General features: G+C 42.4%; 3 protein-coding genes across 3 annotated transcripts in view; all 3 read left to right on the top strand.

Annotated features, from left to right (window-relative positions):
- The first annotated feature begins 3,126 nt into the window (after nt 1–3,126).
- Nucleotides 3,127–13,603, top strand: pskh1 (protein serine kinase H1). Its single transcript, XM_080474508.1, has 4 exons — nt 3,127–3,518; nt 5,589–6,274; nt 7,272–8,201; nt 11,322–13,603. Exons 2-4 carry the CDS (start codon nt 6,206–6,208, stop codon nt 11,637–11,639), a joined length of 1,317 nt encoding a protein of 438 aa, XP_080330634.1. The 5' UTR covers nt 3,127–3,518; nt 5,589–6,205; the 3' UTR covers nt 11,640–13,603.
- A 3,600-nt stretch (nt 13,604–17,203) lies between these two features.
- Nucleotides 17,204–45,548, top strand: mbtps1 (membrane-bound transcription factor peptidase, site 1). Its single transcript, XM_080475335.1, has 23 exons — nt 17,204–17,368; nt 24,345–24,918; nt 26,501–26,767; nt 28,621–28,827; nt 29,422–29,532; nt 29,803–29,912; nt 30,052–30,168; nt 31,526–31,593; nt 32,515–32,617; nt 34,394–34,545; nt 36,262–36,423; nt 36,698–36,842; nt 37,026–37,214; nt 38,422–38,594; nt 38,688–38,803; nt 39,420–39,576; nt 41,691–41,815; nt 41,910–41,987; nt 42,666–42,806; nt 42,912–43,043; nt 43,219–43,345; nt 43,805–43,935; nt 44,669–45,548. Exons 2-23 carry the CDS (start codon nt 24,741–24,743, stop codon nt 44,896–44,898), a joined length of 3,219 nt encoding a protein of 1,072 aa, XP_080331461.1. The 5' UTR covers nt 17,204–17,368; nt 24,345–24,740; the 3' UTR covers nt 44,899–45,548.
- A 15,537-nt stretch (nt 45,549–61,085) lies between these two features.
- slc38a8a (solute carrier family 38 member 8a) overlaps nt 61,086–71,874 on the top strand; it is a 15,328-nt gene continuing 4,539 nt past the window's right edge. Inside the window, exons 1-7 of the mRNA XM_080474587.1 lie at nt 61,086–61,341; nt 65,154–65,352; nt 66,529–66,685; nt 67,427–67,531; nt 68,473–68,530; nt 70,746–70,860; nt 71,101–71,248. Of these exons, the coding sequence (XP_080330713.1) occupies nt 61,144–61,341; nt 65,154–65,352; nt 66,529–66,685; nt 67,427–67,531; nt 68,473–68,530; nt 70,746–70,860; nt 71,101–71,248 (980 nt within the window). The 5' untranslated portion in view covers nt 61,086–61,143. The remainder of the gene's footprint in view (nt 61,342–65,153; nt 65,353–66,528; nt 66,686–67,426; nt 67,532–68,472; nt 68,531–70,745; nt 70,861–71,100; nt 71,249–71,874) is intronic.

Here is a 71,874-nt window from a genome sequence, read left to right on the forward strand (position 1 = left end):
TCCATATTGGAGTCAAGGACATGTCTATTTTATTGCCTCGCTCATGAAACAATCAGGGTGAATGCTGCTCACCCCAGTATAGTGGAGACATGTAAAGGTATAGTCAGTGCAATAAACACTCTTTAAAAAGTGGCTTTACAGTTTCGAGGTGGCCCTGAAGGGACTTTTATGCATGCAGTGACACCATGTGGAAAAACTTTGCAACAGATTTAAACATCGGCATGTGACTCCCTGCTGCTTATGCTGCATAAACTCCCACTTCAAATGGTTGTTTTTTTCAGTGAGCCTTCAAAGTAAAGCCAATATCTAGATTTTAGCTTAGAACACACCAACCCCACATATAATGGAAACATATGTGAATGCACAGAGGCAGTTGTGAAAACAAGGCCTCCCACTGGGCTCTTTTTCATTTTCATATGCATGTCTGCATTACATAAAGAGGGTTACTTGAACCCCAAAAGAACCCTTATTTCTACATGGGTCCCAAATAGTTGCCCAGTGGGACCCCCACCACATTAGGAACCAGAAAAATAAGCTATAATCTATAATATTCATTGACACGACATCACTTGTCCTCAGATGTGCAGGGAAAGATTGAAAACTGGAGCTGGAGCATCACAAATTCTCTAAGAAGTTCTTGACTTAAGGCGTGATCTGTTAGATATAAGTCATCCTGTGTCTAACCTCAACTTGTAAATACACCTCTCAGATTTTCAAGTAGATTTCCAAGACAGAAGTCAGCAGTTTTGTCAGAGTGACTTCTCTCTGGATCCAGGAAGTGACGGTGAGGGCTTAATGGGGTCGAAACAAGCCAGGAGAAGGTCGTCCAATCTCTCTCTCTCTCTCTCTCTCTCTCTCTCTCTCTCTCTCTCTCTCTCTCTCTCTCTCTCTCTCTCAAAAAAAAGAGGGGGGGGGGGGGGGTTTGGTTGGAAGAAACACATGTTTAGTTAGACACCAAGACACAGGAAGTGGAAAGATCTGGCCTTCAATGTAAAATAATCACAATGCACTTTCCCAAAGAAATATGGTTGGGATTTCCCCCCCAACAAATTTCTTAAGAGTTGTGGACACAACACAACACTGAGACCTGAGCTGGGATATCAATGATGCTGCCAGGAAAGAGAGCAAACTACCATTGGTCTCAAAGCCATGCGGTCAGGGTGAGTGTTTAGAAACATGCATAATGCAACAGCTGTAGAAGTTTTTGGGACATTTGATTGCATTTTGCGCCAGAAGGTTTGATTAAAATTGGCTTGATGTTGACATTGTTGTCATCGTCCATTGCAATTGCTTGGTTTTGTGAAAATATTGACATTTGTGCCACAACAAAGAAAATCTTTCAAGTTTAAATTTGAATGTTATTGTGGCACTATTTCAGACATTTTAGATTGAATATCTTTGTGTGATTTATGTGATGAAGCGCTTGTTGGTCTTTTTACCGTTCCCGTTACTGTCACATAAACTGGAAAATGCGAACTTCCCAACTAGTCGTTATTCCTGTTCCCAGCTGCATTGATGCAGCAATACAACCCCATGAGATTTGTTTATTACACAAATACTAAATAGATTTCATTTATATAACACTTTTACACCTGGATTTAGCAGTCCCCAAAGTGCTTTAAATTGTCTGATTCACCTATATGTGAACATACCATTGGAGGCGGCTGCCATGCAAGATGACGAGTCCATCCAGTGGGAGCAGTTTGGAGTTCAACGGCTTGCTCAAGGACACTTTGTCATGTGGACAGTTATGTGATTCAACCTGGAACATTCTAATTGAGAGCAACCTGCTCTACCAATTGAGCCACCACAAGAGCCTCACTGCAAGAATACCCCCGGTTCAAGTTTGGGTCCTTGCTGAGTTTTCATCTTCTTTATGTGAAGGTTTTTGATTTTCAGTTTTCTGGTCTCTATCCACAGAAAAACAAACAACCTACTCAACGTAGAAAATTTCTAACATGCACCCGTCAACGAATGCAATTTAATGATTATGGATTTATATCTCAATATCCTTCATTCTGAAGCAAACTGTATTGCTGTGACTTTTGAATTAATGGTGAATTTCACTGCTAATGAGAGGTGACAGCTCTGCTTTAATTAGACTGGAAGACATTTGATGTGTTTGGTCCAGTCTGCTGATGAAGTAGCTTTAATCACTATGTAGATTAATTTTTACTCTGTAGGTCATGAGTGTCAAACTCATTTCAGTTCGGATCGGCATACAGCCCAGTTCTATCTCTAAAATGATTGGATGATAACCTTCAATAACGATAAGCCAGATTTAAAAAAAAATAAATAAAAAAATCCTTTACTTTACTGCAAAAATATGAATACACATAAAAAAGTTTTTGTTTATCAACTTATTTTGAACATGTAGAAAATACACACAAATGATCACACATTGGATAAAAGAAAAAGTCCAAAAAGGCTATTCAACAAGTGTTGACAACTTCTTCTTTAAAAAACAAAAAAGATATCAAGTCAACAAAAGATGTTTTAACAAGTGTCCACAACTTTTCTGTAGTTATTAGGAGGAAGCAGAAAAGCTGTTTTAACAAGTGTTCACAGCTTTTCTATATATGAGGACCAGAATAACATATCAAAAGTGTTCACATCTATTCTATAGATATGAGAATTTTTATTTTTTTTTTCTGGAGATATGAAGGGCAAAATAGATGTTTACCAAGTATTCACTTCACACACACACACACACACACACACACACACACACACACACACACACATCTATCTATCTATCTATCTATACCGCGTTCACAATAGGACGACTGGGAACACTTGTGAGATATATATATATATATATATATATATATATATATATATATATATATATACACACACACACACACACGCACACACATATATATACTGTATATACACACACACACACACACACACACACACACACACACACACACACACACACACACACACACACACACACACACACACACACATACATATATATATATATGTATATATTCTGGCGATATCAAGGGCAGAATAGATGTTTACCAAGTATTAACTTAAAAAACAAACCCCTGTTATCACAAGTGTTCCCAGTCGTCTTATTGTGAACGCGGTAGCCGGAAGAGGCGCGCCTCCTGCGGGCTCTTGCCTCCTCTCGCTCCCCGGCTGTGGGAAGGTGGTCCTACTTGGGGGGAAAAGAAAAAAAAAAGCACCGACTGGGGCAACTCTGCTTGTTTTTGTTAACACTCCCTTCACCGTTTAAAACAGAGTTACAGACAAAGGACGACGGGATTAGTTCTGGAAAGAAGACATGGAGCTTTGGACCAGTTTGTCCTCCGGAGCGAAGTTAGGAAAGAAGGTGAAAATGGAGAGGCCAGCTGAGTGAGAGAGAGAGAGAGGGCGAGAGAGAGAGAGAGAGAGAGAGAGAGAGAGAGAGAGAGAGAGAGAGTGGGGTGAGGAGGCTGGCTTTGGGAGTCCTGCCCTGCTGCTAGCGGGCTACTTAGCATGCTCACAGTCTTCTTGCTTCTCCGGTAAGTCAACAAGTCTCATTACTAAACTCATAAAAGGTTTAAAGTCAACGTTCGCTTGTCTAGGTCGTCGGTAAATGGTCATCGAAAAATATGGAAGAGCACTTAAAAAAAGAGAGAAAGAAAAAGCTTCAATCTGCGGGAAAACATTGACATGAGTAAGGCCTGTTGGTTTCTTTAAAAAAAACAAAACAAAAAAAAAAACAGTCGTTATATATACTTTCTGTAGTTTCTTCAGTGTAAAAACTTCCAGCTCCACATTTAAGTGGCCGTCTGTGACAGTGCTAAAGCATCTTCTTGTTTTCTTTTTAAACATGTCTGATCACTTTTGGCTGAGAGTCACACAATCTGGAGTCGGCACATGAATCCCAAAGTAAATCTGTGCGTTTGTCTGGATTTAAGATTTGACTTTTAGTTTGAAAAGCTCGGTCAAAGCTGGGCTTTACGTGTAGTGGTGAGCGCTCTTCCTTATTGCTTGGCGGAGTTTGCATGTTTCCCCCATGTGTATGTGTGGGTAAGTTTACGTTCTTCAGGCATAATTTGTATTTGTCCAGACAGCGAGCATCCCAAAGCAGTTGAATCAGTAAATGTTTTAGCTCCTTTCCCTCTGTGGCTTCAGGATTCCAAAAGAAAAGAGCGCAGACCAAATTAGATCCAATTTTATTTCTAATACTGTCAAATACAACTGTGTTATTTCAAGCCACTTTTACAGAGAAAGACGCGGCAATTCCACATGTGCAGGTGTAGCTGGAGATGGAGGGATGGAGGAGAGGAAAGGAAAGGAGAGGACAGGACAGACAAACCGCTTGTGGGGAGGGATTTTTTCTATTTAATTCAACAGACATAAATCCATTCACAGGAGGCACAAACGTCCAATCCCGCTGTCATCGATGAATTGATAAGGGATGAACCGTCTTTTAAAATGTATAACCCAAATGCAGTCGGCTCCAACCTCTTGTGACCTCACGTTGGATGAAGAGCATTTCTAGAGTGACGGATGGACTACTAGACAGTTATTTAATCAGAGCCACATAGCTCACAAAGTTGTGTCTTCATTCCGTGAGATTTACGTCAACGGAAATGTTTCCTTACGCACGACACTCCAATTTCCCAAACTTTTATTTGTCCCCGAGGGGCAATGGAGAGCACATTGTTCAGCATGAATTTGAAGATATAACATTCTAGACACGTAACATTCTGGATATATAAAAATACATCATGTAGCCTATACATAAACACTATTAAACCAACATATAAATAGTGCATATATAATATATATATATATTTTATTTATTTTGAACCTCCCAAAGTGCAACATTTTTGAAACGCACTGAGCTCCGTCTTCATGTAAACAGGGAAAAGTCAAATTTATATCCAGCTTGGATGGATGATGGTCGGAGTACAGCATCACCTTTACAAGCACTGTGTTCTGAAATGCTTCTAGTTTTCCATATATATCGATTTATAGAGTTTTGGATATAACACATGGGCAAGAGGGGTCATTGGGTCGTCATGAAAGTTAAGGAATAAATATACCACTCCGGTATGAAATGTTCTTTCATTTCAAGAGCAGTGTGAGAGCAAGGCTGCTAAAAAGAGAGTGTGTGTGTGTGTGTGTGTGTGTGTGGGAGGTTGGGCAGGATGCTTTGGTAGCGGGACGACCGGTCTTTGAGGATGTTGGTTAGGTTAGTTAAGGTGTCATCATCACGTCTATTACATAGAAAACGAAGATCTCGCAGCAGTGTTTTTTTGTACCAAAATGCTTTCTTTGAGGATCCTGCCCACATAAAGGCTTTCACATTCAAGACCTGAGTGACTTAAAGTCAGACATGGCTGCAGCCGAGGTATAATGGACCCTTAGACGTGGGCGTCCCAAGACAGATCGGCTGAAATCATGACACCGAGCAGCGTCGAGGGCAGAAATGTGCTGAGACGAGTCTGCTGCTGTCTGTAACTGCTTTATATAAGTATTACTATCTTTCATTATAAATAACCTGCTCCTGCCATGTTTGTTTTTGGGGGTATCTACACAAACTTAGGTTCATATTTTATCTTGTGTTTTGCATTTCACAGCTTCCCTCCGCCGTGTGCCTCCAGCCTGCGAGTCACCAGAGGAGCTGCTTCATCTGTGGCAAGACCGCTGCTGACATTGCAGCTTTTCCCCAATGGATCGAAGTATAGTTGATGATCTTATTTTCTGTTGAAGTTCTGCGAGAGACCCAAGGAGAACTTTGCCTTTCTCCTAAAGGCACCCCCTTGCCTAAGCTTGTTTTATAGAATCTGTGTGCCCCCGGGGCAAAAACCACTCCCCCACCCCTCCCCGATCAATCATTTCTCTGAGCATCTATACTGGCTGCATGTAGTCAGCTTCCCTGCCTATTGCGCTGTGTGAGATGGGGCCCCGATAGAGGGTCTTCAAGGGGCTAGGGGTGCTGCTCCAACAAAATGCATTCATGAACTCTTGGGGAGTTTTCAAAGTGGACTCTGTCGTATTCAGAAACTGTGCTCGCTGATGCCAGCTCGCCGGAACTCGAGTGGGTGTGATCAGGTTTACTCACGAGCCCTCTGTCCCAGCGCGGGCGCGGCCTGGATGTTGGATGTCCTGAGCGCGTCGCGTCGGCTGCTGCGGTGATGAGGCAGGGCTCCTGGTGGCCTGTGTGGCTGGCTGGGCAGCGGCCCCGGGTGATGTGATGGGGTGCCGGAACAGTAAGGTCCTCCCTGAGCCTCCAGGGGACGTTCAGTTGGACCTGGTCAAAAAGGTCAGTGAAGAACACTGTGACTGCTCATACCAGCACAAACACAATACTGTGAAGTGTTTTATAAATCACTATCAATACTATCCTCTTAATAGTGTTTCATTATAAAGTGCTTCAAATTAGGTAGCTTTTTTTTTGTTGTTTTTCACCATTGGATTGTGTATTCATTAAGATTAAGAATTTCAGTCTCGTCTTGAAGGTGAACTATTGTATTTTCTCATTCGTTCTGCCAAATCTCTTCAAACCGCTGTGGACAGGCAGACAGTGAGGCTGGCATCAAATTACAAGCACATGGTGCTGCTGAAAGAGGTTTTAAGTCGCGTAGAAAAGTTTAGGACTGGAATTTAAAGAACGAATTTGTCTGACTTTAATTCTTGGCCGAAAATCTGAACTAAGACTAAAATTTCACTGCAATGTGTTTCTGTTGTGTTAAAGTAGGTGGACATTTTGGAACTTGCAGACTTGTCAGTTTTTCTGTTGCATGAAGCGAATATTTTAAATGGATCATGGCTTAAATGGTTTGTGTCCAAACAAGATCTGCATTATTTGTCTGACAATAAAAAACACATTTTAATAGTTCATATTACATTTTGTGAAAGTTTTTTTTGAACTATTTTAGGATTCAATTGAATCTTCCAAGTACTTAAAAGTATTCAACTTAGTAATAGTTCCAGAAATAGGTTATAATGTTGGGGAGGGGCCATTATTTGGTCTTCAGGCCACATGGAGCCCTTTTCTTTTTTCTGTTTAACCAGCAGAAAAGCAGGCTTATAGTAAAAAGAGACTGATGAAGAATGGACAGTTTTTGAACCAGATGTGCAGAACAAATTGCCGTCTTCTTCAATTTAACTTTAAATCGTTATCAGACAAAAAAAAAAAAAACTTGTGATGCAGTGAAGGAATAGCACCTTATCAAAATCATGCAACGTACATCTATTCTGAGACGTATGAAGATCAAGCAAAGTTGATCTCAACTTGTCTGTCTTCTTCTCCTCCCCAGGTTGATCCTCCCCCACCTCCTCAGACTGATATCTATAAGCACTTCATACGAGGGGATGGCACTGGGAGCAAGGTGGGCGTGGCCGGTGGAGGAGCTGGAGCGTGTGATAAGGCCGACTTCGCCTTCCCGCATCAGGCCCAGGCGCAGGCTGCCACTCCCACCGCTTCAGCCCCGCCACCGAAGGACCCCTCCGAACTGTCGGACCCACAGCGGAAGAAGGTAGCAAAGTACCGAGCCAAGTTCGACCCCCGGGTCACGGCCAAGTACGACATCAAAGCCCTGATCGGCCGCGGGAGCTTCAGCCGGGTGGTCCGCGTGGAGCACAAGAGCACGCGGCAGCCGTACGCCATCAAGATGATTGAGACCCGCTACCGCGAGGGGAGGGAGGTGTGCGAGTCGGAGCTGTGCGTTCTGCGTCGGGTTCGCCACACGAACATAATCCAGCTGATGGAGGTCTTCGAGACGGCGGAGCGCGTGTACATGGTGATGGAGCTGGCCACCGGAGGGGAGCTCTTCGACCGGATCATCGCTCGGGGCTCCTTCACCGAGCGGGACGCCACGCGGGTGCTGCAGATGGTGCTGGACGGCGTCAAGTATCTCCACACCTTGGGGATCACCCACCGGGACCTGAAGCCCGAGAACCTCCTCTACTACCACCCCGGGGCCGATTCCAAGATCATCATCACCGACTTCGGTCTGGCCAGCAGCAGGAAGAAAGGAGACGAGTGTCTGATGAAGACCACCTGCGGCACGCCGGAGTACATCGCCCCCGAGATCCTGGTGAGGAAGCCCTACACCAACGCGGTGGACATGTGGGCTCTGGGCGTGATCTCGTACATCCTGCTGAGTGGGACCATGCCCTTCGAGGACGACAACCGCATGAGGCTCTACCGGCAGATCCTCAAGGGAAAGTACAGCTTCTCTGGAGAGGTGAGGGCTTCCACCTCGTCCATGTTTGAAATACATTCCTCACACTTGCATGAGTTGTTGGCGACAGAGTTTCATGTGACATGACAAAGATTCAAACGTTTCCATTATCTCTCATTTCACGCCCAACTACTCATTTCTTTTCAATCTTTTAAACCTGTCTCTAACTCAAAAGTGTGCACAGAGTAATGTATCGTCTCTCCGTGTATCCAGTTGGGAAGAATGCTGAGTGGCCAATTCCTTTGTTTCATAGCGTGGGATGTTAATGTTGCCAGTGAGCTTTTCAAAGAGGCCCTCGGTTAATGTTTGCCCCACATACAGCCACTGGAGCGCAAATAATAGCTGAGTAGTTTTGTAATATTTAATGAGAAGCAGTTGAATCATCTCGAGTTTTCCCCGGGATGGGTCCAGATTTTTAACATCTCCAGTGTCCTGACAGGTAAGAGAAGGTCGGATCGGACACATTGAATAATTGAAGTCACTTCCAGGGAAGCCGGAGTTTCAGCTGAGGTCCGCACATACTGCAGCGGAGCTGCAGGATGTTGTCGGAGTTGGTAAATTGAGCTTTTCACTACAGTTGACCGTCACAGTTTTTTCAGGGTGATGCGGTGTTGAGTTAAGTTGCTGGCTTTAGTGTTGCATGAAAGTCTGCAGATTGTAAATAAAGGAACATTATGGCTTGAAACAATAGAAGAGGTATTATTATGAGAATTAGACAAAACCCCAGAAATCAACACTTTTATCAAAGAACAGTCAATAACTGTTGAATGTCAGTGAGCATATTTAAGGTTTCCTCACACACCTAAATAGACAGCAGACTGAGATAAGCGGACAGGTTGTAGGTTCAATTACATATGTCAAACGCCGAAACCACGAATTGCTTCCAATGGATGGATGAAGTGCCCATCATTGGTGAGCGAGTGTGTGTGAATGTCATTAACGATGTAAAGCAGTTCGGATTCGACGAAAGCCGTGAAAAAGTGCTACCTGAGTGAAGTTTCCTGTTCGTTCTGGCATCCGTCCTTGAAAGTCCAGATTATGATTTCTCTTGGCCCACAAACACCTTGCATTATTTATCAATCAGCAGCGGCTGCCCTCCTGTCTGGCATGAAGTAGTGAAGTCAAACCACGTTTTAGACGGCAAACTACAACTGGAGCTGCAGGACTTTTTAACTTATTGGGGTATATATATATATATATATTTTTTTTTTTACACTTTTTGCCAAGCAGAGTTGCACACCTCAGGTATTCAAACTTAGAAGTAGTCCAATGTTTTTTTTTCATCCCCTGTTTCCAGCTGTTCTAGAGATGTTCCATTCACTGTTAGTGCGTATTTTTGATTTATGGTTGTATTTGACTTCATAGTGTTTTATTGCGCTGGTGTTGGTTACCTGTACTTCACTTCCTGTCTCACTTCAGGTTGAAACGGTTGAGACATTATGACACTGCCATCTGGTGGCCCAAAGGAGAAACACTTGTACTTGTCTTTGATGAAAGCTGCCACTTTTACTTTTGGATTTGTGACGGAGCCGTTTTTACAATTCTGTCCCCACAAAATATGTATCTAGTATTATTTTGCTTCACATTATGAGACGTCATTCAGAAATTTAAAACAACAATGCATGCTTCTTCCAGAATTTCAAACATATATTGAATCATCCACCGGATGAGCAGATACTTGTTTTGTCAAAGCCACAATTCTTTCATATTTTTTAGTAAATGTACTTGCGATGATGTTCTTTTTCAGCATTTTTCTTCTTTGTCTTCATTGATGCATTACATTACCGATTTCTGGCACATAATATGCTTAAAGCTGGTCTCTGAATACATAAACTGTTTCTGTTTACTTAAGGCATACAGTTGTACAAAATAGACTTTTTCACTTCGTTTGGTGACGTTTCATGAGAGTCGAACCTTTGAGTGAAATTTTCCAATTTCGAGCTTCGGGGCAAGAGCAGAGGAGGGACTAGAGCCAACGAGGCTCTATTCTGACATGCACTTGGGTACATCTGTATTTTCCTAAGAAAGGCCTTTTCGAGAGCCGTGTCCTGAGCAGAGGAGCTGCGGTGGAGCCGGCCTGAATGCACTTTCCTCAGGGACACTGGCCTTTACAGCTGTGATAAATAACGTGCACATTTACAGCTGCAGTCAGAAGTGATCACAGCCCCGGACATTGTTGTAGGTGGGGGAGAAATGTGTGTTGGAGGGTTCTATATGTGTCATGTATCTTTAGCCAGTGCTGGTGATTTACCTGCTGTGTGCAGAGAAGGAGGGGATGTTGGGGGAGGGATGTGCCGGTTAGTTTTCTACGGGGAGACCAAAAAACACAGCTGGTTGCCAAGCAGGACATCATGTACAAACTGTGTGTGTGCGTGCGTGCGTGCGTGTATTCCCAATTCCTGTCTCGGTGGGGGGTCGAGTTTGACTCACTACCAGTCGCTCGCACTAAAGAGAGTTCAAATCGCAGTGCGACTCGTCAGCAGGTCGTCCTGGTTTGATACAAAGCACACGAGACGATGTGCGGACGAGATGCTTCCAGACGGTCCAACGGGAAAGAAATCTGAGTTGAAGAACGACGTCTGTTGTCGATTGTGAGCGTGTTAAAGACTCTAATCTCTAACGCGGGCAGATGACCAAACTTTTCGCAGTTCAGAACTTGGAGTACCAACCATGGCGAGTACAGCACGTCCTGAGCTTCAGGCTTCTGCTGCCATCTTGTGTTCACTCATTAATACCAGCTTTACCAGCTAGTTGGATTTCAGATGCAACGCAGAGTACCATAGTTTTCTTATGAATATTACAGTTTTGAGTAGATATTGTGACGTTTAAGTTTAATTCTTACCAACCGTCTTGCACTTTTCACCATTTAATTACTTGTTGGCTTACACATATGACACTTTTGAGCAGATGGAGCAACAAACTTGACAGTTTTTAAAATATTTTTTGTCATTCCTATATATTCTGCTTAATATTGTCACAATGCAGAAGTTAAACCATCATTAAAATTTTCTTAAAGCAATATGCTTCAGAAAGTGTGGAAAACACAGTGGGTACCACTCTTGTATACACACTCTGAATTGTTTGCGTCGTGTGTTTTGACCACCTCTCCTCTCCGCCCTCCAGCCGTGGCCCAGCGTGTCCAACCTGGCCAAAGACTTTGTGGAGCGGATCCTGACGGTGGACCCCAGCGAGCGGCTGACGGCCGGCCAGGCCCTCAAGCACCCCTGGATCGTGAGCATGGCGGCCTCGTCCTCCATGAAGAACCTGCAGCGCTGCATCTCCCAGAACCTGCTGAAGCGCGCCTCCTCGCGCTGCCACAGCACCAAGTCGGCGCAGTCCACGCGCTCCAGCCGCTCCACCAAATCCAACAAGGCCCGGCGGCTGCGGGAGAAGGAGCTCCGCGAGCTGAACCGCCGCTACCAGCAGCAGTACAACGGCTGAACTCTCACAGCCGCCCAGCGCCTCGCCGCCGGCCGCGGCGACTCGGTGTGAAATGCAGACTTAAAGCCGAAGAGTCACTGAACTCCTCCCCGACGCGCCCCGAGAAAAGTACCAAGCCGCCAAGGTTACATCCTCTTTCAATCTCTCCTTCACTTTATTCTTGATTTTTTGATTACTTCAACCAGGATGGTGCCTTCCACTTCTTTTCCTCGTGTTCTTTCAATCCCTGTGTCGCTACGTATTTATTTATTATTGTTGTCGTGATTATTAATCTTCATACAAATGGTCACTGGATAATGACCTTCCACGAGGATCTGTTGAACAGAGTTCTGGATGCTGACATTTCTACCAAGAAAAAAATGGATTCTTTCGAGGATGGAAACAAACCAGTCCTCCCCTCCTTGGCTCATTTCTGATGGGGACAAAAAAAAAAGAACAAACCAATTGCTGTGAATTTCTTGTACTATTTGTACAGACCGTGTCTCAAGATATGGGTAATCATATCACACTGCTACATAGTTGCACCCTCGACGGCCAAAAAGAAGGCGTATCTCTGCAGGCTGAGCTTCCCTGATCTTGCCATTCATTTCTCCCGTTTGTGCTCTTAAAAATCGTTGGATGATCGTGAAGCTGTTTGGTTCTTAGTGTTTAATCCCACATCTATCGTGTTGGACAAAAGTAAGCCACATGCACCAGAACACCAGTGATTTTCCTTCCCTTATAAAGTCCCAGACGTTAGTCCGTCCTGTTCCTGTTACTGCGGTGATTCATTAGACGGCACAGTGTGGAGCCGGCAAGCTCCACTATTGCTTTTAAAGGCACTTTTTGTTTTTGTTTTTTTCGGGGGAGGAATACCTGAAGAGAGAAGAACTTACAGAATTATTATAATCGTAACTCAATCAATTTACATCGGATTATCACAGTTTGGGTAAAAATAGGTCTGATTAAGGATATTTTCTTCCTTCCATACTAAAATAATTGATAATTGATCAATATAGTAGCAGTAATGGTTCAGATCACAACTTGGCTCCTTACCAGACACTCTTCTTCAGATAAAATGAGAAAAGCTCAATGCACTCCAGCCCAACAGTCAAGACGGTGTCTGCAAAACATATCGCAAATTCATCATGATCACCGTGTTGACTTTCTGCGATACAGACCAACTGAAGTGCGTTTAAATGCCGCCTTCATGATCTGTGTGTCGACGCGTTTGGCCGCATACAGACGCACTTAAATGTCTCTTTTCAAAGAGAAATCCCGGTGGGAAGAGTTGAAGTTTAGTAAAGATCCTACGGTTTCAATAAACTCGTTTTATGGTTAACCTGAAGCAAATTAACTTCCAAATGTGTAGGTATTTATGATCCCATTAAAGTCATGGCAATTTAAATTTCCACAACACAAATGCAAAAGCCACAACGACGGTGAAAAATAGGAAAAAAGGTTGTTTCAGTGGATTCCACTGACAGGAACAGCGTTCTATTTTATTATCCAGTGTCTAAACGCCAACGAATATCCTTCATCCTATCAGTCCTGCCTAATAATAGCATGAAACTGACACTATTGAAAAGTTTTTAGATCCGACTTTCCTCCTTTTCCTGTAAAACCAGTGAGTCAGAATCTGTAAGAAGCTCCAGTCCGGCTTAACCACCAAAGAATTTGTACAAATTAAAACAAATTTCTTAAGAATACCAAACACAACGCTGAGTCTGCTGTGAAAGCCAACTGACGAGCATTCGCCTCAAAGCCATGAGATTCTAAAAACGAAATAAATAAACAGGCATAATGCATCAGGTTATTTTGGACATTTCACTGTATTCTGCAGATTAAAATTAGCTTCACTTTGAGATTGTAGTCGTTTTCGGTTGGAAATGTTGGTTTTTGCAAAAAGAAAAAAACAAAGAAAACTTTAAAGTTTTAATTTAAATGTTATTATGGCACTATTTTACCGGTCTGGACCACTTTAGAAAAAAATAAATAAAAATTGTCTGTACATGATTCCCTTACTAAAATGATTTAGACACCCCTGTTCAAAGGGTTTGATTGTTTTTAAGCCCCGCCCCCATGTTTGTTTAATGGGAGTGAACCTCGGATTCAGCTTTGCTCATCCCACAAATGGCACGCTCTTTACAAATCTGGCACCATATTTATATCTCCTAATATAAACCAGCTTTACGGTTGTATCTCATCTATTCCCTGTGATGTGCGAAACCACTTTCCGATCCCAAACCAACCTGCAGGAAAATGGACCTAATGAGAGAAATAACTTCACTTTGATGAATAAATCAAACAAACTTCTTACAACATGAACATTATTTCAACATCAGAATCGACCCATAAACAGACACGTGCTCTCGGATGTTCTCTTTCACTCGGGTTGTGGCTTTTGCATTGTTTGGCCCCTTCTGGGCCACCGTACGTCATCCCGTGTTGTGCGATATTGTGACAACTGCACAATTCAGGCACGTATTGATACATTCCACTCTTAATATAAAAATGAATCGAGATTTAAAAATTTTATTTTTATTTTTTTTTAATAAGTAGCTGGATGCTTACAGATGATTTTACCCAACTGGGTAAAAGAAAAACATTTTTAGGAGCTCAAATACAGATATTTTTTTTTTTTCATTTTTTTTTGCTCAGTTTTTTTCTCTGATGAAGCACTTCATGTACAGCGTTTAATTGAACTTTGTTTATTGAATCCTCTGTGTGTGTGTGTGTGTGTGTGTGTGTGTGTGTGTGTGTGTGTGTGTGTGTGTGTGTGTGTGTGTGTGTGTGTGTGTGTGTGTGTGTGTGTGTGTGTGTGTGTGTGTGTGTGTGTGTGTGTGTGTGTGTGTGTGTGTTGGCCCTTTCAGAGTAAATCCAGTGTTACAGAGCCACCTCTCTTCTCCCGTTGCTTCGTTCGTATTTGTCTGTGATCTTCCGCGGAGTTGAAAAGTGTGCTGTTGTTGTGAACTTTTTAACGTGTACTGGAAGCCCAATCGAGCCATGAAAGCTGACCTCAGTTTTTTCTTTTTTTAGTTTTCTTTCATCTTTTTCATCTTTTTTGGCTTTCTCGTTTGTTTTCTTGATGTTACTTTTTCTTTTTCTCTCTCTTTTCCTTTGTCTTACTGCTGTTGTCTGTCCTTACATTCCACCTCCTTGGATTAAATGAATCCTTTTTTTTTTTTTTTTTTTTTTAAACAGACCTTAAAATGTGGCCTTTTGTCAGTGTGCTCAGATTGTGCCGAAAATGTGTCTTTTTTTTTTTTTTAAATGATTAAATTCACACTGCAAGCTTTTAAAAAAAAAAAAAGATTCTCCGACACTAAGAAAGCAGATTTTAAAGGTGATTGATCTTTTAAAGGTGCCTTATTGTCTGCAAAATACACTAGTTAGTTGATTTTTGTCAAGAGCCTAATAGTGTTTAAGATAAACCTGAATCGCAGAATTGTTGTCATTGGAATTAGAAGGAATTGCATCGAGTGCCTGATCGTGTACCACGTTCAATGAATAACCAAATTTACCGAATGTCAGCACACGCGTGTAAAAGTGTCTTCTTTTGTGTTTTTATATATTTTCATGTGTGATTTTTTTTTTTTTTATATATATATATATCTATATTAAAAAATGCTGTTGTCCTAAATGAAGTAGCCAACTCAACACTGTTAGCTGAGAACAGTTGTGTCATCTTGTGTTATTGTGTGTCGAAATAAATAATAACACTTTGGATTTCTTTGCCAAAATTGACTTATTTTATTTTATTTTTTTTAAAAACAAAAGACTTTTGCATGCCGATAAAGCCCTAAAAACCTGAAAGCTTACATCAGGGCAGTCCAACATAGGGTGTAAACCTGGCGGTCTGAAGGTTGGACCTCACCAGTCCAATCAAATTCGCATTGAATAATATTTAATACACAAACAATGCAACTACTTTGCTGTTGTTTTGATGGTGCCTATACTTATATACATTAAGTTTGTTTATTATTGGATCTCGAGCTTACAGAGCTAACAATTGTTTTCAAGGCAAAATGTAGGCTCATTGTAAAAAACAAAACAAAGGAAACTCAAAGAAATTCAAAAGATATGTGGACCAGAAACAATATTTGTTCACTACACTGTATATATATATATATATATATATATATATATATATATACTTTATATCTAGTTTTGATATAAAAACTACCTTATGTTGCATTTATGAAGTTTCAATTCCACTTTTGGATGGGAAGCATTTCAATACATTATCAACTGTAATGCGGGACTGCAGCCAGTATCTGGGCCAAAGGAGAGTATATATAGACACACACACAGACAGACAGAACACACAGAATGCAACAAATCTCATTAAATAGCATCTGAACAGGAAACACTTTCAATTTAACTTTTTTTTCTTCTTTGAATTGATTTCGATACAATTTTTTTTTTATATTAATCTTCCAGAAACTTCTTACGCCTCCATATCAGGACAAACACAGCAAGTCACACACGCTCACATTCACACCTATGAATGACTGTTTAATGTATGTCTTGGGACTTTCGATAGGAAATTGAATACCTAAAGAAGATTCCGCGCACAGGAGAAACACGCAAACTCCACACTTTAAGACCTGGATTCCCAACCTGAGACCTTTTCACTCTGAGGTAAGAATACTCGCCATTTCGCCGCTGTGCAGCCCTTCATTTTTACACACACATTGGTATAATTCATGCATGCAATCTAATTACTTTGCATGGACTTTAAATTTGGCAGCTTTGTCTTTACTGCTCGTAGTTCATACTTGTGGCTGTAGCTTTACTTGACATGCAAAGACAAAGGCAAACTCAACTGGTAGAGAGCAGAGGCAGTAGGTTATAGCTCACTGTTTTTTTTTATGCCAATCAATAAATCAATCTTTATTCACAGAGCATTGTTTCATCATACAGAAAAATGTAGCACAAAGAAAAGCCTTACCTCCCACCCATCCCTCACAAAAAATCCAATTTGTGATCAAACCCCGAATGTGATTTAAAAAAAAGGCAAACGTGAGATAGTTTCATGTTGAACAGAAATGAGCAGAACATATGGCTTCACCCTTCACTCGTCTTAGATTCTGCAGGCTGACCTCATTGTCAATCAATTTCACACCTTTGATAGTTTTGCATTCAATCACTAATTTATGTTGAAAATATCATAAACACTTCTCAAGGTTTAATTTTTGTGTTATGTTCCCAGTCTGATCCACGTATAGTCCAACATAGAACATAATTATGCATCCTTTAATTGTCATGTCTGTAATGGCTCGAAACAGCGCCTCCAAGTGGCAGAAACGCAATACAGCCGCGGAGGCTGGGCTGAAGCTGCAGCTGAAGGCCCGCTGTGTTGCCAGGTTTCATAACTCGCGTCACAGAAAGGCACATTAAAAAACACTGAGAGCGCATATTCTAAATACTTTAGCATTGTGTGATTTCATAAAAGTTAGTCAACTAACTATCAAAACATTATTAAAATGCAAGTCTTATTTTTAATTCCTGGAAGAGTGATTCCGACTTAGTTTAACAGCACGATATTTTGCCACCAACCTGGCGCCCCCGCCGACCTGACCAGACGTCAGTGATCTGCGGCTGTAGCGTATTTTCGTGAGTTTGCTGTTAGCTTTTGTTCGAGGGGATCAAACCAGCCACCAGGTAGCCGCTAACACCTGAATCCTCGGACATTACACTACGCACAGGCGCGGATAAACGTGACGTCCGGGACACAGCTGAGCTCAGTGAGTGGATTTTACTCACAGAACCAGCAGCAGACTGTGTGAAGATACTGCCGAGCTAGCATGCTAACGATGCACTCCATGTGATGCACGGGGGCTGGAAAATAGATCAGCACGACTGATTTGTTTACGAAAATCATTTTCAGGGGCTGAGTTGTTCCTTTAAAGGCATTGCACCTTCCAAGTAAACTCATTTAGTCACAGCAATTCTTGTGTAAATATCTTTCAGCATCTACTGCTGCTTACCGCTGATCAACTCGAGGTTACATATCTTTGTTTTTGCCAGCTGGTTCCGTTAACTAATGTTCTTTTTTTGTTTTGTTTTTTTTTACTATTCAGGTTCCTTTTGTCGATATTTTGTCTATCGAGCTTCATTTCGATGGTGTCTAACGTTAGAAAGGATTCTTATTGTGTATTTGAATGCTGCGGACGCTCCAGCTAAACTGTGTGTTTTGTAGTGTTTGGTTTGCTTAAGGAGTTAACGCACGACGAGTGTGTCGTTAACAAACGATGTCGGGGGAATCGTCAAGTTGTGCGACGTGCAATGCAGGAGCCGCACAAGATGCACGAAGAAGCCGTAACACAAGATATCATGAACTTCTGCATGTTCTCACTTGGCTGTTTTGTTCGAGCATGCCAAAAGCCTCATCTGCAGATTATAATCTGTATACTCCAGATTCCTTCTCCTCCTCGCGTGCGGCTTCTTGTTTTGCTCTGGTTTGGAGCGTTATAGTGAAGCGTCACACATCGGGAAAGTACCAGGACGCACAACAACGTGGATGTTCAAGACTTTAGAAAATAACACATTATGAAATTGTGAACCCACTCATCACATTCAGTTAACAATCAAATTCAATGGCTTTGCTGCTGTTTATATTCATATTTGAGCTATTTCATAGATGTAGGTACAACTCAGCATAAAAATGTGCGAATTCAGTTTTCTGAACAGAATATACTCTGAAGTTGTGCAACTCCTGCCTTCAGGACACTTGGAACATTTAAACATGTGAAGCACATTTTGTTGCAGCTTTTATTCTGTTTATTTTGTTCGTTTCTTTTACTAATTTATTCCACTTGCACGCTGTAATTTTTGAGTTCAGCTTTACACGATCCCAGTCCAAACCCCATCGGCTGTATTTGTGCAGTGATGAATCACAACTTCCAGTAAATCTGTCTGATGACAATGTTTGAGATCTTAAATTTTTTCCGCATTTGTTTCTTATTTTTTTAAGCTGCTAATCCTTTCCGCGTTTTCATGCATTCTTTTTGCTTGTCGTTCTTCTGTCAATTTGGCCGATTTATGATCTGTGACACGAAGAAGTGCAGATCCATGCACGCTTTCAGTGCACTCCCCGGTTGTCATAAAATAACTTTGAAGAATTCACAAAAGAATACACCCCGAAGCTGTAAAACTTCCTCAGTGCAAGACACTCATCACACTTAATGAGTCATGCTCTTTGGTGGCTGTGGAGTACTTTGTCCTTCAGATTTTATTCTTACGATCTCTATTCCTTCTCGAAATGCGTTGGTTTTCTCAATGCAGTGTGTACTTTTAGAGTTAAACCCACTCAAATTCCCTTTGACCGTTTCCACGAGGGAATGAATCATAACCTCCAGTATTTCTCTCAAGTGGATAACGCTGTTCTAGATCTCTCTTCTTTCCTTTGTTTGTGTGATGGGTTTTTCTTAAACTTCTAATCTTTTGTCTCGAGGGTGCACGCAGTTTTTTTTAGATTTTGACTGTTGTGCGGGTTGTTTTAATCAAATCAATAACTACAACTCACAATAGAAGCACAACGACCTGAAATCAAAAAACCAGATCACAATATATCCCGAAGCTGTGCAACTCCTCGCTGCTGGGTGGCCATCGTATTCAGGCCCCGTTTACGTGACGGTGTTTCCAGTGTAAACGCATAGTCTTCGACGAAGTTAGGTTCCGGGTGACTCAACTATGGCCCTGTTTACACGACAACGTTTCACGTGACAACACCTAAGCCGCTAAAATATGGTGTGCATGCGCAGTACCAGTGTTTCACAAAAGTCGCACTGTCCTCCATCTACACAAAGACGGAGATGGAGTGTTGAGAACGTTGTCTTCACCGCCGTTTCCAGGGAACCGAAGCGTTTTGGAAAAGTTCCACTTTGGAAACCGTTGTCAAAAAGTTGCGTTTTCAGTGGCTCCAAGCACCGTTGTCATATAAATCCTAAAACACGACGGAAGTTTTCACTTAAACACGGGGCCTCAGTCGTGATGCAATTTGATCACAAGATTTATTGTACTTTGCTGTCACATTTCAGTCAGTTTGGCTGTTGTGTGATGTACCGTGTATCCCTGTGTGACAAACCGTAGAGCAGATTCACGCTCTTCTATCTGAATCATAGCTGTAATTCATGAGAGACATAAAGACTTTAAAATTCAGAAAAGAATAAAAAGAGAACCTGCGTAACATTTTGCTGCAGGGCACGCAACACATTTACCTATTGAAGCAGGTTTGACTGGAGTTCTCACATATTTAAGCAATTTATTCAATATATTTAGTCAACCTGAGCTCACATCCATCCCCATGAGCTGCACTCACGCTGATGAACGATTGATCTGCGCTTGCTTGGGGGATGGGTTTGCTTTCTCGCTCCTGATCGTTTTTCCTGGCGCTTTCATGCCATTTTTTGTGGTATGCTGTCGTGTTGACACAAGTGGTCCCAGCCTGTCTTTTACAGCCCAGCCCCTAACCAGTGGGGGCTATTTTTATAGCCCCGGGTCTGAAACCAGGAGTCGTTGGGACCCGCATTGTTGTTTCGTACAGATCCTGCCTTGAGCCGGAACTAGTGATTGCCCCCCCCGTTGGACTAGACCAGACTGAAGGCGTTTAATTATATTGTCCACACCCATATCATTTGCGTCTCTTCATATCTGAAGTCTATATTTGCTCTATCATTACCACTCAGTGGGGGGGAGACTTGTGACCACACACATACAGCAAAAGGTTGTGTGGGAGTGGAAAGTTTGGATATTGTAAATGTAAAAAAGATGGAAATGGGAGACTTAAGCTGGCTTTGTGTTGTCGGTTTTTCTACTGAGAAGGTGTAGCGGTGTCCTTTCTCTTAAAAGCACTTATGTTGCAGCTTTATACATATTGTGTTCGGAGTTTAAAGATGGAAACAATAGAAGAGCTTCATATCTTTGTCAGCCTCATTCCAAAGGTGTAATATTATATTATAGGTGTTTTTATTGTCCTGCAGCAATACATAAGGTTAAAAATACTCAATTCAACTCAAAAACATTTCTGTTGAAAACGCTTAACTCCTGAAGCTTCTCTTCCGTCCGAATCCTGGGCTTCATTAAACGAGAATTCGGTGGTTTGATAATTAAAAGCATTTGGAGTTGCGGTCTTGTCCACCTTAATGCTCAATTTCAAAGTGTTTACATGCTACCGAGTCACGGTCTTGATTTGTTTCTGCTTCTTGCCTTCGCTGCAATCTGAACTAACTTGTATATCAGCTGTCAGGCGGCATTCAAACGTGTCCTACAAACACGTTGAAGGTGTTTGACATGCTTTCATCCGACGACGACGGCGGTGAATGAATTCAGGGACGCGGGCTCACAATAGAGCCATGTCAGTCTTGAGGATCATGGCTATACAGGCACACAATTGTCACAGACAGCAGAGCGGCAAACTCCCCTCAGCAAACATGTTGCACACGTGCTCAGCGCAGGAATAAAGCTCTGCAGTCAGGGAGCAGCCGGTCTGGGTCATCGGGTGCTTTACAGGAAGGCTTATCGGCAAAGTATAGGCTGAAAATGAGGATGGGAGGGTGTTTATATTTTTGGAAATAAGACACACCTTGTACTTTTGTTGTTGTTCCTCCGGCAGTCACCTGTCCTGCAGGACGGGAGGGACGACCTGGGCTGGTTGTCCTCAACAAATATCAGGTGTGATCATCAGGGGGTTGAATCAGTGCATCAACGCATAATTTATCACAGTTCTACCAGATTCTTGTGACTAATGTATACACGGCATGTTAATATCGCGACAACGATACATTCTGAAATGTGGTACAGTCCCATTGTCTTACAATCTCAAGGTGTGTGTGAGTAGATATTTCATGGGTGATGTCAGGTGTGTCAACACTGGTCACATGGTAAAATGTGCCAGGTAATGATAATTCATTTACTTTAAGTCATTTTTTGTGATTGAATAAACAAACTATGTGAAATTGCATTAGTATTCAGAAAAAGTGCAGAAGACAAATCTTTACAAAAATAATTGTATGCTCTGGTTTTTACTCCGTTGACACGAAGCTGAGTTCAGCAAGCTGGCGTGTGTTTTGTTGGTTTCTGTTGGTGTGTATTTCATTACTGGGTTGTCCAAGCCTCAGGCCAGAAGGAAATGGCGGTGGACCTTCCCAGAACTGCCCTTTTGATGCAGTCCAGGTGGAGGCAGGAGGTGTGTGAGGGTTTGGTGGTCATATATCTCACATAGTTTCAGGTGAGACAGGCCGCCTCGCTCTTTCTATCTTTGTTTCTGTGAGTCTGTGTTGTGCGTATGTTATGTGTTGTGTGCATGCTGTGTGGCTCCCGGGGAGGCGGATGTAGGATGGGATTGCAGCTCAACATTGTTCCCGATCGGGCTTTGTAATGTCAAAGCAGCTTATAGATTGTCTGTTATATTTCAAGTCGCTTCACCACATCTGTGATTGCCATGTCCACCTCCTAGGTTAGATAAAGGCTTATCTCGGTGGACGTGCTCTATCGAGTTACAAGGTTGTTCCCTGCGCGCGGCGCAAACTCTTCTCGAGCGGCTCAATGGGGAGTGTATCGTCAATAACGCATTGTTCATCTCTGCATGTGCCCTTCCTTCGCTGTGGCACAGCAGCAGAGGAAATGCTCCTCTTTATGAAGACGACAAGATGGAATAAATGGGAAAGCAAAGACTACATGATGCCGTTTTCCTAAATGTTAACGGAGAATATAAACGGTGAACTGACAAGTTTGTCAATCAAAAACAAGTTTCAAAACTATGTGATTGGAAAGGCAGTGAATTTATGAGGCAGATTGGCTCGATGACAAGGAACAGCTGAATAGACAAAGTGCCACTGGCATATCAGAGCAGATATTTTCATATCTGCATTGCATATGTGTTTGGCAGAGATACTGTATTGCAATGCAGAGCAATATTGTCACTCCCATCATCTTATCTTGGAACCGCTCTGAGATATTCTGGAGGAAGTAGAACATGATCACGCCTCTTCCTTCTACCAGCAGGAGGTGGAAAAGTGCCTTTGAAGGACACAAATAGCTTTCTTATTAATTCTTTTCCCACTGTTGGTCAACAATCTCACCAGTGCTTCAGCAGGCATGTTTTAAAGAAACGATCTCTGTTGTGCTGAATGAGTCTGTGTGACTTGCAGCTCAGGTTTTCCTGATGGTCACTGTGTCACTACGTCCCCGTTGTCGGTCAGAACGCCTCATTCTTGAACCAATTCTTGAAACACTTGAACACCAGCCCATGTCCACAGGACTGCAAAGTTTCGATCACATTTGCTTGTACACGGAAATGCAAGAAACGTTGAAGATACTCTAGTTTGTTTAGCTGCATGTTTTATTGAAACTCTCTCCAGCTATTGTTGCTGTCATGTTCCTTCTTGACTTGCTTGTCCCACAGTGCAGCATCCTCCAGATGCAGCATTTTAAAGTCTTTGAATTAGGGTTGAGCTGTTTGGCGATTGTCGGAATGAACAGTGACTTTGGGAGCTATTTTTAAAGAAAAAAAGGCATTTCCAGTGGCTCTTAGCACTATTGTTGTGTAAACGGACACCCACAGCCTAGTGTTTTCCGTTTTTACTTGAAAACATGTTATGATACAGAGAGTTGGGTTGAATCTAAACTGCAACATTCAAATTTCAGCCGAAACTCAAAGTCAAATCTTCAAGAACTCTGGAAAATGCCACAGACGCAAATACGATGACGGCCAAAGCGAACATATCTGCAGTGTGTTCCCGTATTATGTTCCTTTTCTGCATAGGCTTTTTTTTTTTTCCATTTGTTTTCACTTTATGGTTGCACTCTGCAATGGCATTTTTTTTTATTTTTTCATCGGCCCTTAGGTGAATTTTATTTTATTATTTATGATTTATGTTCCGTTTAATTTTGAACTGAAAGAATTGCTCACACATTGAAAATAGAAATGGCAATAGAAATAAGTTTTCCCTGACATAATGAATTAACGATTATTAATTTTTAATCAATTTAATAATTGTGAGTTCAATATTGAGCCAAATAATCCTTATTCACATTTTGGCCATAATTGAGTGGCTTGTTACATCCAGCGCCTGTAGCTGGCCTCTCATTTGCCCCAGCACTGTTCACTGGGTACCCCTGATGCTCAGTCAGGTGTTTGCAGATCAGATCCAGCATGTTCCTCTTGTTCCTGAGGCCCCCCGTGTCGATTGTTATCACGCAGAACTCAACATAACACCAGGAGTTGAATGTGAGACTACAGAAATTAAGACAATCCCTAATTTCCAGATCTTGTCTTTATGTCTGTATCAAGTTGGAAAATTATATTATTACCTTCTTCCTCTCTTCACCTATAAAACCTGGATTTCACACATCTTTGGAAATTAGCTTGTGGCCTGCACTTAATGGGGGTGTAACTTTTGAATCCATGGTTGTTGCACTCTGGTTCTTGGATTTCTGCCATCAGATCCAGATTGTTTTGCAGCTGCTGTGAAACTGACTCATGTCCATAGCTCACAGTATTTACTTCGGAGGTCACAAAATCAATTTTCCATGGAAGTGGTCAAATGAAAGTCCAGCTATGATAGTAAATCTTGCAACTACTCGATAGTTGCTACAGATTGTTCTTTCAAAGTGCCTTCAAGTGATTCTGTTTTGTAGTGCTGTTTGAGTACTTTTATTTAAATGTCAACTTGTCTTTATTGTAATTAATTATTTTGTGCGTTTCTCTTTTTTCTCCAGATAAAAAGAAAAAAGGATTGCATAAGAGCTCCAGACCGACTCGAGCATCCGTCACTGCGATCACCGGCGTTCCTTCCAACCATCCACCGCTCCTGATCGCTGCCTGATTCCTCCAGTTTTCGTCATGGCGCTCATGCTCTGGCTCCGGCAGCACCACTGAACCACCACCCTGGACCTCCACCATGGAGAGGAAACGCAGAAAGAAATTAATCTAGCTGCTCGGGCCATTTGCATTATGGACTCATTTTTCGAGCTGTGGACCTGAAATGCTCTGTCCCAACCCCTGACCCCCTCCCCCACCCTCCCCCCCACCCTCACCTGGACAGCCAAGGCTTTCATCAGCTGCTGTCACAGTTTGTGCTCAGACAGTTGGCTTGCACTGTTTCAGAACTCAAAATGCTGCTGCTCTCTGTGTGGGTGTCCACGCTGCTGGCGCTGCTGGCAGGTTTTCTGCCTGCAGTGGGGATGGAACCATTGGGAGGGGCCAACAAGGAGCCCCTCCCCTCACCGTCTGGCTCCAACTGCTCCCAGTTAACGCTGAAACTGGAGTTCTCCTCAAAGGTGGTGGAACACGGTAAGGTTGTTTTAAAGTTTGGACTAATTACAGAAGTCTCCCTGACGCAGCTGTCGGCATCCTTTATTGTCGAATTAAACACTTTTGTCCCCCTTTTAATAATTCAACTTTGTCTGGAGTTACAAAAGATATTTAACTTTCAAAATCAAGATAAAATGCTAAATGGAATTTACTTACATAGTGGAGATGGGAATCGAACAGGCAACCTTCCAATTGGGAGATGACCGCTCTTCCACTGTAGTTAGTAGGTATATCACATGAGACACTTAACATGAGTAGGTCGACTTTACAATAAGCTTCATACTTATGAGAGGATGTGGGATTTCTCAATATTTTCGAAATTTAACATGATTTCTCATAGTAATGTGATCAAATATTACCAACTTATACCAATCCACTTGAAATTGCCTTGGAAGCAATATGCTACTATCAAGTGTTTTGCTATCGCTATAACCTTTATAAATGTCTGAGAGTCTGATGTGATGACAGAGGTGTAATGCATCAGGATAAAATAAAAGGTCACAACAGTGTACAAACTTCATTGACTGAAAATCATTTTTTTCTTTACATCATCCAGTCTATGTCTTTGTCTATTCATTCAGTTTAAAGCAATTAGAAGGATGATGCAATCCAGTGTATCTCAGAGGAAACATTTTGAGAACCACTGAGCTATGAAAGACGGACATCGCCCATTCTTGTTTTCACTTAGTGCCAGTCGATACGCCTTCAACTGTGATGTCATTTGTGGGTTTGAAATGTGCTCATTGTGTAGCAGTAGCAGAGAGTGACTGTGATTGGCCGGGGTAGAGACCCACAGGCGAGTCAACGACAGAAAACCTTGAGAAACAGAGTGAAATACAGTGAAAACACGTAACATATCAACAGGTTTGAAGTTTTTCCCACTGTTGTATGAAGTATGTCTCATTTACAGTTCAACTTTATCACTCACCACTTTAAAATTACAGCCATTAAAAAATCTTGATGCTGAACATTGAACATTAAACACTCCCCCGCCCAGAAATCCAGACTTTAGTTTTACTTTCAGACAAGCACAGCTGCACGCAGCATTAAAAACCCAACTATATGTTGAGCATTCGAGCACTGAAATGAGTGATAACTGTTTTTAATTCTTCTTCATTGTCACGTTGATGTGGTCATTGGGAAAGTTAGTTTACACCAGGAGAGCGTATTTGAAGTGTAGTCCCCCCCCCCCCCCCCCCAACCTTTCTATTTAATTTGTGTTTTGCACTGCTTGATAGTCAGGATGTCCCTGATGTCGCTCCGGCAAAAGATTTCCTCCTGATACAGAAATACCAGACCTATTTGTCTTTTTTGAAACGCAAACAAACAACTTGGTAGCTTTTCCCCGCTCAGTCAATTGTCTTCAAATCTTGCCTTTTGTGAAGTAGCTGGTGCCAAATCAATAGCGAAAAAGACATTTGTTTTCCGAGACATTTGTCATAGTCAAACCGTTTCCATTACTGAACCAACTTCGTGTTTAGTTACAAAGTTCTGAGACTGATCTACGATTCCCCACTTGATGCATGCTTTTCATTTCTCTCCCCTCTCTTTTTCTTTGCAGAGTACATCGTAGCATTTACAGGGTATTTCTCCGCCAAAGCGCGCAGCCTGTACATTAGCAGCGCCCTGCGGGGCTCCGGGAACGACGGCGCGCTTGAGTGGCACATCGTTCCCAGAGAAAACCCGGCCTCCGACTTCCCCAGCGACTTCGAGCTGGTCCACTTCCGCCAAGCTTCTCCCAGCAGCCTGCTGACCTTAGAGGACCATCCGTACATCAAGAGGGTGACGCCGCAGCGCAAAGTGTTCCGCTCGCTCAAGTACATTCCCTGTGAGTCCGACAATATGGTGTTGTTGTGTGGGGGAATAAGGATCACAGTGTTTCCCGGTTTGGCACGTCGACCCAAGAAATGTAAAACTCTGAAAAGATGGAGGCCGGCGCTCACAGACTGCGTCTTTGTTCAGGGGGAGGATGTGTTTCCCCCTCCGCACTGTTTGTGGTGCACAAGCAGATTGTACGTCTTAATGTGAGGTGCAGGCCAGCTGAGGGAGAGTTTGTGTGGCTTTGGGGGAGGGGAGGGAGGACAGAGAGCGTCTGTTTGCTCACCCTGTGTGGGTGTAGGTGAGTCGGTGCTGGACTGGGGGGGGGGGGGGGGGGGGGGGGGGTGTTTGGGGGCGCGCGCCACACCCTATGCCTGGCAATGGATGAAAGACTTCAGTGTGCCTCCAGCCCTCATGTACATTGTAGAGTCATACTGCATGGCTCTTCTTTTTATTTGTCAAGGGTAATAGTGGGCTGCACACTCCCCTCACAGCAACAATATTCCTGGTTTGAGTCCTGAGTTTGGAGTTGTCTCTGTGTGGAGTTTGCTTGTTCCGTTCATGTTCGTTACTTTTCAGACAATTTAGAGAATCTGTCACAGAATATTGATGGGCCGATGGGATTATAGATTAAGTCACATACCATAATACAAAACTTTCATCTTCCAAAGTTTAGTGTGAAGTATGGCTTCACCAATTGATCATTTTCAAAATATATTAATACTGTGATTGTTTTCTTCAATATTTAGTGAATTGTTTGGTCAAAAAAACTCTTTCACTCACAATCAGCTTGGCTCCATTTCTTCACTTAAATAAAGCTGGTATAGAAAATGGATCGATTGCTGCATGTTGCCAGGCTCCCAATGAAAGAGTAAAATATTTGACATCCAGTCATCCTAAACATAAAATTTTCAGTAGTCGTCCTTGTTCACCTTTTGAATTGTACTTAGAATAGAATATAATGTGAAGAACCTTCAAAGCCATCAGTTTTCCACCTTTTCACCCTCAATAATACATTAACTTCGAAGCTTCATTGGAACTTAAAACATTTCAAGGACATGTCTGACTCATTCTTTTATCTTTTTGTTACCCAACTTCTGGTGTCGGTGACCTTTTTGCTTTTATGAGTGTGATTGAACACCGTTCTCTCAAGTGTGTCTCATCAAATTCAAATTATGTGCAATTACATAAATATTTATAGCAAGACGGTCAGTTGTCCAGGTCACGTTGAGTCTGATGTTATGCCCACACAGAATGAGGCCATTTAATCTCTACACAGAAAGGCCAAGCCTGAATTTAAAAGGGGGATATTGTTGCTTTGAGGCACGAGAGCAAAACCGCTATTGAGAGCAAGCTTTTTTAGGCTGAATGAAAACTGCATTTATATACCATGTTAAAAACCATAGGGTTAAAACTTTTATCTAATGAGAGTATAAAATAACAAACCTACAGAATCTTCAGCTGAATACCTGAGTCAGTGTTGCCTGTGTTTGTGATGCATGAGCTGTGGTGACTCTGAATTATTAGAAGAGACGATTCGAGTGGAAAAGCCCCGCAGGCGTCTCTCCTTTCACTCCCATCGCTTTTCCTGTCCCAAGTAATTCCAGTTGTCTTAAATTAGACTGCTGTGATCAGCCTCACATCAGAGCTAATAGATGGAGGGAGGAGCGGAGGCGGAGGACAGATGTAAAGAAGTCACTCGCAACGAGGGGATCAGAGCTTGATGAGTGCGATTAGGTTAACAAGAAGATTAGGCTGTCTGCGGGAGGAGCCGCAGTAATGACAACTCCGACTCTTGTCAACTTATCTGTAACGTAAGTAAGTGTTTATTAATGCGTTCTCTCTCTCGCTCTCGCTCTGCAGCGCCGGAACCTGCTGCGCCTTGCAACGCCACACGCGGGACCCAGTCGTGGCAGTCGTCCCGCCCTTTCAGACGCTCCAGCCTGTCACTCGGCTCGGGGTTCTGGCACGCCACCGGGCGCCACTCCAGCAGGCGTCTGCTGCGGGCCATTCCCCGTCACGTCGCACAGATCCTGCAGGCAGACGTGCTCTGGCAGATGGGACACACTGGTGAGCAAGTGACCGGTGACTTAGATCGTGACACGCAGTGGAATTTTAAAGCGGCGGTGGGCAAGTCGAATGTGGATGTTCCAAAAACGCACCTCTCTCTGCTGGCAGGCAATCTGCTTCAACCGCAAGGTTTTGCATTCAGTTTCTTTTACAACCTGAAGAAAGTTATTAGTATGCACATCAACTAAGTTATGGTGCAACAAAAAACGGCAGCAAAACTTCATGGTGGGCCAAAACAACAAGCAAAACACTTGTTCAAAAAGCTTTAACCTCCTAAGTTTTGTGAAAAGAGTTGATTTTCTGTGATCATACTTACACCAGTGCCAAAGCTTGTTGTCTACAGAGCTTATTATCGCCTACATCCTTGTGCTATACATGAAATTCTCTCAGATCCAGGTTCTGGTTATGTGTGTAGGCAGTGTGTAAGTAAAACCTAATAAGGTAGAATATGCATATAGTGACGAATACTGGGTTAGCAGAAATACACACTCCTCAATGGGTTAATTTGTGTTTTCATTCTTTGCTATTGGTTTAGTGTAACTGGTGAATGAAACGGAGTGGCGTGTCCTACCGTGTGTTTGTGTTTGTTCGCAGGTTCTGGTGTGAAGGTGGCTGTGTTCGACACGGGCCTCAGTGAAAAACATCCACATTTCAAGAACGTAAAGGAAAGAACCAACTGGACGAATGAGAAGACGTTAGATGATGGTGAGAAGGAAAAAAAAACCCAAAGCATGCTTCTGTATGTATGGGCATTTTGTTAATACCATGTTATACGTTATGTCTTCAGTGAATTAAATGACTCTTTATCCAATATTGAGAGTGACTTAGTTTAATGGAGAGCTGGAGTCACCTGAGGGTGATTGAGGGGTTTGAAGACACTCGATTAGTTTTTGATTGTGTAACATATTAAGAATGAAAAGCTAATATGATCATCCGCTTGTCTTGGTTTTTCTCTGTTTTTTGTTTATTTTTCAGGCTTGGGCCACGGTACATTTGTAGCAGGAGTGATTGCGAGCATGAGGGAGTGCCAGGGCTTCGCTCCCGACTCTGAGCTGCACATCTTCAGAGTGTTCACCAACAACCAGGTACTTACTTGCTCCATAAACCTGTGTATTTCTTTTAATGCAGCACATAAGAAACAAGCTCCCTCCTTTTACAAACTCGCATTACAAACTGCTATTAAAATGGTCTGTGGCTTGTATTTGTCCCTCCCCCTCATCCCAGGTTTCGTACACCTCGTGGTTCCTGGATGCTTTTAACTATGCCATCCTAAAGAAGATTGATGTACTCAACCTCAGCATTGGGGGACCCGACTTCATGGACCACCCTTTCGTTGATAAGGTGATACACTCTTCTTTGGAATAACCCAGAAACCCCTTCCTTTTGTCACAGTGAGACACAGGGGAAGCGTGCTAACGACTGACCAGGTAGATCACAGCTGTAAGAAGATGTATACATGCTTGTTTGAACATGAAAATGGCTCCTCTGCGTCTCGCGCGTCTTCCACAATGCGTTAATGAGGTGGAAAATGAGCAGGTCAGCTGTCAGCGCGAACGGGTCAGAGCAGCACTTCAACGTGTTCACTCTGCTCGCCGAGGAGTGCTAAAGCAACATGCTGCCTGCCATCGCAACTGTGGAATATAGAAAAATCTGCTTTTTTTTTTTTCCCTTTTATAAATTATCAGCCCAGAGGCGTTTCTGTTCTGAGACAGGGTGTAATGGGTGCAGTGCGTCCCATGATGGATTGGCTTGTTCTCACGATTAAAGTCTGCTGTGTGAAAGGAGCAGGAAGGTAAACCATTGTAACAAGATTCATGTCCCTGGAATCTTTCTGGCAAAGAACTGAAGTCCATCAATTCTCCTGCACCGTCGTCTGGGTGTGACCTTCATACAATATTATCTCAGAAACGAGTCATTTTAAATGGTGAATGAACTTCACCTACAAACAGTTTAAGCAGCTTTAGAATGGCTGTGCGATTTTGGCAAAAACGCCTTCGACTGCAGCTTAAATCAGCAGATTGCTGTTGTCCTGGTCATGTGGCCAGATGGAAATTTCACTGCAACGAGCTACAGTTGTACATTGATCAGACTAAAACAACAGTTTACAGGTTTCCAGCAGAGTACATTCCACATTCTCTGTCCACCCTTCCTTGCACATTATTTTGAACAACTTAATTCTTGGTATTTTGTGCATTGATATCAATCATACTGATTGTCACCACCGATTCACAGATTACAAGCTTCTAACCACACAATGTAGAGGAGACTTTACAGTGTTATTCATCCCTCCACACACGGTTGCACACCAATGGGCTGCCGTGCGAGGTGCTCGCATACCATTGTGAGCAACATCAGATGTAATCTTGGCCCACGGGACTTTGATGTACAAACAAGCAGAACCAGGGCAACAACTTCTTTTTTTAAATAAGGATTGGACAGCAACCCGCTCAACCACCTGAGCCACAGTTCATTGGTGTTGTTTAACCAGTGCAGCTCGGTTGTTAGATGACTGTCAATGTAGGTGGTTCGATTCCCCATCAACAACCCTTGGCACAGTAGCCGCTGTAGTATGTTTTGTGCTTTTGGAAAGAAATGACTGAATGTTACTGTTCACAAAAAGCACCTTGAAACTGCCCAAGTGCTTTAGATTCAGTCACCATCAGGAATTATCAATGTGGTTTCCTTTCTCCTCTGACAGGTGTGGGAGCTGACAGCCAACAGAGTGATCATGGTTTCTGCTATCGGCAATGACGGGCCTTTGTACGGGTATGTCGCTCTTTACCTCTCCCAACAGCAGTGTTCTATTTCCCAAACAAAACTCAAATCCTTACTGTTCTGATCAAGACCACCACATGTACGAGTCAAAGGTTTTTTTTAATCGATTCAAAGACCTTTAGTTTTTCCAACTTGTGTTGGGTACAGCATTTCATTTTGTCCATTTTTTAGTTTTCACGTTAAACACATCACTAGTTTAGAGGTTTACTTCACCTCATTTGATAGAAAAGTCGTATTGATAGTTGACTGTCCTTGTTAGTCTATTTAATTTCACTTTTTATCATAAACATATTGTTATGACACACATGATTTGAGTATTACTTGACGCATCCACTTTCATGTCCTTGTTGATCATCATAAACAGATAATCAGTCATTTAAATACAGAATTAAAGTGTAAAATAATACACTAACAAATGAAAAATATCCTGATGCTACACATTAAGTTAAGCAGGAAAACCTCGGCTAAAATAATAGACCGGTTGTGCTCTACACACTCCAACACCAGCCAAATGAATTACCACATACGACCATTTTATGCGACATACACATCCTGGAAAACTACATGCTGAGAGTTTTACATTTTCGAGCCCAACCCTGAAAAATAGGCTCGTTTTGAAAAGACGTCTAACAAATCAAACTTCAGACTAAAAATGCAATTAAAAGAAAAAGTAATGACGAAACACTTCAGAAATATATCGGAAATCAAAAATACATGAATTAAAGGAAATACAAATGATTCCATAGAGGAATTAAACAATAATAAGAGGATACACAACATAAGATTTAATGTATTGTTGTTATTGCTAAACATTGCTGATGTCAATGCAAAGAGCTCCAACCAGTAGAAAAGAAGTTAAGCCGTTTAAAAAGTTAAGCCGTTTAAACTAATAAAAGCCTGTCTTTATCTCAGCACCTTGAACAATCCTGCAGATCAGATGGACGTGATCGGAGTTGGAGGAATCGACTTTGAGGACAACATCGCACGGTTTTCCTCCAGAGGCATGACCACATGGGTGAGTTCCAGCGGCGATACGCACCGACACTGCGGGGAATAAAGACACTGTGCAGGTGAAAGAAAGCAGTCCTGTGGGTGTTGGAGGATAAGACCCAGGGTTCGCTGTGATACATATTTAGTTAAATGTTTTGAGCCACATTTATCAAGTTGTGTTTTTTTTTTTTTAGTTCAGGAGCATAAAATCACAGCTCATCCAGGCTTTTATGTCTTTAAGAGCAGCTGATCAGGTTCGTAAATGGAAAGCACACATTGAAAAGATCTTTCTTCTTTTGTTGTTCCCAATAAGCGCTAAAAACAGATCATAGAGCATCTTCCTCCAACTAACTTTTTTTTTTTTTTTTTTTTTTTTCCCCCTTGTCCTGTTCGGCAGCTTGGGCCAACAATATGATGTGATTGAGAGCCTTCGGAGTCAGAACAGTTTTTGGTCTTGCAACTAACTTATGTCACTTACTGAGACAATTCCTCTTCAAAATGATTCACACAGCTAATGTGACACAGCAACACTACCATGAAAAAACTTTTTTCACTGTCATACAGAATAAAAAGTGACATGAAATATCTTTCCTAAGTACTGTGGTTTGTAAGCTATTTATCAAAACATACTGGTACAAACAACCTGGGACCACTAGATGTCACTGTATAACAACAAAATTCTGCTACAATACCACAGAAAAGCCTTCATTACTGCAGTTTTTGTCAGCACAAGCAAAAATGTTAAAGCTACACAGCAGAACTCAAAATGTAGGGAAATATACAGCAGTTGCTAATAAATGCATCTTTTCAAACAGAATGACTTTTTTTTTTTTGACAGATGTGACTTATGATGTGACTCAGGTGCAACCTATATTGTAGAAAACAAGGCAACTAGTTACTGTCAGTAACTTAAAGTAACTTCACTCTTTTCTTTTTTCCCGTCCAAACAATTTAACATGTGGACGAACCTCTAACCCCGAGATCTGCCCCTTAGAACTTTGAGCTCGTCAAACCATAATGTAAGCTCCTTATCCCTCATCTGCATTCTATCAGCCACTTACCCCCCACGCACACGCACACTCACACACACACACACACACACACACACACACACACACACACACACACACACACACACACACACACACACACACACACACACACACACACACACACACACACACACACACACACACACACACACCTTTTTTTTATTAAATTTTTTTTAAATCAGTCGTACTTACTGATCCCATCAGGTTCTCTGCCCCGCCGATCACCGCCAGCCAGCCATGACGAAGCTCCAACTTTCCCACAGTGAATCTTTCCTTCTTTCCTTTTCTGTCATGATGGTTTTGTTTTGGTTCTTTTTTCACATTGGTCACCGTCCCATTTACTCTGGCGAAATGCCAACATTTTTAACTGCAGTAGAGCTTTTGTGGGAGAGGCGCAGTGGCTAGAAGTCGCCTGTTTGCCCAGAGTGTGACTTGACGGTGTAGGCGGAATGACACAAAGTCAAACGTGCATTTAACTTATGAATCAGAGCTATTTTGATTTTGGAATTACAGCTTCATGCCTGTGTGTTCAGAATGCTGCTCTTGTTTGTGTGTAAATAGATGTTTGGCCGGAGCTTCACATTTCAGTTTAGGATAACTCGCAAACGTTTTTTTTTTTTTGTGTGTTTTGAGCTGCTTGGCTCCGTAATAAAACATAACGATTAAAATAACACAACTTGTCTGGGGGAAAAAAAAAAGGTTTTATTTTCTGCTCTGTGTGTATCTCACGTCGTGTCCCGTCTGTGCAGGAGCTGCCGGGGGGTTACGGACGAGTGAAGCCCGACATCGTCACTTACGGCTCGGGCGTCCGCGGCTCAGGGATGAAGGAAGGCTGTCGCTCGCTGTCCGGCACCAGCGTGGCTTCGCCGGTGGTGGCGGGGGCTGTCACACTTCTGGCCAGGTGAGTTGAATCAATAAGAGACAAGTGAACAACAGGAACTGTGTTAAGGTTCTGTGCATCTTGTGGGAGCAGTCCATGAAAAGTTTAGACATGTATGGGGATTATTCATGATGATGAACCTTGAGAGAAGCCACACAGGAGAACCATGCAAACTCCAGACAGAGGTAAACTCTACTGAGAGCCACCTAAACAAAGAAAATCGAGAAGTCATAAGACTTGCCAACAAGCAGTGTTTAGATCTGATCTGCAGCTTCACCACATTGTTAGATAAGCTTCTTCTCTGAGTTGTTAAAAGAAGTGATCTTTTTAAAACCCTCGGGTAGATCCGTTTATGTCAAGTCCTTTACTTGTCACAATTATACACAGTAAAATGTGCCCTGAAATGTTTTTAGTACTTATTCTACACCGAAACAACAATTTTAATAATAAGAGTAAAATAATAATAATCAAAAGCACACAGTAATGTTATTAATAATAATAAAACTAATACCTAAAGAAGCATCTATCAGAGGAGCAATGTCAGAAAGGCATACAATCGTTTCGATCTTTGGTGGTCAGAGGTGTCGGGTGGAGGAGAGACTTTTTTTCCCACAGATGCAGAACAAAAAAGATTTTTAAAAAAACTGTAAAGATTGTGGATTCTCTCTCTCTCTATCGCTCTCTAGTCCCGTCCATCTCATTCTGTGTATTTCTTACACTTGATTTTTCTCTCACCCTTCCTCTTTGTTTCTATCTCAAGTCATGCTCTCCTGCCTGTCTCTCTCAGACTCTCTTCATCTGTCTTCATCTTTGTCTCGCTCTTGGGTTGTCTGTTTCCGTCCCTCTTTCTCTGTGTCTCACCATCTGTCTTCATTTAGTCGATTCGTGCCTGTTTATCTTTCTGTCAGGACAATGGAACATTGGAGTGGAAAATATTACCCATTAACAACAATTATATTAATACCATTTATTTGTAGTGCACTTTACATTCAGAAATATCAAAGTGCGACAATATGCAAGGAAAAATGAAAAAAGTCAAATGTCCGATCACTTTTTTGAAGGACTGTAGAGTCTGCCAGGTTCTGGCAGTGAATTTTTGTCCATTTCCTCTGTGAGAGGAAACATCTGATGACGTGATGTCTTGCCTGTCAGTCGCGTGGACTCCTAATTCTCTGCTCAGAACCAAAGATGACGGAAATATTCACGTCATCAAGCAGCCGTAAAGGCTTAAAATGTCAAGTGTTTGTGTCTGGAATGATTATTCTGCGGCAGACCGGTCATGAAACGTGTCACATGTTGCCCTGAGTCGTTTGAGATGAAGTGCAGAGCTCTGCAGTGAAGCCGCTCGCTGACCCGTGCAGGAGTTTGACTTCAGAGGACACGTGTTGCGTAATACTGAAGCATGATATGGTTTAATTACCTCCAGTTTTGTAATCCTACATGAGCAGGCGGTGAAATGTGTCCCAGAGGACGGAGGCGTGTCCCTGACTAGTGTTTGGTAGCATTCTCAGTTTGTCACTTTCACCCTCTCCTGCTGCTGAAACTGAGCCCGTTTGTTCGCTCATGTTCTGTGGTTAAACTGCGCAGCATCCCTCGTCCGTCTCGGGATTCACACTCTTCACACCCATCCCTCGTCTTCCCTCCGGCTCTGCGCCGAATGAAAACAAGGGAATCCGACACCCGCAGAGTAGCTGATGCACAATGAGCTGAGCCAACCTGTCCTGTTCTGTCCCGCAGCACCGTGCTGAACCGGGAGCTGGTAAACCCGGCCTCCATGAAGCAGGCGCTCATCGCCTCGGCCCGCCGGCTGCCCGGCGTCAACATGTTTGAGCAAGGCCACGGGAAGCTGGATCTGATCAGAGCCTACCAGATCCTCAACAGCTACAGACCTCAGGCCAGGTATGGGAAAGTTCATGTTTAATGAAACCCGAGACAATCAAAGTGTGTTTAAATGCTGTCCTGCTCCTCTCGGTGTGGTACATTAATTAAATAACACGATAATAAACATCCTCCCAGTGGAGTCAGTCTCCTTTCTCTTTTGAGGTTTCTTTACTTCCACTAAATATACACAGTCTGAGACGATATGGTTCAACCTGACCTTCTGTAGATGAGCGGAATACACTTACTAAGTTTTGAATGAAGACAGTCGTAACAGGTCCTTGTCCCCTCTCAGTCTTTCTCCCAGCTACATCGACCTGACAGAGTGTCCATACATGTGGCCTTATTGCTCTCAGCCCATCTACTACGGAGGAATGCCCACCATCGTCAACGTGACCATTCTCAACGGGATGGGCGTCACCGGCCGCATCGTTGACAAGGTGAGCAGACGAGACAACTCTGATAAAGAAAAACAACCTTTCCCTTTCCCCGGGACTCGATGGCTGCCTTCAAGACGAGGCGCTCGTGCAATGAAGGACGGATGAAGGTGTAATCCTTCACTGACCTGCTTTTGCCGAACTCGCATCTTCGCTGGAAGCTAAAGGTCACTCTCTCCTGTTCAGCCCATCTGGCAGCCTTACCTCCCCCAGAACGGCGACCACATCGACGTGGCCGTCTCCTACTCGCCGGTGCTGTGGCCCTGGGCCGGCTACCTGGCCGTGTCCATTTCCGTGGCCAAAAAAGCGGCGTCGTGGGAGGGGATCGCCCAGGGTCACGTGATGGTCACGGTGGCGTCGCCCGCGGAAAACGACGTGAGTGAATGCAGCTTTTTTTTCCTGTTCTTTACAAGAAACTCATTACCTGGTTAATAGTCAGTGAATTATAATAAAAATTGCGTTTACAACCATGGCATCTAGTTCTTTGTGCTGCGATATTTCACTGTTTGTTCATTTGACCTTCATTCTGTATTTTCCGGTCTGCTGTCATAAATTACAATCTCCCCTGTCAATTCATCAGTTTTGATCTGTGATGCAACAGTTTTTGAAATGGATACTTCTTACCCATTATTTTAAAGTTTATATACAGTACACACTGTATATAAACAAGAAAACTATTAATGATTTTAACATTGTATCTTGGACTTCATCAAATAATACAGCTAAAATCACTGATGTAATTTCAATAGAATAAGAACACATATTTAGAAAATAAACCAACTCAAATGTCTCAGTTATTGGTTTGCGGTTTCATTTTTTTAGATTTCCAGGTTCGTCAATTATTGCTGAATTAATTAAGATTTTTAGATTCAAAAACATTAACATGAAAGTTTTGAGTCACATTTGGAAAAACCATTTCAATACGTTACCTATTTCTTGTAGAAATGAATTCCAGTTTGCTTTTAGCTTTTGATTTTATTTAAATTTTGGCCAACTATTTCTCAGATTCCAACACCTTATTTTTGCCCATTTTAGCTTGATTTTCTTTTTGCCTTGTAAATGAGTTGATCATTTCGCCAACAGAATTGTCCTTTGACAAGACTGAAAAATATTAAACAAGCAAAATGACTAGATTAATACAAAATATCTTCATTTTCTTATCTTATCTGGTAGAAATTTTTAACCATTGTTCAACAGTTTTAGATACAAATAGAATCATCTTTTCCACATAAAAAGAAAAACAGAATCTTTCTACTTTTCTGTGATAAAATTTTTTTATTCCTAATGATTAATTTCATATTTTAAACTAGTAATGTTCTATTTTTCAACCTTTTAAAGCCTGATATTGTAGTGATTTCTCCATTGTTTTAAGTCATCAATTCTAAGAGCTTAGCTTCATTTCATTTTCAATTCGTTAATTAATGGGCTCCTTGTGTTTGCTAATTCACAATTATACTTCAGTTTTTCACTATTTTACACGTAAGTCGTCATAATGTCCGCTGAGCTCCAGTTTGGTTTGTCTACAGAGTGTCTTCACTGTTTAACTTCTCCATGTCGTCTCCATGTCGTCCCCTTCTCGCAGTCTGAGGTGGGAGGCGAGCTGACCTCCACGGTCAAGCTCCCCATCAAGGTGAAGATCGTGCCGACCCCCCCGCGCAGTAAGAGGGTGCTGTGGGACCAGTACCACAACCTGCGCTACCCACCGGGTTACTTCCCCCGGGACAACCTGCGCATGAAGAACGACCCTCTGGACTGGTGCGTGTGTCTGTCCTGTATTCGTGTCCTCGTGTTAAACTATTCACCTTCAACTTGTTGTTTTGTTTTTTTATATTGTTTTTGTCTTTTCAGGAATGGCGATCACATCCACACTAACTTCAGAGACATGTACCAGCATCTGAGGAGTATGGGGTACTTTGTGGAGGTGCTGGGAGCTCCCATCACATGCTTTGATGCCAGCCAGTACGGTACGAGTGAACTGATGCAAAAGGCTTGCAGCGCCGCATTATGTAATAATGGTGCAATATGTAATGTGGGACATTTTTAACTCACTATGTAATTACGCCTCTCAGTGCCACTCACAATCTGGTCTGATTTCTTCAAGAAAATAGAAACGACTGGTGGAAATACTGATTAACTTGTAACTTTAACGATCTACCAGCCACAATGGCAGGTGATCTAAAAAGTTAAACCTGATTTTGTACCGTTATTATTAAAGATAGAATCATGTATAGGGATAAAGGGATAAATGTATTACATAATGCACCAAATTACATTTGAAAAAAAAAAAAAAAAAGTGGAATACCCACATTTTCTAATAACTGTTGCAATATGTAAGGAGTTATTACAAAATGCGTTCAAGACTTTTATAACAAAATGCGGCCGATTATTACAAAATGCGGCGATATTATATGATTTATTTATTTATGTATTATATTATTACATATTGCACCATAATGTGGCGCTACAGGCTCCTTCATCATAGTGACTCCAGCCCCCCCCCCTCCGAGTCTCAGTTGCTTATGGCTGAGAGGAAAATAACAGTAACAAACGAATGGACTGTTTGCCTCCGTGTCCCTGTAGGCACGCTGCTGATGGTGGACAGCGAGGAGGAATATTTCCCTGAAGAGATCACCAAGCTGAGGAGAGACATCGACAACGGCCTCTCCCTCATCATCTTCAGCGATTGGTACAACACCTCGGTCATGAGGAAGGTCAAGTTCTACGACGAGAACACCAGGTATCCTCCCACTCATTATAGAAACCTCAGGCCCGTGTCAAAGGTCACCGGAATCTATTTTCAGAGGGCGGGAGATGATTGATGGGGTCGTATGTAAAAGCACAAAATGCTTCAAGCAAATATTGAAAATGTCTTTTTTTTTTCTCGAGCCACAAAACATATTTAAGCTTTACAAAGAGGATAACGCAGCTTAGAAAGTTCAAAGTCCTTTTTTTTATTTATGCAAACTAACATTGTAGGTTAGGTCATCACTAAATTCAGGATATTTTTCACTTTTTTTTTTATTTATCTTTTCTACTGATTTGAGATATTTTAGAAATATTGACGGTTCTTTTTTTTTTTCTTTTTTCTTTTTAATCATTGTGTTTGTTTTACCCGTTTTTACTCTTAGACATTTTAACTGTTTTGGCCTTTTTACCTCTCAGAAGCTAATGGCTATATGATAGATAATTGTTATCCATTCTAGCAGTTTAAACAGTTACATTTTTCTTTGTGGGCACGTTGACCTAATCTTGGAGTTTTTCCCAAGACGTGGGACTTTTAGTACTTATACTCTGAAGTCAAAGGTGAAGCTGCACGCTGGGTTTGTGGAACAGAAAGTCGTATTTTATGACAATGTGATTGAGCCACGTTTAGATTTCCTGCAGTTCTTACAGACGCCGATCAGAGTCTGAGCTACTCTGTAACGTAGACGGCCCCTGCTGATTAAACACATCCACACTAATTGTGGTTGGGATTAGTGGGTGCAAACTACACAGTTAGTTTTTTTTTACCATATATTAATCAATAAATTCAATCCGTAGCACACATTTACCACAGTGGCTACAAACCAGTAAAATTGCTTCATGTGTTTTTTTTAAGTATTTCCTTCAGAGCACATTTGTAATTTTGGGATTCAGCCCACAGGAGAGCGCCGCACCCCGAGGAGGAATCAATAAGTAATGCAGAGTGGTTTTAGATTGTTTCCTCTTCGTTGGAGCAAGTTGAAGAAACTGAATAGAAATGTATTGTGGTGCAGCGATGTGCTCTCGTCCCCCCCCCCCCCCCCATTTAAAATGCTCTTTGTGTCTAAATGATCCACGTGACACTTCAGTCATCTCACCGCTGCTTTCACCGCAACGCAGTGCGCCGCGCTGTCGTGGAGAGTTTCCCTCTACAGCATTACACTTTATTAATGCATCTTCGCTCTGTAATGAGTCGCATACATCACGACTTGGAGGAATCGCAGCTCCTCGTGAAGAGATAACAATTACTCACCGCTCCATTCATATCCAACGCAAGCTGTCGCACAGCATCCCAGCAGATTAAAAGACTTAAATACAGTTAAATATAGTCTCTGCGGCTTTGGCGTATTATGCTGAGTAATTCAGTTTTAATTGAATGGAGACAGTTGATTTGGAGCGTTTCTCATTTAGACAGTGCAGCAAAACAAAATAGCAAATTCATTCCGGTTTGTTGTATGAGTGCACTGCAACTGTCAGGAGTGGAAACTTACCTGCTGACACCCTGATGTTATTATGAATGAGATTTAGTTGGATTTTTTATCTGGATTCTCTGCTTTGCGTTAAATCAAAGCAGCGTCTTTCATGCAGGACGGTGAAATTTTACATCAGGATCAGCAAAGCATGATGGCACAAAACAAATAGAACAATAAAAGTAGTTCAGGAATAGAAAATAATATTAATAGCTTTAACAACATTGATTAAAAATGTATCACAAGTCCTTTGAAGAAGATAAAATCTGATGTTGGACACTAATTATAACACAAATATTAACTCCTGATTAAATAAATGAGAATCAGGATTTCTTTTGAGGGATTAGATAATAGCATTGTTAATAAAGAGACCGTTTCTCTAAGTGTTAAATATATATATATATATATATATATATATACCAATGGGTTAAATAAATATAATTAATGCAATGAACTTGCTTGTAAGGTTTCTAATAAGATGATATATTTTTCATAGTATTTAACCAAGAGTCATTTTTCGAACATGAGAAACTTTAAGTGTTGTGAGTCTAGAAATCACTGACATAGTAATGAACTCTTTAATATTGTTTTTCAACGGAGAACTTGGCAATTGACTTGAATATTTCTGTTGGACTTGCAGGCAGTGGTGGATGCCGGACACAGGGGGCGCCAACGTCCCAGCTCTGAACGACCTGATCTCGGTGTGGGGGATGGCCTTCAGCGATGGACTGTATGAGGGAGACTTCACGTTGGCTGATCATGACAGTAAGACACAGCTGCTTGCTTCCTTGTCCCCCGTCATTCTCTCTTGTGTTTCCTGGAGAATAAAGATGGCTCCTCTGTCTGCCTCCTCTCTCAGTGTACTACGCCTCAGGCTGCAGCATCGCCCGCTTCCCAGAAGATGGAATAGTGATTGCTAAGAACCTGAAGGACCAAGGTACCTGCAGCGCTCTCTTTAATTATTAAACAAGCACGTTGGGGCTGTGTTGGCCGGCTGCCACATGGCAGTGCACGCGTGTGCGAGCAAGTTCTAGTTATAATTCAGTCGAAAGAGTCTGAAGGAAATGAATGTAAGTCAGTGTAAAGTCACTGGACAGCATGAAAAGTGTCCCTCTGTATGTTTACACATGTGCATGCATTGGTTGGTAGTTGTGTACATGTTTGTGTAGGCTTAGTTGTGTGAGTGTGTCCTTCCCTCCTTCCTTCAGTGTAGATATGTTTCATGGTAAGACTTTGGTTTGGTTTATCTTGGTGTTAGGGAATATATAGTTACGACTGGATTCACTTATTGATCATAAAACCTCTGTGTGTGTGTGTGTGTGTGTGTGTGTGTGTGTGTGTGTGTGTGTGTGTGTGTGTGTGTGTGTGTGTGTGTGTGTGTGTGTGTGTGTGTGTGTGTGTGTGTGTGTGTGTGTGTGTGTGTGTGTGTGTGTGTGTGTGTGTGTGTGTGTGTGTGTGTGTGTGTGTGTGTGTGTGTGTGTGTGTGTGTGTGTGTGTGTGTGTGTGTGTGTGTGTGTGTGTGTGTGTGTGTGTGTGTGTGTGTGTGTGTGTGTGTGTGTGTGTGTGTGTGTGTGTGTGTGTGTGCGTGTGCGTGTGCGTGTGTGTGTGTTCATAGGTCTGGAGGTTTTAAAGCAGGAGACCGCTGTGGTGGAGGGAGTCCCCATCCTCGGACTGTACCAAACTCCATCAGACGGGGGAGGTCGGATCGCTCTGTACGGAGACTCCAACTGTATAGATGACAGTCACAGACAGAAAGGTACCGCCACTGTCGGTTCTGATACACATTCGAGTGTGTTTTAATCGTTACTGTGTGATTATCACCCCACTGGCATTGTGATCCTTTTTTTGTTTGACCTCCCAGACTGTTTTTGGCTGCTCGACGCTCTGCTTCAGTACACCTCCTACAGTATGACCCCTCCCAGCCTCAGCCACTCCCACAGCAGAGTGACCCCCCCCACAGGAGCTGAGCGCCCACTGCCACAGAGACTGGAAGGTAACGAGAAAACCACTATTTTACTCATGCATCATTGATTCATTTATTTTTATTTATTTTGAAAATAAAGGAATTCAGTCAAACTTGATAATGCTTAATAATGAGGCTGAAGGGAAAACAGACTTTAATTCCCCCAACATGATGATGTGTGTGATTATTCCTTCTTTCCTTCCAGGTAACCATCTCTACCGCTACTCCAAAGTTTTAGAGGCTCACCTGGGAGACCCGAAGCCCCGCCCCCTGCCTGCCTGCCCTCACCTGTCCTGGGCAAAGCCACAGCCAGTCAATGAGACGGCCCCCAGGTATTATCCTCTCGTTTACCTCCTTCAATTTGATTTCTCCTCGGAAAATTTGACTTTCACAGATTTAGTTATGATCGTGGCGGCCTTTATTACTCGCACAAAATCTCTTGTTTTTTAACTAAAGAGGATCACAGTACATTTTTGTTTTTTTTGGGCTTTGCTGCCGTTGCCGACGTTTTCATCATTCGTGCCCTCAGTCAGAGAGCTGCACTGAGGAAAAAGCCGTGTTTCCCAGCAGGAGTGTGAAACTTTGAAGCTGTTGTCTTTGTTTCTAAACCTGTCATCAGAGTGAATCGGCGCAAAATGGAGACAAACCTCAAACTAACTGATGCAGAACAGACGTTTCCACACATGCTGCCGTCACGCTCTCTCCCTCACTTCCTGTTGTTTCGGTGTGTTTCTCCTCCTCCTCCTCCTCTTCCTCCTCTTCCTCTTCCTCCTCCTCCTCTCTGTGCTCAGTAACCTGTGGAAGCACCAGAAGCTTCTCTCTGTGGATCTGGACAAAGTGGCTCTGCCCAACGTGAGGGCGTACCGTCCCCAGGTCAGGCCTCTGTCGCCCGGGGAGAGCGGCGCCTGGGACATCCCTGGAGGTAACGGAGGACCACCACCCTATACTCGGTGCAGTGATCTTATGATGAGAGGCAGGGAACATAAAGGTCAAAGTTCACCAGACTAACACAAAGAGGGTGACTGGAACATGTGTTAACCTTGGGAAAACTTCCTTAAGGTCTACGAAAGAGAGACACTGAAGCTGCTTAACGACATCACAGATATGATTCACAATATGGAGATTCAGATTGAGACACTGTGGCCCCTAAAAGAGAAATAACTCTATTAGAATCAATCATCCACTCTATTCTGGGTATTATTGATCGTACCATAATTACCCTCGAAGGTTTCGCCAATGCCAGTCAGGGTAGCCCCTCCCCTTGATACTCCTACAATGAGGCGACTCTGCGGGGTGATATTACTACAGCGCACCACCAGAGGAAGTACTTCCTCCTCTTCCCAAGATGGGAATGTGTGGGGGCGGAGCGGGTCCAGCACACACAGACACAGCAGATTATGAATGCAGCTCATATGATCCGATATTCAAATGGAGGAAAATCAAAGCTGGATTTGGGGCAATAAACTTTGAATATAATGTTTTTGGTCCATGTGTTCATTGTAAAAAAGAAAAAACACCTTCACAGTCAGATCAAAATGAACATTAGATTAGATTAATGATGCAGAAATCTGTCAGTCCTTCACGGCTCCAGCTGTCTGGATGAAATAAAGTGAATCAATGAAGGTGATTTCTGAGCTCCGCCTCCCTCTCTGCAGGGATAATGCCCGGCCGCTACAACCAGGAGGTGGGTCAAACCATCCCAGTGTTCGCCTTCCTGGGAGCCATGGTCGTCCTCTCCTTCTTCGTGGTCCAACTCACCAAAGCCAAGAGCAAACCCAAGCGCAGGAAACCGCGCATCAAGCGGCCCATTTACCTCCAGCAGCAGCAGACGACGACGACGACGACGACGGCGGCGGCGGCGGCGGGGAAAAACCCCGCCGTGTGACCGCCGCCTCGGACTGCTCCCAGTTCACCGGCAAAAAGAGTCTGACGAACTGTTGGTGCAGACTGCTTTTAGACTCCAAACGTCCAGCGGGCGTCTCGTGGAAACGGTTCTTGTGCCTCTCGTCGTGGGTGTTTGTGCGTGTGTGTGTGTGCCTGTGGACCAATGAACAGTATTAGTGTTACACACATGACTAAGAAACACACACACACACACACACACACACACACACACACACGGCCCTCCTCTACAGAAAGACACGGTGTCAACATTTCGTTCTCTTTCTCTCTCCTTTGACCAAACTGTTTAATTATGAATTACATGTCTGACTTTTATATTTATTGAATTTGTTTGTACCCTAACACGCGTTCTCAGAAGGATGTCACCTCAACAAAGTACCGTAGTAACTACACACACACACACACACACACACACACACACACACACACACACACAAACGCGTCCCAGGTTTTTAAAAGTCCTGCCCATATCCATTAAAAAAACACAAACAAATAAAGAATGGCTGTCTTTTCATCGTTTTTATATTTTATATGATGAATGAACTCTGGCCCGGCGTCCCGTTGATGTCATCCATCATGAGCTCAACCACGACTTGTTCGGATATATCTCATCAATTAAAAAGCATAATCAAAGCCGACTCGCTCATTTCATGTTTACCTTCATACGCCGGCGCTGTTTAAGGGATGGAAGATTTGTGTTGCCAGGTTTGTGCACAGGATAGCAGCTGGGCGGATTCCCGGGATATTTCCCTGTCGACAAAAGGAAAAAACTTAATTCAGACTACTGTTTAAAAAATCTTAATTCTTAAGGCTTTTGGATATTTCCACTGGAATATTTTGTGTGTATTAGAGCCATTTGAAGCCTTTAATCAGATTTCAATGATCATTTTGGATTTTAAATTCTGCTGAGGTACCAAGCATTTTAGTTCTGTTTCTTTAGGCTCAACATTTTTTTTTTTTTTTCCCCTTACATCCGTCCTTATTTCATTTTCTACCAGAGCATTTGGGACGGCGTCTCTTTTCTTCCCACAGCGGTTTTTAAAACCGTCGTTTAGAAGGCAAGAAGCTCAGTGCCGGTCTCCATCAGTCTAAACCTACAGCAGTTTCACTAGAAATTAGGCGCTTCATCTTACTTCTTGAACTTTGATCCAGCTCTCCCTTCGCCTCACGCTCATCATGGCAGGCATGTGGAAACCTTTTCGGTTGCTGGTTTATATCGAGGGAAATCGAGGACGAAAACGCACCTTTTGTCATTTGTGTTTTTGTAAAAAAAAAAAACTTGCTGTGCAAGTAACTTTTAGCCGTTTGGACCAACAGCAGAGTACAATTTATAGTAGTTTCAGTAAACTCTTCTGCCGGGTTATTGCTGCTGCACGGGGGATAAATTCCCAGGTATCCAAAGTTAAGCTCATAACTCCTCTCTTGGGGAAAAGGGTATTGAGATATTGGTGGTTGGAGGCTTTTGATTTAGTTTGTTCTGCTCTATATATCCCTTTAATGGTCATACCTCCAACATTCTGGGTGTTTTCTATATCCTGTGTGATGATTTTACTTTGTCCTCCTAATGTTCAGTTTAAAAAGTATATCATCGAGGTAACAACCAAAGCTGAACTGAACTGCTGCTTATATACTAGAGCGGCTCAATGTACCACTTTGTGGTGGGACATGGAATTACGTGGAGCGGAAACTCCAGAAAGGAACTTGAAATTTGAAAACGCAGAATGAGTCTCATCACTGGTCACATTTGAACAATTATTTGAATAATTTAAGCTTGAAAATTTTTTACATTTGGTTTCTTTTAAAGACTTTATAAAATGATGGAGACTTGGATGACTTAAGTGTAAGTATAATTTTAAAAAAACAACAAAAAAAACTTAAGTCTTTTATATGTAACAAACTGTGTTTGGAAAATGTCAAAGTGACCAGATGACAAATAATATTCTAGCGGTAAACAGTTTCTCAATCGAGCTATCGCGTCAGCTTTGTTGTTTAGCTCTGCTACTCTAAAATATCTTTTTACAAAAGAAAAACATGGACATGTCAGTCTGCTGGAGCTGAATGCATCGTCAAGGTGAGAAAAGAAGCCAAACACATTGTGGTTTAGGTTAATATGACGAATGTCAGCATTTCCACTAATTCTTCAAATCTTAAAGCAGTGAAACTCGTGTGCTCGTGTCCTTTAACTCTCCGAAATGCATCATTGTCACTTTTCACACTCAATTTTAATGGTTTTAAAAAGTTTGAAAACGATGTAAAACTGCCACAAATTGTAGGAAACTTCCCATGTGGATCATGTGAAACTATAACTCTATTCAGGGCTGCAGAAAACTGCCGATATGACTGAATTTTGCAGTCATATAATTTTCGATAAATACAAGCAGCATTTCAGAGGGTGAGTAGTTGTTTGGGTTTTTTTGGTCTTTTTTTATTTCTTTCAAAAGTTATTTTATATTGAATTTGTACATCGAAACATAATTTGCAGTTCTATCAGTTTTTTGTATATTGTATATTTTGCATATGTGGATATTGTGAGAAATTTAAATTATACCGTGAAGCCTTAGTGCTGTTACACATCTAGTAAAGAACAACATGTGACATTTCATGTTAATCAAATGATTTCCAGACTATAAAACTACGTTACCCATAGTTACCCCACATCCGTGGGGCAGTAGTTGAGTGTCCAGCCTGCAGCAGATGGTCTCATAATCTCAGCCACAGTTCATCATTCCATTTCCAGGCCTGCAGCCCTCGGCTCAGACCGCTCCAGGCAGTTTATCTGTGCAGAGCCGCAGAACCACAGAAGCTTCTAAATAACTTTTTCACAAATATTCAGCCACACTGCCATCACCTGCACGCAGCGGCCTTCAACCCATTTTCTTCCCAGTTATTTTGGGACACTGCAAGCAATCGTTTGCTTTTCCCTCCTGGAGGCATCGAGACTTCACCTTCCTGTGTGTCTGCATGTCAGCGCGTCAGGAGGCTTTTCTTTTTTTCTTTTTAATGAGGTGTGATGAATGGATCCACTTTGACTGGCAGATGGATGTTTTAGAAAGAATTTTATGTAATGAGCAGAATAATGATTTCTTTTTAATAGCAATCTTTTAATGACATAACTTACCAATTGATGTGTAAGCAGGTTGAGTCTTTTTAATTTTGTGTTGGATGAATAAAATTCTAACAATTCCTTTTGGCAATATTCCAAATTTATCGTAATGTATTGAGAAAAACTCTCACAATCATTATTTTCACTCAAACTGATTTGTAATTATTGCCATGAACTAACGGTACCAGTTAATACTGAAAACCTCTTTTATTTGAAGAATCTACCACAAGAAAAACAATATTCTGATACAAACACAAGAAAAAACAAAAAAACAGAACATACAAGACAACAGGGAAAAGAAACACATTTAAAAGATAATTTTATAGTGATAATTAAGAGAAACAGATTAAAAATACTTCAACAAAACTGATTATCAAAATGACAAAAAAAAGTTACAAAATTAATAACATTTTAAAAACCAGTAAAACCCGAACTTAAGATACCAACATAAAAATAAGCAAATTAAAGTTAAATGATTCTATATTAAATAAAGCGACAGAGCTCAGCGTCTTCCCAGCATGATGTTTCCATTTTATCATTAGTGAGGACACAAAACTGATTATTTTATTAAACACCCACATTTAGGAGTTTATAACAGAGGTGTCAATCACATTCCAAACAAAAGATGTAATGAAAATTAAACTGCTATTATCCACTTTTAAACCAATGCGGTGCTTTATTGAGCACAAAACTTTGGCCACTTGATGTTTAACGTGCGCGTCATCGTCACGACATTAAGCCAATTTAACAGCGGGACGTCTGCAGCACAAACTCTAGACACTTTTTCATTTATCCATCCCTGAAATGAATGAAGCTTCTCTAGTGCAAGCTGAGCATCCAGGATTTTGTCTTTTAAACATCTGCCAATAATTCCCACTGAGCAAAAAAACCCAAAACACATCATCTCTACACATGCTGAAGACGTCCTCAGAGGAGCCATACACCTTATACATCTTTCTTGGACGTTGTATTTACGTCTTGTCTGGACATCAATGAAAATACAATTAAAGCCAGAATGAGGACAGGCCGTCGGCCTTTCACAGTACACACACACACAGAGGGCAATTTACCATTACCAATTACAATCACATGCGTATTTTCAGAATGTGGGGGGAAACCTGAGAGCTCAGAGGAAACCCATGAACACACAAGCAAACTCCACTGTGAGGCGAGAACACGAACCACTGCACCAATTCACAACAATATGTGACCGTGCTGTTAAAACATTTACTCATGTACATAGTTGTCGTCACAAAATCAAAGGTTATCAAAGTGTCCAGTTTCTCTGTAAAGCTTAAAAAGTTCCTTAACTTCCGACCAAAACAAAAAAAATGCTCATAACTCAGACATTGTGCGGTCTGCGTTTAATTCCACATGCCGTCTCCTCTTGCCTGCCATGATCTACTTTCCTCATTATTTTAATGACAAATCAATAATCATACAGGCAGTTGGACTTACAGCTTGTGACCTGTCTCGTTCAACTGATTCTGGGTGTCTTAGATGTCCATCATTTTATTTTTATGTGTCATTTTTCAACTAGTTCTGGCTGTCAAATAGACGTTCAGATTGCGGCCTGGACGGACGGACATGTCTCAGACGTCTATGGACGTGGCTTGCAACATTTTTCACTGTGCTGTTTGATTCAATAACCTCACAAAAACCTTTGATAATAAAACCTCAATTGTGTAGCAGCCACATTAAAAATCCACCTAAATGTGAATATGAACGTGTTTTTTATTTAATCTGTATGAGAGGATTTTTAGTTAATCTAGTATGTGAATGTATGATTTATGTCAGAAATTATTTGGAAAATTAGGTTTTAAGTCTTTATAATGTTGGGGAAACAAAGCCTGACAAAAGGTTTTGGTCCGAGAGCCCTTCAGAGTGAGAGACTGGAGGTCAGAGTTGTGAGGTAACTCCTCCTGCAGGTTACTAAAATGCGTTTTGTTCTGGGCTGGCTGGGGAGAAGAATTAATTGCATTCCTCTCTGAAGAGTAATTCCACATTGAAGGGACTAATTCCATCCCACTCATGAGTTTAGCGTTGGCCGCGGGCCGAATTCAGTGATGCAGCTTGATTTCATCAGAGGTGATGTGCGCCGGTGTGCTCGGGGGTCTGAGCTTTGGCTCTTGATCGGGGCCTAATAATCCAGATCAGCCTGTGAATCTGTCAACCGTCCTCTGGGATGACGGCCGCGCCGCGGAGCTAATCTCCCTCCGAACCTTGGGAAACTGGGAAATGACCTCGGAGCAGCTCGCTGCGCTAACAAGATTTGGGAAAGCTGGTGTTGAGTGGAGGTCACATGCCCTCTCTCCCTCCATGGTTCCCAGATGCCAGGACTTCCTTGTTGAGCCAATCAGGTTGCCCCGCTCACTTCCTGGACGGACAGTTGAAAGAGACACCGCGGCGGCTCCGGGCTGAACTCTGGACCCCCCTCGTCGTTTGTTACCAGGCTGTACCGCTCACGTCAACACTCCAGCTTCCCACTCTTATCCCGCTGTACAGTTTCTCCTCTTCGGTCTGGCATTTTGATTCACAAAACACGAGTCTAATGTCTTCAAACTTCAAAATAAATGCATCAGGATGTGTTTTTGTTGGAGGGAGGAAACACCTGCCACTCAAGTCTCAATCACCATTTATAGCTTTAACATTTCCATACTGGAGGTTCTACTCTTCTTTTTCTTCACGCTGACATTGGCCCATATCAATAACTAATGTTGGAACGTTTACTTGGACCCACTTGAGCTGGGAGCCACAGCCGGTACCGACACTGACAGGCGAGCAAAAATAAATCCTTGTCCTCATTTCTCTATCTAACTATGCCACTGCAAATACTTTTGAAAGACACATCTTCTGATTCTGTTTTTTTTTTTTGCTCATCGTCATTTTTTTATTTTAACCAGAGAAGTTCGAGGCCCCTGACAAGGCCGATACAAGACCGGCTCATATTCCATAAGAACCAGAAGAAAGGTCAGCACTCCGGAGTCCTGCTGAACAAAATGACGTTGTTTTCTTGGGCCAGCTCCCTCTGGCACCGTCGGCACTGCTGTGTTTAATCACGTTCAGCATGTAGCCTCTCTACTGTATGAGCTCCGCAGCTCCTTAACATCTCGAAGGGTGAATTCACGTGATGCACCTGAACGCATCACTCAAAGCTGTCAGCTCCTGCAGTTAAAACTGGATCAACATTACGGCGCGGACACAAATGTTCTCTTTTGTTACCTAAACATTTGAAGCGAGAAACAAGCTGTACAGTTGAAAAGTTAAAATGCTGCTTCACAGAAACGTGCCTGTCGTGAGGGGGCGTGGCCTGCGAGTTCGACAGCTTCTGCTTGGACTATGAACTGTCCTGCCGAAAAAGCAGCTGGCTGACGTTACAGCCGAACTTTTCTTTTTGTTCTTATGGCTTCAAATAGAGAGTATGCATGGGGCCTATAGGTAAATTTTAGCAAATGGTTTTACCAATAAGTTGTACGTTTACTACATCATCATCTGCACAAGGAGAGACATTTCTTACATTGGACCCACTGGACAAAGAAAGGATATCTAAAGGAAGCTTGAATGTTTACATTATACTCCACTCTTTGTCCATGCCGAGTTGTGTTAGGAAGAAAAAAGCCCGACAGCACTAACTAGTGGTCTGGTTGGGGAACTACAGCGTTTTCACTGTTCCTGTATGTACAGCGATCGTTTTCAAGAAGTTCAAATTGAAACTTTCCTGAAGTAAAAAGGCAAAACGAGTCGATCATTCTCGTGCAAACACCGTGAAAAGCCACTGAAGAGCCACTCAAAGTTAAATAAGGATTTTTTTCTGAAGTGTACGAAGCTGCTCTGGAGTTGAAAATGATCATAGTTAGTCTCTTTTGAAAATCTGTCATCTCTTCAAGTAGCGACCTCCAAGACTATTATTAAAACTGTTTGTTGCAAATGAAGCTCTTTGCTCTCCCGCGACACCACATTTTAGTTTTGCTGCTTTTTCCTCCACGTTTTGATGTGCTCTGCTTGTTTCCACAGCGTTCCAGCATCTGGAGAGCGTTCAGCCCTGCGACACCGAAGCAGCGAAAAGACCCCCATTAACACAGCTCCTCTGGCTCATTATCTCTGCACTCTGTCCCATCAGTGGGCTCGCTCGTATTCAGAACGTCTGCGAGAACTATTTGCTTTTTCTCTGCCTGCTCTCCTCCTGAACTGTGAACTCAAATGTCATGCATGCAAATCAGCAAACGACTTCGTGTTCAGTCTGCCTCTGGTTTTTAGTCTGCCTTCAGAAAGTTGGTTTTAACCTGCGGGTGGAATTTTAGTTTTTTACTTGCAGGAAAGTCATTTAGAATTTTGATTTCAATCAATAAAAGATAAAAAAAAAAAATTGCATAAAAGCATTAAGTGTATTATTTAGTGGAAAATGATTTTTGAAAACATTTTCCACTGATGTATACACTATGGGAATGTAGTTGGCTCAAACTTCTTGGCTGATTGGACCTTTCTGGTTGAACTTTGCAAGTTCTCCCTCGGCCTGTATTTTTTTTTCTTGTCAAATATTGATTAAGTTGACAAAAGCACTCCGTGGGGGGTCACGTCGTCACTTCCGGAGACCGTAGTTTTTCTTTACGCTGAATGTATGTTTCTTTTGAAAGACTGGATGCATACCGTTTCATAGATGGTTAGATTTGTGCATCATCTGCATAACAATGGAAGTTAATGGAGTGTTTGCTAACAATATTCCCTACAGGACGCATGTATAATATAAAAAGTATGGATTCTAACACAGAACCCTGCGGAACTCCATGGTTAACTTTAATCTGAGCTGAAGAGTCAACATTACCATAAACAAAATGACAATTCAACTATTTATTTGTGATCAATTCTCTTTTCAACACAGGATCAACTTTTGGAGGCAAGTGAAGATACAAAGCCAGTTTTTGGGTGTTTAAAAAAAAACATCCCTCAATTTCCATCGATGTAGCTTTACTGTGCTGTTACACAGTTCATCTGTTTAAAGTGTATTTCTGTTAATAAGTCTATTAGGAAGTGTTTCTGTTATTGTGCTATGGTCCCTTTAAGAAAGAACAGGAAGGGAGTGTTCCCTAGTGGTGTCATGTGACTTGTATTCGGAGAAAAAGGCAGCATGGTGTTGAAGTGTAACGTGGTTCAATCAGTGGCATCTGCAATACGTCTCAAGCCTTTGATAGCATCGTGGGTATGTATTGACTGTGTAGTTCGTATGTTTATTCTTAGATGATTCTCTTTTAGAATGAGTGTTTCATTTTGTGAGCTTTAATTGTGTGATTGATAGAGATGTGTTCAGCCTAGTTCAGAAGTGCACAGGCTTAAATACAAATATATACTTTAGCTCATTGATAAGGTTAAAAAAAAACAGTTAATTAGAGGTTAAAATACAATAAATACAGTAAGGATAAAAACGGATTTATTTCATGTGAATGTGTATATTTACATTGTGTATATGGACATGTAAATACAGCATAAGGCTGATTATGGTTTTTGTGTGTTTTAGTTTCACACTTTTCTTCAACTTCAATAAACCTGTGGACAAGCGGACAACGTCTTCAGAGTCTTGGAGTTAGAAAAGAGTTTAGCTGCCTGTCAAGATATATACAGCACATATATTAAGGACAGAACAGTGAAACCACGGCTTTCTAGCAGGCAAGTCAACTCAGTGTTATCTGATTATCACAGCATTAAGAAGTGATTCAACACCAGTCTGTGCCATGGCCGAGAAAGCATCATCGTTCAAAACACGCTCCCAAGCGTCATGTACATCAGTACACCCAGGCTCATCCTCAACTGGATCTGCTGCAGCTAAAGCAAGGGCGAGAGCAGAAGCAGCGAAAGCACGCCTCACCTTTGCGGAAGAAGAAATAAGTTTAAAGTTGGAAAAAGCTAAATTAGAAGCGTCTATGGCAATGCTAGATTATAAGAAAGAGACTGCTGCAGCTATTGCTGAAGCTGAAGCCCTTGAAGCTGCCTTTGATGGAATAAGCGAGAAGCAAAGTTGCAAATCAAATCCAGATCTGGCACCCTTGGAAGCTGCTCAGCGTACAAAACAATATGTTATCGAACAAGCCGGAGTACGTGATTCAGAACAAGAGCATTGTGATGAAGGGCATCAAGCAAAAACAGAACCAAGCCCGAGCTTCAGGATGTTACCTTCACAACTTAACCCTGAAACCAAACCCTTCTTTCCAGAACAAACAAACACAACTCCTCCTACCTCTCAGCAGCGTTACATATATGAAGATGATTACATTCCTGAACCACGCAAAGTAAAGTTTAAAAGAGACCAAGCTTCTCCTGTGCAGCATCCTCATCCCTTATCTTATCCTGCATCTCCAAACTCCAATGATGGTGGCTCAAACATGAATGACTTTGTAAGGTTCTTCGCTCGCCGTGAGCTTGTGGCTACGGGCTTACTGCAGTTCAACGACAAGCCTCAGAACTACAAAGCTTGGAAAAGATCTTTTCAGACTGCAACAGCAGGTTTGGACCTGACACCTAGTGAAGAGATGGATCTTCTGCTTAAGTGGCTCGGCAAGGAGTCGTCAGAACACGTCGAACAGATAAGAGCAATACACATCAATTATCCAGCAGCAGGATTGGAAATGATATGGGACAGACTCGAACAGACATATGGCTCAGCAGAGGCAATAGAAGATGCTCTGTTTAAACGAATTGATGTCTTCCCTAAAGTAACAAACAGAGATTATTCAAAACTAACAAAGCTGAGTGATCTACTTATGGAACTTGAGGCAGCCAAGGCAGAAGGAGATTTGCCTGGACTTTTTTACCTCGACACAGCAAGAGGTGTCAACCCAATTGTGCAAAAGCTCCCATTTAATCTGCAGAAAAGTGGGCTTCAGTTGGCGCATCCTACAAGCAGCAATATCACGTTTCCTATCCACCCTTTGACTGCTTCGTAGACTTCGTTAGCCGGGAGGCTAGAATCAGAAATGATCCGAGCTTCAACCTCAACTGTCACACAGACATGTCTATGAAGGCTGAGAAGACAGTTTGGAAGCCAAACAAATATCGTGAGGTCTCGGTTCACAAAACTGAGATATTTCCACGAGCATTTGCAGAAACAGGTGAGCCCCCAACAACATCTCAAAACCTAGATAAACAGTGCCCCATTCACAAGAAACCTCACCCACTGTACAAATGTCGTGCATTCAGAGAAAAGCCCCTTGAAGAGCGTAAGACATTTTTGAAAGAGAACAATGTCTGCTTTAAATGCTGTTCGTCATCTTCACACATCGCAAGAAACTGCAAAGTTAAGGTTCAGTGTTCAGAATGTAAAAGTGACAGACACAACACAGCGCTTCACCCCGGACCTGCACCTTGGTATGAAGCGCGAGACCCTGCTCCAGAGCACGGCGGGGAGGAAGACAACTTTTCCCAATCTCAGGTCACTAACAAATGCACAAAAGTTTGTGGTGGAGATCTGACACATAGATCTTGCTCTAAAATATGCCTTGTAAAAGTTTATCCAACTGGCCGACGAGAAAAGGCAGTAAAGCTGTATGCAATATTGGATGAGCAGAGTAATCGTTCACTCGTTTGCTCACAGTTCTTCAAAGTGTTCAATGACCAAAGTCCATGTGCCCCTTACACATTGAGAACATGTGCTGGAGAAAAGGAGACATCAGGGAGAAGAGCCAGCGGTTACGAAGTGGAATCTCTGGATGGAACTGCCAGGTTGATGTTACCAAGTCTGATAGAATGTAATGACATTCCTAATAACAGAGAAGAGATACCAACTCCAAGTGCAGCTATCCATCATGCTCACCTCAAGTCAGTGGCGCATCTCATCCCAGAAATGGACTCTCAAGCCCAAATAATGCTCCTCTTAGGCAGGGACATTATAAGAGTTCACAAAGTCCGCAAACAGGTGAATGGCTCACACAACCAACCCTATGCTCAGAAGCTCGATCTAGGGTGGGTCATTGTCGGTAATGTCTGCCTAGGAAGTGTCCACAAACCATCAACAATCAACACCTTCTACACAAACACCGCAGAGCTCAAACGCCCCACTCTCTTTGATCCATGCCCTAATGTGTTTCATGTCAAAGAAAAATACAGTGATATCCAGGTCATTAAGCACCCTCCAACATGTTCTGAAGAGAAATCCCCCTGTGATGCAAACCACCTGGGATGCACAGTGTTTGAGCGTACCAGGGATGACAACCAGTTGGCTCCGTCAATCCAAGATGCTTCTTTCATGAAAATAATGGAGAAAGGACTAAAGAAAGATTCAAATGGTAGTTGGATTGCTCCATTACCTTTCAAATGTCCACGTCAGCGTCTCCCCGACAACAGGCCCCAGGCGTGGAAGCGTCTCATGTCTCTAAAACGCAACTTTGACAGAAAACCTGAATTGAGAGACCACTTTCTCAGCTTCATGGACAAGATGCTTAAAAAAGGTCATGCTGAGTTAGCCCCTCCTCTCACCGATGAAGAAGAACGATGGTATCTACCAACATTCGGTGTATATCACCCAAGAAAACCAAAGCAGATACGTGTCGTGTTTGATTCCAGTGCCCAGTACAATGGTGTCTCCCTCAACGATGTTCTGTTAACTGGACCTGACCTGAATAATACACTGCTCGGTGTGATGATCCGCTTCAGGAGAGAAGTCATCGCCTTTACAGCTGACATAGAACAGATGTTCTATTGTTTCTTGGTAAGAGAAGAAGACAGGAACTTCCTACGTTTTCTGTGGTTTCAAGAAAATGATCTCAGCAAAGACATTGTGGATTATCGCATGAGGGTACACGTGTTTGGCAATAGCCCGTCACCTGCTGTGGCTATTCATTGTCTGCACCAGTCTGTCCAGCTCAGCGAGATCCCTATCGACCCTGATGTCAAACACTTTGTGATGCGAGACTTCTATGTTGATGATGGTTTGAAGTCCCTGCCTACAGTTGAAGCTGCTGTGAGCCTACTGAAAAGGACACAAGAAGTTCTCTCAAAATCGAACTTGAGACTCCACAAGATTGCAGCAAACAACAAAGAGGTCATGGAAGCTTTTCCACTCGAAGATCATGCAAGCGACCTTAAAGACCTCGACCTTGATGCCGATATGCTTCCAACTCAGCGCAGTCTTGGAATCAAATGGAATCTCCAAACCGACTGTTTTCTGTTCACGGTCTCAGAAGAGGTAAAGCCTTACACTCGCCGAGGTGTCCTATCTACCATCAATAGCCTCTATGATCCTCTAGGATTTGTAGCGCCAGTCACAATCCAAGGCAAGGCTATCCTCAGAGCGCTTACCACAGAGAATGGTGACTGGGACACACCATTACCTCAAGAGATGGAAGAAGCCTGGACGTCATGGAGAACCTCTTTAACAGAACTGTCCAGTGTTTCTATCTCCAGACCTTACACTGCAGCTTCAGCTTCAGCTGCTGTCAGAAGAGAATTGTGTGTCTTTTCTGACGCTTCAACCAAAGCAATCGCTGCAGTAGCCTATCTGAAAGTCGAAGATGCTAATGGGAACAATCATGTTGGATTTGTAATGGGTAAAGCCAAGCTGGCACCCCGTCCAGAGCTCACAGTCCCCAGATTAGAACTTTGTGCAGCAGTGCTTGCTGTAGAGTTAGCTGACCTGATCTCAGCAGAATTAGACCTTGAGGTAGATGGAGTAACTTTCCACACTGACAGCAAGGTTGTTCTTGGATATATAAACAATGAGACCAGGCGCTTTTATGTCTATGTCAGCAACCGGGTACTTCGTATCAGAAGATCTTCCAATCCAGACCAGTGGTGTTATGTGTCCACCGACCAGAACCCTGCTGACCACGGTTCACGCTTTGTCCCGGCAGGCCGTCTGAAAGACACCAACTGGCTAATTGGACCTGAATTTCTGTCTTTACCAGAGACAAAGAAGTCTGAGACTACCTACGATCTGGTTGATCCCTGTTCAGACCCAGACATCCGACCTCTCGTGTCAACCTTAAGTACTGCAACCTCATCAAACCAACTTGGCTCAAAGGTTTGCCAAGTTCTCTAGTTGGAAGTCACTAACTCAAGCTATTACTCGTCTTGTCCACATAGCCAGAGTTTCCAGTACAACCCTGGAGCAGAAAAAAAGTCCTTGTAAGGGCTGGCATCACTGCAAAGCAGAGTTTACTGTGGAGGATTCCAATGGAGCTTTAAAGGTCATTATTCGAGCAGTACAAGAGGAAGAATACAGTCAAGAGATCAAATGCCTCCAAAAACACAAGGAGATTCACAAAAGCAGCCCTCTCAAAAAGCTGGACCCTTTCATTGATGAACGAGGCCTTCTACGAGTTGGAGGTCGTCTTCACCATTCGAGCCTTGATCAAAGTGAAAAGACTCCCTTGATTATTCCTGGCAAACATCACATTGCTACTTTGCTCATCAGACAGTACCATGAGCAGACTCAACATCAAGGACGTCTGTTTACAGAAGGAGCTGTCCGTTCAGCTGGATTTTGGATAGTTGGTGGGAAGAGAAGAGTGAGCAGCATCATCTATCAATGCATCACTTGCAGACGACTAAGAGCTCCAACTAACATCCAAAAGATGGCAAGTATCCCAGCAGATCGACTTTCAACAGACCCTCCATTTACAAATGTTGGGTTGGACGTGTTTGGCCCATGGATTGTTTCGTCACGTCGGACAAGAGGTGGTCTTTCACACAACAAACGATGGGCTGTCATCTTTACATGTATGAGTGTGAGAGCAGTTCACATTGAAGTCATTGAATCCTTAGACACATCCAGCTTCATCAACGCGTTCAGACGTTTCCTTGCTGTGCGTGGTCCAGTGAAGCACATCCGTTCGGACCGCGGCACAAACTTCATTGGAGCCTGCAAAGACTTGAACATTCCTTCGAACATTGACAACACAACAGTGAAGACTTACCTGTCAAACCAAGGTTGTTCATGGACTTTCAATCCTCCGCACGCATCCCATTTCGGCGGAACTTGGGAAAGAATGATCGGTCTTGCAAGGCGAATTCTGGACTCTATGTTTCTCCAGCTAAAAGACAAACTCACTCACGAAGTATTGGTGACCTTCATGGCGGAAGTAGCAGCTATCATCAACTGCAGGCCTCTTGTTCCTGTAACAACTGATCCTGATGATTTATTCATCCTCACTCCAGCTGCTCTTCTCACACAAAAGGTAAACAATGTTCCTGCTCCTCCTGGTGAGTTTGGAGCATCAGACCTATACAAACATCAGTGGCGACAAGTTCAACATTTGTCCAACACATTCTGGGACAGATGGCGGAAGCAGTTCCTCCCAACACTACAGCCTCGCAGGAAGTGGCACTCCACTCAACCGAACATCAAACAAGGAAGTGTTGTTCTTCTCAAGAACAACCAAGTACCGAGGAATGAGTGGCCTATTGGACTGATAACACAAACTTTCCCCAGTACAGATGGAAAGGTGCGCCAGATCGAAGTGAGGATCTGTAAACCAGGAGGGAGTTCGGTCTTTCTCAGACCTGTTTCAGAGACTGTTCTTCTTCTACCCCCAAACGCCTAGATATGGTCTAATTGAGTGGCGTTTGATTACGCCAGGCGGGGAGTGTGCTGTTACACAGTTCATCTGTTTAAAGTGTATTTCTGTTAATAAGTCTATTAGGAAGTGTTTCTGTTATTGTGCTATGGTCCCTTTAAGAAAGAACAGGAAGGGAGTGTTCCCTAGTGGTGTCATGTGACTTGTATTCGGAGAAAAAGGCAGCATGGTGTTGAAGTGTAACGTGGTTCAATCAGTGGCATCTGCAATACGTCTCAAGCCTTTGATAGCATCGTGGGTATGTATTGACTGTGTAGTTCGTATGTTTATTCTTAGATGATTCTCTTTTAGAATGAGTGTTTCATTTTGTGAGCTTTAATTGTGTGATTGATAGAGATGTGTTCAGCCTAGTTCAGAAGTGCACAGGCTTAAATACAAATATATACTTTAGCTCATTGATAAGGTTAAAAAAAACAGTTAATTAGAGGTTAAAATACAATAAATACAGTAAGGATAAAAACGGATTTATTTCATGTGAATGTGTATATTTACATTGTGTATATGGACATGTAAATACAGCATAAGGCTGATTATGGTTTTTGTGTGTTTTAGTTTCACACTTTTCTTCAACTTCAATAAACCTGTGGACAAGCGGACAACGTCTTCAGAGTCTTGGAGTTAGAAAAGAGTTTAGCTGCCTGTCAAGATATATACAGCACATATATTAAGGACAGAACATTTACTTTTAAAAACCAATTAATTGATTGAATCCTGAATATGTCATCATGTTCACACGTTTACCTTGTTTGAGGAGTTAATATATTCACAGGCTAAAGTGTAATCAGACTATTATCATTGTTCTGAATTTTCTTAGACAACCTGAGTTGGACTCGCCTTGTAGCCTCCTTTCCTCGTCCTGGTGGACTCGGCTGCATGTGATGGCCTCGCCAGTCTCGACACAAGACGCCCCGGCCCCACAAAGACCCCGAGCTCCTTCTTCAACGTCCTTCTCATACTTCTCCCTCACTTACTGACATCACTGCTCTTGACAGCGAGCCAGAACCCCCACCGACACACCTCACACACCCCGGCGCTCTTTAGTTTGTGTGCATAGGTTCAGGATAATGAGAGAAGGTGTCAACCTTGACTTTTATTCTACATAATTAGTGAGGCAAAGCCTGAATGGATCACCACACTCGGCTGCTTTTACCGAACCAACATCACTGTGAAACCTCTCAACACTGAAGCATGTGTTGACTGAGTGTAACTGATCACAATCACTCTTTCAAGGTGACAGAACACTTCAGATCAGACACCTACACATGGGTAAGGTTATTTGATTTCAATATAATATGTGAGACAACATTTTAATTCACATTTTTCTGTAGTTTTTATATTTTTTATACAATATAAATTTTATACAAGAATAAAAAACCCTTCCTCATTAAAACTAGCTTTAGATATAGAAATGTGATAATTTCCGAGCCGTCCCTGAACTCAGCCTTGGACCCTCCCCTCCCCTGGCCCCTCCCTCTCCCCGGCTCACCTTGCCTGGTGGGCGGCTTCATGTCGCGCTGAGACCCGGTGGAGCTGCGGAGAGTGTGTGAGTCGTGCCAATAGATGCATGGAGGAGTTAGCCAGAGAGAGCATCAGCCTGCTGGCTTCAGCCTCGGCCAAGCCCTCGCTGCACGTGGGGCCCCGGCTCGGCTCCCTGGGGGCCATTTTCATCATGCTGAAGTCCGCGCTGGGGGCCGGACTCCTCAACTTCCCCTGGGCCTTCGAGAGAGCCGGCGGAGTCCGCAGCGCTGTCACCGTGGAGCTGGTGGGCCAGTTCACTTCTATTCCATTTGAAATATATATGTATATATATTTGTACAGATGTCTAGAAACAACGTTTTATTTATCTCGTGTTGATGCAGTTTATTTCAAAGCAGACTTGTGAGAGTTTGATTCTTGTGGGATCAATTAAGGTGATCATGATCAGTTTCACCTGAGAGCAGAGGCCAGGATGTTCTCAGACCTTTTTAACTCTTTTCAGCACCACCATGGCCTGAAATCTGCACAAAATGTCTCTTGCATGGGATGCTGCTGCTGTCAACTTCAAATCATACTTTTTTAATATATTTTTTCTCTGTGTGCAGTATCAGACTCCTGTCCAGGACTTGTATAAAGAGTTTAAATCTGCTTTATGTTCTTGCTGCTGTATGCACTCTTTACTGGCTTTGTCATTTTGAGTAAATCACCTCGCAGCACAGACACAGGATCCATTAGGCTTATCTCTCTGCAAAATCTTTTTTTTTCTTTTCTTTTTCTTGCAGAACCGTTTGTCTCCCTGTCCAGTTCAGGCAAAATGAGGCTTCTAAAGTGTCTTTTCAGTCTTTCAAGATACTGTTCACCTGTTTTATGTGAAACTTTTAGGAAAATATAGGCGTTGTTCTTCCATAAAGTATCCATTCTGCTGAGTTCTCCTGATTCCTGTGGAGAAAAGCCACATTGGCACATATTGAAAAAGCCTTGTGTTCTCTTCTTCGTCTGGTTTACTCGTTTGGATGTTTTTCTCTTTATATTGTTTATTATTATTTTTTATACACGTCCGAGATAAAGATAAATTGATCCTCAGACTTGTTGCATAACGTCGATAAATGTTTTATTAATTCAATCAGACGCTGAATGTTTTTGCCTAAATTCAAGAGTTCTTCAAGCATGCAGGATCAAACACAAACATTTCAGGTTTAGTTATTTGTAATCAAGTTGCACTGCAGTGAAATCAATCTTGTCTTATTAAAATGTGTAAGAGATCATTTAATGACGTTTCTTGATTTAAAAAAAAATAAAAATAAAAATAAAAATTTAAAGGGACATTGTGTTGGAATCATGTCGTTCTTCTGTTGTACCCTAGGTGGCAGCGATGAGTCATAATCCAATTTCTGCCACAATGACATTAACGTGAAGATTTTTCTACTTCATGCATTTAAATTTACACAGCACAGATTCACGTTTTGTTGCAGTTATTCACATTTAGATAAAAATGATCAGACAATAAAGATTTTCAGGTATTTAGATTTTCCTCAATCGCATAAACGGGAGATTGAAACTTCATTGCGAAGTGAATGTAATTTCAGATTTCTTGGAACTCAATATACCCTCAGGAATTTATTTGTATCGATTTCCCCAAAATCAGTTGATGGATAATAAAAGCCTCATGGTTATTAATTAAGTCAGAATAATATGATTAACATATAAAATAAGGAGAATGTAAAAGATGGTACTAATGCACGATATGATATATGTTGTTGAGTATTGCAATCACGATGTAACTTGTGATTACTAAATTAATACGTCTGTACATGAGGTTTATGTCTTTGTGCTTTGCAGTTCCTGCTTCCAAATAATAGTTCAGTATCATGTGACTAAACCTGGTTCAATAAGCACATTTTCCTACTTTCAAAGAATATAGAGGTCTGTACATTTTGTCGTAGGTACATTTCAAATGTGAGGGACTGAGTCTAAAAAAAGATCTAGAAAGTCACATTGTATGATTTTCAATTGAATAATTGTGAGTGGAGTTTATTCTAAAAGCTCTATTTTGGTCTCATCTGACCACATGACCTTCCTGCTCTGGATCTTTCCGATGGTCAACGTCAGCCGGCCCTGGACGTGTGCTGGCTTGTCCCGAGTAGTTCTGGCCTGGTCCCTCGCCTTCGTTCATGATCATTGATGCCACTGGAAGCGAGATCTTGTATTGCGACCCAGGCTGAGGAAGATTCTTCCATTTTCTACTAATTGTTGCTGTTCCCTTCTCACCAAGCTGCTAGTATTTTATCTACTTCCTGGTCTCGTTCATCCACGGTGGGGGAGGGGCATTAAATTGGTTTTCTTTCCCCCTTTTATTAGTTTTCTTTAGGATCATTTTTCTCTCTGATTGGGTTCCTTCTTTAAAGTATTTTTCATAAAAAAAAAAAACCTCCATGTTTTGCAGCCACTAAATGACGCACATCCATCCAGGCATTCAGTGATTTTATTAGTGTCAGCCAAGTTATCCATCAAAGCTGCTTTAAATAAGAGGCGAAACAAAAACTGTCCAAAGTTGATCTGAAACTTTTGCAAACAGCTCTGTGCTCCTCTGGATGTGGTTCAAAACGTCTGAGAACACGTTTACACGTACCCAGGTTTTTACAAAAACGGATATTTCCCCCTCTATGTTTACAAAACAATCTTCACTGACACGGACCCGCATATACACCTGGTCCAGAGCATGCCAAACCTGTAGGGGGCGGTGTTGCGAGAAGCATGAAGCCATGATAGCCAATCAGAATCCTGGAAGAAAACCACGTCACGAATTGTGACGTAAATATCTGCCTTCCCCCTTTTAGATGCAACGGTGCAGTTAGGGAAGGGCAACGTTGACAATCGGGCCGCACTTCCACTATGTGACGTAATAACAATCCGCCGGCAGCGAAGGTTAGCGACGTCTGCCGTGGAGAAAAAACTACAAATTTCCGAAAATGGATTCCAAAAAGCTCATTTCCACCACTTTCCCCTGTGCCTCTAACCATTAATATCACAAGGTTTGAATTGAAATCAAAGGAAAAGAGGCTGCCAGGCTATGAAAAGTAGATAGGAAAGGAAATAGGAGGGACTATTAGGACGCGCCCACAGAGTTTATAAAGATCGCCACTGTTTTTTCGTTTGTGGTGAAGTCGTATCTTGCGCGGCCCAAACACGGAGAAATATCACCATTTTTTCGTACGTGTAAACGTGGCCCTGAGACATCGTTTCACTCCTGTTGTCCCTTCCTTTGGAAAAGTTTACCCGAGTGCGCCACCTAGTGTTCATGCTTATAATACAATAGCTTCAAAAGCTTCACAGGAACCACTTTGATAACGACAAAAGACAAAGACCGGAAACAGAAATTACAAGACCAGAATGGAAACAGCCTGTTTTAAAATTAAGAGAGAGAAATAGATAAAAAAAATACTTTCAACATTTAAACCTGTTTTTTTTTTTTTTTTTCCAAAAAGTAACAGGATGCTGCCTTTTGCTCATATGTTGTTTCTGGTTTCATTTTTGTGTGGAAATTATAAGTTCAGGATAACATTTTTAATTATTTGAGTGAACACACAGGTTTAGTTGTGACAGTTAAAGACTATAAATAAAAAATTAAGCATATCTTATGGATCTCAGCAGCTGTTGATAAAAAAAAAAAAAAAAAAAGTGAAAAACACTTGGAAGTTTCTGTGTGTGTCTGTGTTTAACTTTTGATAATACCATCTGTGTTCTGGGAAATTGTTGGAGGGTTTTTTAAAATTTTCAACTCTAATGAAAGTATAATGTGTGCAGAATGCTGCGAGTTCCATTCCCAACAAACCCACGTTAGATCAAAGTGGCGTTCCCCCTCCAGTAACATCCCGTCTCATGTCGGGAGTCAAAGTCTGTCCCGTTTTCTTGTCCCGTGTGGGATTAGATCAGAGTAGCAGTCCTTGCTCCGCTTTGCTGTTCTGTGTGTGAAAATGACTCTAGGTTATCGTTTTGGTTCTGGTTCAGGACCGTACGGGCGCTCTAATGATTCTAATTCTCGGTCGCGTCGCCTCGTCGGTCTGTAACTCGAAGCTAAAATCCAGTTTCCCCGCTCAGATCTCTCTGGTGTTCCTGATCAGCGGCCTGATCATCCTGGGCTACTCGTCCTCCATCAGCGGCCAGTGCACGTACCAGGCGGTGGTGAAGGAGGTGTGCGGCCCGGCCATCGGCCAGCTCTGCGAGATCTGCTTCGTCTTCAACCTCTTCATGATCTCCGTGGCCTTCCTGGTCATCGTGGACGACCAGCTGGAGAAGTGTGAGTCTGACAGTCGCTTCACTTTGAAGGATTAAATTATTATTATTATTATTTTAGCTTTGATGTCTTTGTAACACTCAATATAGGGCTGAGCAAAAAAATTGATTTAATCAATTTATCGGATTTGTAGTTAAAAGATTTTTGTCTGCATTTTTAAGTGCATTGAGAAAAAAAAATAAAAAATCGATTCGAAACTCAAATTTTTCTTTAGAAAAATTGTGGGTTTTTTTGGGGGCCAAATCGCCCCGCCCTAACTCAATATAATTTGTTCTTTTTAAAATAGGTCAATAATCCACTGAGCTGGACTTCTGTATGAGTGTTTGGCCCATTTGATTATAAATCGTTTGAAAAAGAACCCAAAAACCAAACATGTCGGTCTGTAATGGATTAAAATTAAGCCCCGTTTACACGGAACATGCTTTTAAATGATAACGGAAAACTTTGGTTTAGTTTTGAGAGTCTGTTTACATGACGACGGTGCTTGGAGCAACTGAAAACACAACTTTTTGAAAATGGCTCCCAAGGCGGAGCTTTTTGAACCCCACCTTTATGAAAAAAGATTTGGCTTTTAAAGATTTCACCCAACTTAACATTTGTTTCAGCAAATGGACATTTGTGTTTTTAGTAGCGCCACCTGGTGGTAATTTCTTCTGAACAGTTGAAACATTTTAATTCCAAATCTTGTGAAGAGATGGATTTAATCACAGAATTGTTGGCATTATGCACTAACACAGTGGAATGAAGGGCAAATCGGAGGGAAACAAATGGCTCAAATGGGCAAAAGCGAAGGGGAAGGATTGACCATAAACATAGGTACTCGGTCAATTTTTTGATTTTTTTTAATGACTTTTATGACACAGCAGAGGATTTGCCATTTCCTTGTGTATTAAAATGAACCCGTGTGTGTGTGTGTGTGTGTGTGTGTGTGTGTGTGTGTGTGTGTGTGTGTGTGTGTGTGTGTGTGTGTGTGTGTGTGTGTGTGTGTGTGTGTGTGTGTGTGTGTGTGTGTGTGTGTGTGTGTGTGTGTGTGTGTGTGTGTGTGTGTGTGTGTGTGTGTGTGTGTGTGTGTGTGTGTGTGTGTGTGTGTGTGTGTGTGTGTGTGTGTGTGTGTGTGTGTGTGTGTGTGTGTGTGTGTGTGTGTGTGTGTGTGTGTGTGTGTGTGTGTGTGTGTGTCAGTGTGCGACTCTCTCTACGAGCTGGTCACCGGCCTGCCAAAGTCTGAGATGCCGTATCACTTCTACACGGACCAGCGCTTCGCCCTGCTGCTGCTCTGCGTGGTCTTCATCCTGCCGCTGTCCATCTCTAAAGAAATCAGCATTCAGAAGTACATCAGGTCAGCTGCTGCGCTTTTATTCTCCATTGAAGTGATGCTCGTCATTTGTTAAACGTTTTCCCCGACGGAACAAACAGTGTCGAATATCAATGGAACATTTTGTTCAGCTTCAGACTCCTCCTGAAGAATAAACTGGATTTTAGACCCCGAATCCTGTGTTCATTTGTAGCAGCGTGTTAAAAAAGTAGCTTTTTCCTCCTCATTTACATGGAAACAGTCGAAGCCTTTATAAAAAGTTTTCTCTGCAGTGGCTCTGAGCACCATTCTTGTATAAACGGACGCCCAAAATGTAACAAAGGTTGAGTATTTTCACTCGTCACAGTTACCGTGAGCACAGTACTTTGAGAAAACGTCATTGTGGCAGTCTTAGTATTTATAGTTGTACTAATCATAAGGGTTGTGGTAATACTCGTAGAAATTTCCTATCGGGTTGCAGTATAATTAATTGGCTTCATTGTAGTAATTTTAGTAATTGTAGTAGGAATAATCATAGTTTACTAGTATTAAAGTGACAACTAGTAGTTAGAGGAAACAAACTGAAGAAACTACATACAACAACAAATAAAAGGAATAATATTTCAAGTCACTAAAGATGAGAAGTTGCCGTGATGTCTGCTGCCCTACCCGAGTCTTGATATTGCGCTCCGTACTTGACAGACGTGAACTCCTGTGAGCGTTCTGCCCCTTGTGGTCAGTTTCACTTCCTGTCTGGTCCGTTTCCTCCTCTCCGTCCTCTCACAGCGTTCTGGGCACTCTGGCGGCGACCTACCTGACGGCCGCCATCATCATCAAATACCACGCCATGCCTTCTGTTCTGGTTCACAACACGCCTCTCTACGTCAGTGGGTACGTACAGTGTGTGTGTGTGGTGTGGTGTAGGTGATTAGATTCTCCTAACAGCCCGTTCGCTTCACTGCTCAAGTTAACTGCTTGAAGTCTGACTCGGTCGTCGGATAAAGTCACCCCTGAGAGAGGAGTGTTTTTTTCAAAGCCGTGTTTAACAGTTTTCAGGCCTCCTGCTGAAGTGTGGAAAACTTTTCACTCCAATTCTCAGTAGTGCAGGTTAAAGCTACTCTGATCAGCCAGAACATTATGACCATGTGTTCACGGCACCCGTTGAGTGACTTAAACAAATCTGACAGCAAGTGAACAAGTTGATGTCTTGGAAGACGAAAACTGGACAAATCGATATGATCGTCCAGACGGACATAAAGATTTCATGGCAGGTGAATCACTGTCTTTTTATCTGCCAGCTTGCACAGCTCACGGGTTATGAAGTTTATCCCATTAGATCTTTCCCATGAAGCTGTGGGGAATCCAGGTTTGCAGGACAGACTTCGTCCTCTCCTTGATCCCGCTTCCACGTCTCACCTCGGCTGCTCCCGTCAGCCACGTGCCGGTGATTGACGGAGGAGCTCTATAGTGAACTGACTGTAAATGCCACGACATTATCAATCGTGTCTTCATAATGGCGCCTATTTTCTTGCGGTGGCATTTGGCGAGCGCCAGAGAATGACTCCCGTGTTTCCTCCCGTGTGTGTGTGTGTGTGTGTGTGTGTGTGTGTGTGTGTGTGTGTGTGTGTGTGTGTGTGTGTGTGTGTGTGTGTGTGTGTGTGTGTGTGTGTGTGTGTGTGTGTGTGTGTGTGTGTGTGTGTGTGTGTGTGTGTGTGTGTGTGTGTGTGTGTGTGTGTGTGTGTGTGTGTGTGTGTGTGTGTGTGTGTGTGTGTGTGTGTGTGTGTGTGTGTGTGTGTGTGTGTGTGTGTGTGTGTGTGTGTGTGTGTGTGTAGGATCAGCTCCTGGGCCTCCATGTTCAGCGTCATCCCCACCATCTGCTTCGGTTTCCAAGTGAGTGCAAGACATCCAGACGAGTTAGCGTACGAGCGCCGGAGATCTGGTTAACATGTGTTTGCAGCATCATGGTGCTGCAGGCTCTCTGTGGGTGGAAGAATTCTGCATGATTGTCTGCATGCCTCACCGGGAATAAAACCCGTCCAGTAATGACGGTGTGGGTGTGTGCCGACGTGTAAAAGTCCTTTACAAGCAGGTGATGAAGCAGACAGGCTTTAAGGTTACATTTCCCCGAAAATACTGAGTGGAGAATGTTTAGTTTTCTCACAGATACCTGTATTTGTGTTTGGTTATCCAATACATCACACTTCATACCCGGAGCTGGAAACGATTGAGATTAAGCAGCACGTTGAGCAGCTAATCCACTAGCAGCAGGCGAAGTAGAAGCAATATGAGATTTATGTTTTTTTTTTTTTTTTTTTTTTTGTTACTGAACTATTTATTTTGAAAATATACACTTACACTTAGCCTGAATGAAATAGTGAAAAGTTAAATATATAAATTAAATTCAATAAATGAATAAACAAAAGGTGAAAAAGAAAAAAATGACCTATCTTGTACACAAATATCTGAAGTTGCAATAACAATAAAAGCAATCCTAATAATCAAAAATGAATACATAATATAAATAAATATAAATATATTTACTCCCTGTGATCAGCACCTGAAATAAAAATAAAACAGATATGTGACACTGATAATAGTAAATGTCAAAGACAAAGCTTGCTGCATTCATGTATAAGATGACCTTGAAACAGTCCAAATACTGAACCAAAGAAATAAATCAAGCTGCACATTTTTTAGGCTTGAAGTGTCGTTTTGCGTGTTAGGCACTATAGAGATGAATAATTAACCAGGCTGGGAGCAAAGAACGCTTCGATCAGGGGCGTCAAACATCAGGACCAGGGGCTTTATCGTAGTGGACACAACGCCGAGACTTTGGTGACGCTGCCATACGAGATAGCAGCCTCTTTGGAAAAAGGCAAACCAGCATGAGCCTCACTCGGGGTGAGTTTATACAAACATAATGCAACAGCTATAGCAGAAGTTTATTTTATTTTTTTGGGGACATTTCACTGTGTTTTACACCAGAACGGGTCATTAAAATTGGCTTTATGTTGAGATTGTACTTATCTTCAGTAGTAATTGTTCGGTCCGGCCCACCGAGATGAAATTGGGATGTATGTGTCCCCCGAAGTAAAAGGTGACTTAGATGCTTTTAGTGGATGCTAAAATCCCACCAACCATTTGTGGGATGAGCAGCAGGGTGTGCAGCAAAGTCTAAGTGGGGGGGGGGGATCACAGTAAGTAATAACATTACTTTGTAGGCATGATAGCTGCGATACATGAGCAGTCTTAAGTGAACATTCGCTTCCCTTCTCGAAGGTCTGTGGCCTGTATGTCGCCCGCTAAAGTCAGTTACTGAAGATGAAGTGTTGTTGTTAATCGTCGGGGCTCTTGGCGGAGTGTGTGCTTAACTGTAGTTAAAGGTCAGCAGGCCGACTCTCGCTGTGCTCCACAGAGTGAGCGTTTCATATTTAATAGCAGGGTAGAGTGCATAGAAAAAGATCGTTCTATCTAAAGCAGGACGGTCTGATGTGTTACTTCCCAAGTTGCCAAGGTAACCCCCCCCCCCGCCTTCAGGATCTAATAATAATAGGAGAGGAAAGTGTGAGCAGATTGATGCGTGTTCTCTCACACAATTTTCACACGCACGCGGCCCGACGCGCTCCGTCGGGGTGAGTGATTGCAGAGCAAAAAGGTTGAAAAGAGAGTGAATGAGACCTTGGGGGGGGGGGGGGGGGGGGGGGCAAGTTGAGGAGATCAAGTTGGGACTATATCCTGAAACAGATGCTGCCTTCATTTAATTCCAACGCTGCAGTGACGGAAATCACAGCTGATGCAATGTCTTGGGTCCTCTGCCTGGTCTGTCATCCAGACAGAGAGAAATGTAATGTTAGTGGTTAAAAAAACAAACAAAAACTGAAAATGTGTCTGACATGCAGCTGGAACCAGTTCTGTCAGAGGGGTTTGTGGGTTCTACGGCTTTGCTCCTTTCCCTCCAGTCTTCTTCCTGTTCTTTGTGGTGTTCTTGGTCTTATTTCTTCTCCCCTTCTTGTTCTTTGTTTTCTATTGCTTTGTTCTGTTCATCTCCTCTCCTCGTCTCATCCTTCTTCCTCAAGCGACACAAAATGTCTCGTCTATGTTGCAGTGCCACGAGGCGTCCATCGCCATCTACAGCAGCATGGAGAACCAGCGGCTCTCTCACTGGGTCTTCATCTCTGTGGTCTCCATGTTCTTCTGCCTCATCATTTACTCCCTCACAGGTCTGACACATTTTCTGCTTTATATAAATATATAGATTTATAATATTTGTAGAACAGCTGTCGACACTCAAACCTTGTTGCTTTCTGGCTGGAAATGAAAGCCAAAGGTACCTTGGTACCTTGGTGCAACTTTTAGAAGTCGTGTATCTTCTGGAGAAACACACCGACCGTTGATCGGTGTGTTACTTTGCATGTGTAGTTTACTGTTTTTCCTCTAGATTGCCTCTGTTTTTGTTTCAGGCGTTTATGGGTTCCTGACATTTGGAAAAGACGTGAAGGCCGACATTTTGATGTCGTACCCCAGCGACGACATGCTGATCCTCATCGCCAGGCTGCTCTTTGGAATCTCCATCGTCACCATTTACCCCATCATCCTGCTGCTGGGCAGGTCAGAGACGAACCTTGTACAGGGTTAAGATAACTTCAACGGAGTCTTTTGACATCTTCGAAATGAGATGAGATCTTCCAAGCCTCGGTGGAATGGCATCGCTCATACATTAAGAGGATTTTGCTTATGTAGCACATTTTAACACCTCAACGTGCTTTTACGTCTGTCACATTTATTCATTGGCAAACCATTTGAAGCAATCTGGGAATCATTCTATTGCACAAAGACACTTTTTCATGGCAACACTAGAAGAAGTGGCTCATATCTCGCTCTTTTTGCACAATTTTCATCAAATTCTATAAATGTGTGCACATCAGTATCAACACGTTCGCCATATTAGAGGAGGACCTGCTTCACCTCTCTTCCAATTTGTCTTTACACAATTAAAATGATTCACATTGATTGTTCCAGATATATCGTCATGATGCAAGATGCTGCTGTCGATTAAAGTATTCCCTTCCACACAAATACTTTATGAAGTTTGTAACGATAGTAGACATGTTAGCTTTTCAGGTCACTATACAGTCATACGAGGAACAATGTATGATGTGTGACATTATGCCTTTTTATGTGACAGACTTTCCTTGCCTGTTCCTCTCCTCTCATCACGAGTTATATCTGGTTTA

Source organism: Lipophrys pholis (assembly GCF_963383615.2).
Source record: "Lipophrys pholis genome assembly, chromosome: 11".
Lineage (NCBI taxonomy): Eukaryota > Metazoa > Chordata > Actinopteri > Blenniiformes > Blenniidae > Lipophrys > Lipophrys pholis.

Bases quoted from the DNA above. Each gene is read 5' to 3' on its own strand.
- pskh1 (XM_080474508.1), top strand. From the start codon at position 6,206: ATGGGGTGCCGGAACAGTAAGGTCCTCCCTGAGCCTCCAGGGGACGTT. The intron at 6,275-7,271 runs GTCAGTGAAGAA...TCTCCTCCCCAG, and splicing joins AGTTGGACCTGGTCAAAAAG to GTTGATCCTCCCCCACCTCC. The intron at 8,202-11,321 runs GTGAGGGCTTCC...TCCGCCCTCCAG, and splicing joins AGTACAGCTTCTCTGGAGAG to CCGTGGCCCAGCGTGTCCAA.
- mbtps1 (XM_080475335.1), top strand. From the start codon at position 24,741: ATGCTGCTGCTCTCTGTGTGGGTGTCCACGCTGCTGGCGCTGCTGGCA. The intron at 28,828-29,421 runs GTGAGCAAGTGA...GTTTGTTCGCAG, and splicing joins CTGGCAGATGGGACACACTG to GTTCTGGTGTGAAGGTGGCT. The intron at 38,595-38,687 runs GTGCGTGTGTCT...TTGTCTTTTCAG, and splicing joins AAGAACGACCCTCTGGACTG to GAATGGCGATCACATCCACA.